The 72089-nt window shown below is 32.9% G+C and overlaps 4 protein-coding genes across 14 annotated transcripts; 2 read left to right on the top strand and 2 right to left on the bottom strand.

Moving 5' to 3' along the window:
* The first annotated feature begins 4255 nt into the window (after window positions 1–4255).
* LOC132735822 (uncharacterized) lies at window positions 4256–19003 on the top strand. 6 transcript variants are annotated; one of them, XM_060722830.1, is made up of 3 exons: window positions 4256–4364; window positions 11972–12042; window positions 15581–19003. In XM_060722830.1, exon 3 carries the CDS (start codon window positions 16599–16601, stop codon window positions 17781–17783), a length of 1185 nt encoding a protein of 394 aa, XP_060578813.1. In that variant the 5' UTR covers window positions 4256–4364; window positions 11972–12042; window positions 15581–16598; the 3' UTR covers window positions 17784–19003. The 6 variants fall into 3 exon arrangements, with proteins under 6 accessions (XP_060578813.1, XP_060578840.1, XP_060578822.1 ...); XM_060722839.1 differs by having other exon boundaries at window positions 4272–4372; XM_060722847.1 differs by having other exon boundaries at window positions 4296–4403.
* Window positions 5769–6245, bottom strand: LOC132735714 (uncharacterized). The gene has a single exon (XM_060722703.1). It carries the CDS (start codon window positions 6243–6245, stop codon window positions 5769–5771), a length of 477 nt encoding a protein of 158 aa, XP_060578686.1.
* A 14218-nt stretch (window positions 19004–33221) lies between the features above and the next one.
* On the top strand, window positions 33222–38435 carry LOC132735761 (superoxide dismutase [Cu-Zn]-like). Its single transcript, XM_060722756.1, has 5 exons — window positions 33222–33384; window positions 36714–36790; window positions 37194–37390; window positions 37815–37941; window positions 38134–38435. Exons 1-5 carry the CDS (start codon window positions 33249–33251, stop codon window positions 38242–38244), a joined length of 648 nt encoding a protein of 215 aa, XP_060578739.1. The 5' UTR covers window positions 33222–33248; the 3' UTR covers window positions 38245–38435.
* Window positions 38436–40012: 1577 nt separating this feature from the next.
* On the bottom strand, window positions 40013–70772 carry LOC132735787 (coatomer subunit beta'-like). Of its 6 annotated transcripts, XM_060722782.1 has the most exons (24): window positions 70693–70772; window positions 68863–69000; window positions 65875–65961; window positions 65359–65485; window positions 64246–64394; window positions 63193–63339; window positions 62018–62117; window positions 61538–61680; window positions 61000–61199; window positions 60232–60431; window positions 59603–59709; window positions 58959–59102; window positions 58403–58533; window positions 57378–57585; window positions 56498–56608; window positions 56016–56230; window positions 52027–52119; window positions 51041–51215; window positions 49803–49937; window positions 48946–49041; window positions 46570–46743; window positions 44968–45078; window positions 44173–44193; window positions 40013–41784 (listed from the first exon to the last, which is right to left on the bottom strand). In XM_060722782.1, exons 1-24 carry the CDS (start codon window positions 70693–70695, stop codon window positions 41749–41751), a joined length of 3051 nt encoding a protein of 1016 aa, XP_060578765.1. In that variant the 5' UTR covers window positions 70696–70772; the 3' UTR covers window positions 40013–41748. The 6 variants fall into 6 exon arrangements, with proteins under 6 accessions (XP_060578765.1, XP_060578773.1, XP_060578780.1 ...); XM_060722790.1 differs by lacking the exon at window positions 44173–44193; XM_060722797.1 differs by lacking the exon at window positions 46570–46743.
* Between the last annotated feature and the right edge of the window lie 1317 nt (window positions 70773–72089).

Genomic DNA, 72089 nt, shown 5'->3' with positions numbered 1-72089 from the left:
TACCTCCCAGTTTGGTTATTTCGATACAAATATGTACATGTCATGTTTGTTATTATGTAACATTTGTCATGTTTGTTATTATGTAACATTTGTCATTTATGGCATTTAATAAATGCCCTATTTCATTCAACCTAAGTGTTGTGTTTTATCTCATACCAAACAAGTTCGTCTTGCCAGTTATATTTGCTTGACCTGGACAATACATAAATATATCAGTGATATAAAACTGGTAATTTCACTGTTTGAAACAGTGACATTACCACTTTGATAATTTCACTGTTTTGAATTTAAGCCCCTTACGTTGTTTCAGTGAAATACCAGCGTGCACAGAACTGGGTACCAACTTAATGACGTGACGTCGTAAATGACGTCACGTTGTATTATTATTTGGCGCGCTTTTCATTCAGTATAAGGTTAAATGTCTTTTTAAAACGTTTCTTTGCATGTAATAAAAAGAAAATTTGTTTAGTTTAGTGTAAGATTGAAAAATATTTCACCTTGTGAACACCAAAAGTTCAACTCGTGGCTGCGCCACTCGTGAAATATTCCTTTTGGTGCTCACTCGGTGAAATATATTCCGATCTTACACTGAACTAAACAAATATCCTCTATGTAAAAGGATTGGTAAGCGAACAGCATCGATCCTGATCAGACTGCGCGGAAGCGCAGGCTGGTCTGGATCCATGCTGGTCGCAAACCCATTATGTTGGTTTTGTCGTGACACGGCTCATTTATTTTTTGCCTCTAAGGGAGACAACTCCACAGACCATATCACAGTCATAAATACCCCCATTGAATGATTACGAAATACCATGGGGCGTTTTTGAATATCGACATTGATCATTCTTGTGCTTTTTATTACATACAGTTGAGTTCACACTAAAGGTTACACAAAGTGCACTAGGAGTGCACTAGATGTGCACTACTAGTGCACTACAAAGTGCACTAGTAGTGCACTACTAGTGCACTTCATAAGTGCACTTTGTATTGCACCAGACCTATTATATGTATTAAGCAGTTGCCTTTTATTTCACTGAATAGCAATTTGACTTTTACAAAAAGATAGAAAATATAGATATCTGTTTAATATTTTTCAATAAAAATTTGAAGTTGTGAATATTGGAATTTGTAAAATATGGCGTAAAATATTAGAACAATAAATTTCAAAGTCATTAATTTTACTGATTTTGTACTTTAAAATTTAATTGTTAGAATAAGTAATTTAAATATAAATAATTATAACTTTAATGTTGATAACTGCATAAATAAACAAACTTAATTGATATTTAATATGATTCTATTTTATTATAATCTGGTAATGAAATATGAAACATTGAAATGCTAATCAAACAAAATTAAATCAGTTCTTTTTTTTGGGGGGGGGGGGGGGGGGAATTATATACCGTAGTATTAGTTATTTTTAATCTTAACTTATGGTTGTTTTAGTTAAAGGTAATGATTTTAAGCATTAATAGCCTTTAATACATTAAAGAATTAATATGTTTATAATTGGCCTAAATTTTGTCAATTTTATTTCATTTATAATCTATCTTACCTTCTCAAACTGAGATTAACTTAAGATTAATATAAATGATATATAAATGATATATATTATTCTGAAAATAAATATTTATATTTAATGGTGGTATGTATTGATATATGTGGATTAAGTATTGATATGTACCTGCGGGATACTAGTATACTTAAACTGACATGGATATTAACAAAAAGATTAGAAAATCTGTCAATTCCATTTTTTGAGACGACACCAATCTTTTTTCCTTTTTTTTTTCATGCATTGTAACATTTTTATGCAATATGATTAATTTGATGAGTTTATTATAAATTGCAAAAATATTCATTTTTCTTTTTGTACTATTTGTAATGAAATTTATTTGCACCAACATCCAGAGAATACAGAATTTACATCGCCTAATCTGGCTTATGTTATTTACCCTGAGGGGCCCTTTTATCAGCAGGGTACTATATCAAAACAGCTATACACAGCATGACTTTTGACACTTTAATCTCCTGTAACTGTTTTCTGCTCATGTATGATATTAAATTAAAATAAAAAAAAAAATATAAAAAAAAAACAGAAAAAAAAAAAAAACAAAAAACAGATCTGCATTAAAGTGAAAAGGAAGTTGCAAAAGTTTTATAATCATGTATTTAAATAATATTTTCTTTAAAATATATTATTTTCTAAATGCGTAAAAACTGACAAGGCAAATTTGTCAAATCTATAATAGAAAAAAATAACATTTCCCAGTTCAAAAACTAAAAGAATTAAGATGCTGCAAATTTTAATGCAGAATTGCAAGAAATGTGAAAAAATATTGATACAAAGTCTTTGTAGAATAGTTAACTTTTAAACCAGTTTTTTTATAATATGATTAGAAAATCCCACTCCAAATACAATAAATGACAATAATATCTAACATGCGTTTATGACATTAAGATTATTTTTTACATTTGATTATACAAAAAGTATAGTCATTTATCGATGACTTACATGTATTTTGGGGGGAAAAGGGAAATTTTCAATAAATATTGCATACATTTGCATTTTTGTTATTTACCCTGAGGCCCTCTTATCAGCAGGAGACCAGTGTAATGAAAACAGTCGCCAATACACAGCATGACTCGAATCTTTCCTCTTGTATAAAAAACATTCCCTTTATACATTTCATTTTTAATGTAGAAATCTTGAATAAAGTTATCAAGTTTATTTATTTTATGGAAAATTTTTAATTATGTATATCTTTAAAAAGTATGCAAGCATTTTATGGTTGAAAAACATAATATCACAGTGTATAAAATGTTTTAAAATCAATGAATTAATATTCTCTTTCAATCTTGAACATGAGGAATTGCCTCTTAAGTTATATATTATCACAGATTTATATTAATAGTATATAGTAATATAAATCCGTGATATTATTATGCAGAATGGCAAGAAATGTGGATAAATGGATACATATAGAAAATTCCGCTTTAGAGACAATAATATCAGAGACATAGATAACATCTATCTATGTCTCTGATAATATCTATTATGCATTTATGCCTTTATGTTGTTTTTTTTTTTTGTATATTTGATTATACAAAAATTATGGTCATTTACTGAGTGCCAACGCCTGATGAATCCCAGGCTTATGTCTAACATGCATTTTGCGAAAACCAGAGAATTTCAATGCATTCTTATAAATCTGCAAAATTGACCTATCTTTGTTATTTACCCTGAGGCCCTCTTATCAGCAGGAGAGTGGTATATTGAAAACTGTCCCTCTCAGAAAATACCAATACACAGCACAACTTGAGATTTTCCTCTTCAATAAAAGTATTCCCTTTATACATTAAATCTTTAATATTGAAATAATGAATAAAGATATCAAATTTATTTATTTTATGGATAATATTTAAATTATTTGCATAAACATATGCAAGGATTACACAGTTGAATACTAAATTATCACAGTATATTGATTGTTTTGAAATCAATGTATTAATATTCTCTTTCAATATTGAACATGATGAATTGTCTCTAAGTTATATATTATAGAAATAATATTTTAGTTTAAATATAACCTTTCCTTGATTTGTTTGAGCTTATGAAAAAAAGTTTATGATGTAACAAACTAAATTAATTGGGCCAGAATTATCACATCGATTTATATCATTTGTACACTAGAAAAATTGAAATATATGGCCATTAAAAAAAAGCTTTAAAAACACTTATTTCATTATCCATTACGGAGCATAATTCAAATTTAACCTTATTAATTTTATAAATTTGATTTTAAGGGGTATTATTTTTCACTTACAGTTAAATACTGGTTTACAATAAATGGAAAAAAAAAACATTTTAATTTTAAGCTTCAACATGATTATCACCTAAAATGTTAAAACTGCTGATTTTAAAATTTACTTATTTATATTCATGAATAGGCCATATATATATTTTCCTATTTTTTTTTTCATACAGCAGCGTAACAATGGATGCCCCCCCCCCCCCCCCCACTTGATATACAATTACAATTATCCAATAAACCATTAAGGTGTCACCTTCCCTGGCCAGCCTGGTCATATGGTCTAGTGCACTAGAAGTGCACTTCTAGTGCACTTCTAGTTCAGCTCTAGTGCACTAGAAGTGCACAAGGGTGGGAAGTTTAGTGTGAACTCAACTGTATCTTTGAAGACCACCGGAGACCGTCGATTAATATCCCGCAACTTTTCGGCCCTTTCCGCCAGTATAGTATAGCCGATGACGTTCCGATTGAATTAACGCATGCGCTATAGTAATTTTAAGATGGCTGAGGTTAGCCCTGGTCAAACATTTCGCAAATTTTGAGGAAATTACGGTATACAGGTTGATCTATAGCTCGTTAAATTGAAATATTGTGCGTTGAATTAACTTTTTATTACATGATATATAGGTTTGAGACGGCATGTCTTATGTAAAATAAAACTAGATCTATTTTATATCTATTCTTAAACCGAAAGTAGAAAATAATTTATGAGTATATTTCCAACTGTTCCAAAGTTACATGTCAGATAAGTTTTATTTCAAGTGAAGTTGGCAAATTTGCAACAGTACATCATAAGCTCTAAGAGATTTTATAACCGACTGTATAAAACATAAAGTATAATACAAGTTCAGCTTACCAAAATTCCTTCTAGGCTAGGCCACTACTACAGTAGTCTAGATCTACTAGTCTACTGTAGGGCAACACTAATACCGCTCACTAAATTTATTTTCGTGTCTGGTCAATATCTCGCCTCTACTGGTCAGAGACCATCAACCGGATGTTACGTCATGGGTTTATGAACGACATAAATATATATATGTGCTCTAACTACGTTTATTATCTAAACTATATTATATGATACACGTGTTTACATATCAGTGTCCGCGATGGTAGTATATTAAGATCTAGGGAACTCTCTATTATAAAGGAGCTGTAAGCACCTAGAGTATCATGTTACAGTTTACTCATCATGCTACATCTTCCATCTTTTACAAAATTACTGTTATATTTAAAACATAATTTTATCATAAGTATAACCGCATAGATTATTTGAATAACGCTTAAATAAATTCAAGGAAGAAAAACTTTATATTAGATGATGATTACAGTAACATGTAGTTAATAAATGTTCATTATCATGAGTCGTTTACAACATGTACTAATCATGATTAATACTGTAAATTTCTTCATTACAAACAATCACTGTCTATTTACAAGTCTGTTACAGCACGTGGCTTCACCTTTCTGCCTGCGCGAGTGAAATAATTAGCATTATCCGGAGGATTCAAAACCACAGGCTGTTTATTGCTATCAGTACGCTCTGACCCTACGTTAATCATTCTGTCATTAACTGACATTTCAAGGCCAGAATTCAAAGCACCATGTGTCAATAAAGGCGATTCTTTAGATTTCAACAAATCTTTACGATTTCTGCGATATTGTTGTCCGTTTTCTGTTTCAACAATATAGGACCTATCGCTGTGATTTTTTATTACTACAGCGGGACTCCAGGACTTGTCTAGACGTTGAATTCTAGCGGAATCTCCAACATTTAAGGGAGACAGAGGTTTAGCATTTTTATCATAGTACTGCTTAGATTTGACCTTGGATTCTGCGATTTTTTGTTTGACTACATCAGGGGGCGGTACTCGTGGTATAAGGTTTTCCCTTACAGTGGGAAGGATAGAACGAAGTTGTCGTGATTGGACTAACTGCGCTGGACTGAAATTTCCTATATCAGCGAGAGGAGTTAGAACGATATTCTAAAAATCCTATTCTCGGATCAGAATTATCATCCTTTGCCTTTTTAAGTATACGTTTGGCAACTTTAACCATCGCCTCAGCCAAGCAATTTGTTTGGTTATGATATGGACTACATTTTACATGTACAAAATCCCATGACTTTGAAAACTCCTCAAATTCTTGACTAGAAAAACATGGACCCCCATCAGTGACTATTTTCTCACATATGCCCCAATGTGACATGATATCTTTCATGTGGGAAATAACAGTTGAACTTTTTATGTTCGAAAGTTCATGAACTATGGGATACCTAGAATAGTAATCGGACATGACCATGAAATTTTTCTCATTAAGTGAGAACAAGTCACACCCTGCAATTTGAAACGGATAGTCTGGGATTTCAGAGCTGATTAATGGCTCCTTCTGTTGCGATGACCTGTATTCCAGACAAATCTGACATTGATTTACCATTTCAATTATATCATTTGAAATTCCCGGCCAAAACATTATTGACCTTGCTCTACTAAGACATTTTTGCGCACCCAGATGACTGGAATGCAGCACCTTTAAACATTTCAGATCTGAGTGACCTGGGCATAACGATTTTTTCTCCTTTCATTATTAAACCATTAACCTCAGATAACTCATCCCTATAGTTCCAAAAGCCAGCAATTAACTGATGACAAGCCTTTTTGTACTTAGGCCAACCAAACTTTATTGTTTGTTGTAATGTACATAATTGTTCATCTTGTTTTGTGTGTAACCTGATTTCCTCAAGTTTTCTATCTGACACGGGTAAAGATGAGATAACCATGCAAACGTGTGCCTCAATACCCTCATTAAGTTCTGGGCTTGTTTCCGGACTGGCGTTTCTGCTAAGTCCATCTGCTAATGGGATTTTCTTACCGGACATGTGACGAAACTGAAACCTATATGGAGTTAATTTCAAGACTAAACGCTGCAACCTAGCAGGTATTGAATGCATAGGCTTTTTCAGCAATCCCTGTATAGGGAGATGGTTATTTTCTACAATGACATCACGGCCATAGCAGTACTGATGAAATTTCGTAAATCCAAAGACAATAGATAATAATTCTTTAGAAATTTGACCCATATTTCTCTGTGATTCAGTTAAGCTACGGGACGCAAATGCTATGGGACGTTTTTCCTGAAGGATTAGTGCCCCTAAAGATTTTGAAGAAGAATCAACTTGCAATGTCAAGGATTTGTTTGGGTCATAATAAGCTAAACATGTGTCCTTACAAATGACTTCTTTCATTTTTTCAAAGGAATCACTTTGAGGCCTTTGCATGTGAATATAGTGTCCTTATGCAATAACTCTCTCATAGGAGCGGTAATCTCTGATAAATTGTCAGAGACATAACGACTGAGATAATTAGCCATGCCTAATACCACCTGTAGTTCACTTTTTGATGTGGGTGGTCTCATATCCTTAATGGCCTCAATTTTGGCGGGATCGGCCTTTAAGCCTTCTGCAGTTAACACGTGACCAAAATAACTAATCTCGGTGAGACCTACTTCCAACTTTCTGGAATTGAAACAAATGCCTTTGTTTAAAGCACGTTCAAGGACAGCTACTAAATTTCGGTCATGACTTTCCTTCGTGGAACCCCATACACAAATATCATCAACAATTGTAGCTACCCCTTCGAGACCTATCAGTGCCTCTTCAAGGGCGCGAACCAAAAAATCACCTGATACGTTTAATCCGTATGGACATCGAAGATACCTGAAGACCCCCAATGGACTGTTAAATGCAGTCAAATATGACGACTCTTCAGATAACTGTATTGACCAGTAAGCACTAGTTAAGTCCAATTTAGTGAAATACTTTGCATTACCAAACTTATGTAATACGTCATCAAGTGTTTTGAGCGGGTAGGGTGTACGCTTAATTGCACTATTAAGCGAACGAGGGTCTAAACAAAGACGTTATATCGCCATTACTTTTTTCAGTAACAACTAAATTATTACACCATTCAGTGGGGTGTTGAAATCTTAGCAATTACTCCCATTTTTTCCATTCTTGTAAGTTCCTGTTTCACTTTATCTTGTAAAGCAACTGGAATCCTACGGGGAGGATGAACAACTGGTGTAGCATTTTGGGTCAACATGAATGTTACATTCCCCGGGGAGTAACCCTATGCCATCAAAAACCTGGGCATAATCCGTCAAAAGGGACTCTTTAGTAAGAAATGCCTCTTTATTTCTATGATTATAATCATTTTGTACAGAATGAGCAAATTCTATGAGCTTAAAGCCCAAGCACGACTCGCAACCTAATAGTGGTGGGGATTTCGTGTCTACGACATGAAACGTGACATTGTTTGCTTGACCTGAAACAGCATGAGAACAAGGGAGAGTGATTTGCCCTTTGCTATGCAAGGAATTGCCATTGTAGGCGGTCAATTTAGATGTGGGCTTTTCAAGTGGTGCCTTGATTCCTAAACCTTGAAAGGTAGATAATGGCAAAATGTTTACCTGAGAGCCAGTGTCTAACTTCATTTGCACAGCCTTTTTACTATTTCCAATTAATATTTCTGTAAACATCTGTCCATTTTTTAACTGTTACACAGTCAAGACTGTCCACATTTTCTACACAGTCAATGTATAATTCAGAACTTAAATTTGAAATTTCATTCACTGTTCTAGATTTACAAACATTGCTCCAGTGATTCCATTTTTTACAATTGTTACATTGTGTGCCTTTTGCTGGACAACGCTGCTTGTCAGTATGTTGATTTCCACACCTGTTACATTTTGTAATGTGTGAACGTTCCCCAATGCAACCTGGATTGCTTGATGTTTCTGTATATCGACCTGGATTCATCGATGAAGGGTTCCGAGACGAACGACCTTGGATGCCCGATGAACGGCTAGGCATCCGTCCCTTCGGTCTTGATACTGCATGTACCGGAGCACTTTCTTGGACGTTATTGAACATTTTTATTTGAGATGCAGCATATTCAAATTCTTGGCAAATTTTTGTTGCCTTGTCTAATTTCAGATCTTTCCCTACTTGCAAAAGCCTTTCTCTTAATTTCGAACATGACACGCCAAAAATAATTCTATCTCTGATCATGTCATCTTTCATTGTTCCAAAATCACACTCTGTAGCCTTGTTTTTAGCTCACCTGTCACAAAGTGACAGGGTGAGCTTTTGTGATCGCTTTTCGTCCGGCGTCCGTCCGTCCGTCGTCCGTCTGTCCGTAAACTTTTGCTTTAAATGACATCTCCTCATAAACCACTGAGCCAATTTCATCCAAACTTTACAGGAATGTTCCTTTGGTGGTCACCTTTAAAAATTGTTCAAAGAATTTAATTCCATGCAGAACTCTGGTTGCCATGGCAACCGAAAGAAAAATCTTTAAATATCTTCTTTTAAACAACCCTAAGAGCTAGAGCTTAGATATTTGGCATGAAACATCTTCTAGTGAGTGTCTACCAAGTTTGTTCAAATAAAAGCCCTGGGGTCAAAATTGGCCCCGCCCCAGGGGGTCATTGATTTTCCCTATATGCATATAGTAAAAACTTAAAAAATCTTCTTTTAAAGAACCCAAAGAGCTAGAGCTAAGATATTTGGCATGAAACATCTTCTAGTGAGTGTCTACCAAGTTTGTTCAAATTAAAGCCCTGGGGTCAAAATTGGCCCCGCCCCAGGGGGTCATTGATTTTCCTTATATGCATATAGTAAAAACTTAAAAAATCTTCTTTTAAAGAACCGTAAAGGCAAGAGCTTAGATATTTGGCATGAAACATCTTCTAGTGAGTGTCTACCAAGTTTGTTCAAATAAAAGCCCTGGGGTCAAAATTGGCTCCGCCCCAGGGGGTCATTGATTTTCCCTATATACATATAGTAAAAACTTAAAAAATCTTCTTTTAAAGAACCCAAAGAGCTAGAGCTAAGATATTTAGCATGAAACATCTTCTAGTGAGTGTCTACCAAGTTTGTTCAAATTAAAGCCCTGGGGTCAAAATTGGCCCCGCCCCGGGGGGTCATTGATTTTCCCTATATGCATATAGTAAAAACTTAAAAAATCTTCTTTTAAAGAACCATAAGAGCTAGAGCTTAGATATTTGGCATGAAATGTCTTCTAGTGAATGTCTACCAAGTTTGTTCAAATAAAAGCCCTGGGGTCAAAATTGACCCCGCCCCAGGGGGTCATAGATTTTCCCTATATGCATATAGTAAAAACTTAAAAAATCTTCTTTTAAAGAACCCAAAGAGCTAGAGCTAAGATATTTAGCATGAAACATCTTCTAATGAGTGTCTACCAAGTTTGTTCAAATAAAAGCCCTGGGGTCAAAATTGGCCCCGCCCCCGGGGGGTCTTTGATTTTCCCTATATGCATATAGTAAAAACTCAAAAAATCTTCTTTTAAAGAACTCAAAGAGCTATAGCTAAGATATTTAGCATGAAACATGTTCTAATGGGTGTCTACCAAGTATGTTCAAATAAAAGCCCTGGGGTCAAAACTGGCCCCGCCCGAGGGGGGGTCATTGATTTTCCTTATATGTATGTGTATAGCAAAAACTTAAAAATCTTCTTTGAAAAAACCCAAATAGCTAGAGTTTAGATATTAAGCATGAAACATCTTTAAGTAAATATCTACAAAGTTTGTTCAAATAAAAGTCCGGGGGTCAAAACTGGCCCTGCCCCAGGGGTGTCATTGTTTTTAACTATATGTGTATAGTAAAAACTTTAAAAATCTTCTTTTAAAAAACCCAATGAGCTAGAACTTAAATGTTTAGCATGAAACATCTTCTTATGGGTGTCTACCAAGTCTGTTCAAATAAACAAATAAAAGCCCTTGGGTAAAAATTGGCCCGGGGGTGGGGGGGGGGCTATATACAGGTGAGCGACCTCAGGGCCATCATGGCCCTCTTGTTTATTATTGTGATGAATTGTTCCATAGTTTTTTCGCCTTGTGTGATATTATTGAATTGATAGCGGCTAAATACTGGGTTAATTATCGGAGCGATGTGTTCTCGGACTTTTTGGAAGATCTTTTTTGTTTCTTTTCTATCAGCATTAGATAAATTGGCGGCTCTATATATTTCTCTTCCCTTGGCACCCATATAAAGCAATAGCATTGTAACATGGACATCTTCTTCTTGCTCTTTCAAGGGTCCTTTAAATACTAATTCACAGTGCTCTTGAAATTTTGCGAATTCTTCTACAAGATTGGTTGATGTCCAGTCCATTTGAGGTTGCGGGATACCACTTAAATTCATTTTTTTTATAATATTCCAGCACTTAAGGAAATGTTAATGTAATATTCCAACAAGAAGGAATTATAGTTAATTTCTGTCCTTTTTTTAAAGAATGTTTATTGCACATTTGTTAATATTCCGTCATTAGGAATGATTTACCTTTTTATATAATATTCTTTCCTTAGGAATTATAATTAAACTATTTAAAATATTCCGTCTTTAAGAATTATTATCTTTCCAGTTCTGACACCATGTTACGTCATGGGTTTATGAACGACATAAATATATATGTGCTCTAACTACGTTTATTATCTAAACTATATTATATGATACATGTGTTTACATATCAGTGTCCGCGATGGTAGTATATTAAGATCTAGGGAACTCTCTATTATAAAGGAGCTGTAAGCACCTAGAGTATCATGTTACAGTTTACTCATCATGCTACACCGGACACATTTTTAACATTTTTCCATAAAGATTTCATAATTTCATACCTAGAGACCTGAAAATTTGACACAGTACAGCTATGTTCTTCTCATATAACTAACAAACTAGTTTGACTATTTTTGATTATATTAACACTTATATCTGAGGCTCGTCAAGGAGGGTATCAAAATTACCTTAATTGTCTACACTACAGTACCATGTGTCCGGACAGATATGTACATGATGTGATTTAATTAATTGAAATGCTAGGGTGAAGGAAATTGAATGACATAAAATTAAGGGACAGGCAAGCCTTTATAATTCTACATACAAATTGCACAATTTCTATGGATGTCCAAAAATTGCTATTTTTGTTTGAGAATGTCAGATTTACAGACAAAGATATGACCAAATGAGTGACCAACTAAAAGTTGTAAAACATCATCTTCAGTAAATGATTTTAAAGAAAATAATACTAGATGAAGATAAATTAATACATATGAAATGCTTAACAATATTATTTTATTTTACAGAAATAAAGAAAAATTAAAGATGGCATATTCTTCTCGTCAAAAACATGCTGTATACCAGCAAGCCAAATCAGGTAATTATATATTTTTAGTACATAACCAAGCAAGCTGAATTTTAATGATTCACCTTCAGAGTTTGTGTAACGGATTTGCTTTGAATTAGAGACCATTAAAGTGGCCATAAAGTTTTTCTGAAAGTTAAATATGATATTTTTACATAAATTGTTTGATATAATTGTCATATCAAAGGAATTAAGGTGGATAATAAACTTTTGATTTCAAACATCAATTATGCGTTATAAATCTCTGGACACTTGTTTTGAAGAAGGCTGAACAGTGATATGATGCACTTATAAGATAAAATTACACAGAATTGTTTTTTCCAGAGAAAATAAAGCTAAAGGGGTTACAAGGAAAAAATATTAAAATTGAGCTAGCAACAGTATACTGTAGAGCATGTATAGTCTTCACAAGCATAAGTCAAATGTGCAGCCTGGCCTGGACTCGAACCCAGGAACTTCGGAATACCGTACCGCAGCTCTACGGACTGAGCTATCCGATGGTTCTCGCTCGGTCTCTTCAGCTGGACTCACCTTACAAAAATATTTCAAGAATTATCCCCCTTTTCACTTAAAATTTTTATGATCTTTCTTGTGTGTATGTCATATACTAGTAATTATATTGAAATTTCCCAATATTGCCCATATCATATGATGTATGACAAGGATCTTAACTCTTGCACCACTTTTTATGCTCCCCAAAAAATTTAGGGGGGGCATACAGTTGGCGCCTTGTCCGTCTGTCCGTCCGTCCGTTGTCTTGTCCGGAGCATAACTTGAAAACCGTTAGAGATCATTTGTTTAAACTTCATACAGTGGTAGAGGGCATTGGGGGGGAGTGCAATGTCAAAGAACCATAACTATTTTGCCCGGTTTTTGAATTATCTCCCCTTATAGAAAAATCTTGTCTGGGACATAACAGATATCAACATGAAACTTTGTAGGTGAATAGATCTCAATGGGTAGATGTGCAGTGCATAAGAACAAAAACTCTTTTTGTCCTAATTTTGGAGTTATTGCCCTTTGTTAATTTTAACACTTTGAACTTTGTCCGGAACATAACTCTAAAACTATAAGAGATATCAAAATGAAACATTGTAGGTAGATAGACCTTATTGAGTAGAAGTGCAGTGCAAAAGAACCATAACTCTGTTAAGCCTCATTTTTTAATAATCTCCCCTTTTAGAAAAATCTTGTCAAGGACATAGCTGTAAAACTATAAGAGATATCATCATGAAACTTTGTAGGTAGATATATCTCAATGTGTAGATGTGCAGTGCACAAGAATCATAACTCTGCCTTGCCTAATTCTGGAGTTATTGCCCTTTGTTTATTTTTACTTTTTGAAGTCCGGTACATAACTCGGAAACCATAAGAGATATCAACAAGAAACTTTGTAGGTTGATAGATGGCATTGGTTAGAAGTGCAGTGCAAAGAACAGCAACTCTGCCTTGCCTAGTTTTGGAATTATTGCACTTTGAACATTTTCCAGGGACATAACTCTGAAACTACAAGAGGTGTGCTTTCCTGTGTCCAAAACCTATTCGGGGAGCATCACCCGGCTCAAACCGGGCTCTTGTATAAATATGGTATAACTCTAATTTAACAAGGACTATATGCAAAAAACATTTTTATCTTCGGATACTTTATAGCCTGGAGCTTAGCTATATGAATTGTAGCATTGCTTAGTGGTGCTTGGAAACAGGAATATAGATTTGGGATTTGTTAATATCAGGGCTCTCATTAGCATTTTGAGACTGGCGCCAGGGTCCATGCAGGGGGGAATATTGCTTGATTTTCAAATATTTTTCATTCAAGGGGGAATTTTTTTTTCGGTAAGACTTGAAATTATGCGACATTTTGGAATGCTAAAAATTGTCCGGAACGTCTTATTTATATAACATACTAATTTCCGATTGCCGTTTGCGGAATACATACTAATTTCCAGTTGCCGTTTGGGGAATTTATATTTATGCCCGTTGAATATTAATTTCAAGGAGGTTTTTTTGGGGGTTTTAGGAGAAAAAAACACACTTTTGGTGGGGGAATGGGGCCGATATTCGGCCCCAAATTTTACCAAACAAGAGCCCTGAATATCGATATTAACAGTACTGATGTATTGTCAGTTTTTGTTGAGTCTGCTTGTGGAAAGCATGACATAGTTGTCACAATGGTGTTTCAGTGTATGTACATGGATCTGTCCGTCCATCTGGATCATACTTGTCCAGGTTGAAACTCTGTCATTTGTTGGCATAATTTCAAATAACTTAGCACAAATGTTAACAATAATGAGATAGAGTGCCATGCGCAAGAACCATGTGGCTAGGTCAAAGGTCATACTTAAATGTCAAATGAAACAGCTTGTCTGCAACATTACTCTATTACTAGCTGGTGGAATTTCAAATAACCTATGTTCAAAATCTTGAGATGGTCTGTCGCGCACAAGAACTGTTTGGCTAGGTCAAAAGTCAAGGTAATCAAATGCAAAAAAATCGTCTCAAACAGCTTGTCCTTACCATAACTTTATCACTAGTAGGTGGAATTTCAAATAACCTGGCACAAATATTCAACATCATAAGATGGCATGTATATTGCAAGATTTGTGAGGCTAGGTCAAAGTCAAAAGTCATTCTTAAATGTCAAATGCAAAAAAAAATGTACTGAAACAGCTTGTCTGCACCATAGCTTTATCACAAGTGGACAAAATTTCAAATAACCTTGCACAAATGTGACAGATAATCATGAGACGGCATGTTTTGTCAATAACAGTTTGACAAGGTCAAAGCTCAAGGTCATATGTGACTGCGGGCTCGACATGTTGCATTTGGGCATCTAGTTTTTTCTGTTGATCAAAGATCTTATTAAATAATTACAATGATATAATTTTCTTACCATATTTAAAAGTAATATAACTGTGCTTATTAATCAACATTATGTGTAAACCACTTCCATGTTGCATAATGATGTACTCTCCATTTTTCTGACTGTAAATAATATAAGTTTCAAAATTTGAGCCGCGCCATGACAAAACCAACATAATGAGTTTGCGACCAGCATGGATCCAGACCAGCCTGCACATTCGCGCAGTCTGGTCAGGATCCATGCTGTTTGGTATCAGTTTCTATACTTGTTATAGGGTTTGTTAGCGAACAGCATGGATCCTGATTAGACTGCGCGCATGCGCAGGCTTGTCTGGATCCATGCTGTTTGCAAACTCATTACGTTGGTTTTGTCATGGCGCGGCTCATAATACTTTTTCAATGACTGTCAGAGACTTGGTTTCTTTCATGTGAGATAGGTTTCCATTTAGCTTACAATATGTCAGTGGTTCTACTCAGGTGCCTGTTTGTGCTTGAAATAATGAATGGAGGGCACCTGAGGTCTTAATCCACTTATAAAGCTGGAACGTCATCATATGACCTAAAGAGTGTAGGTGAAAAGTACATTGTAAAACCCAACCAAAATAAAAAGAAAAACCAACAAATCAACAAAAAACATCTTCTTGATTACTTGATTAATTATACATTTTTTCTCTGTTTTTTTTTTTTACAGAATTGCAAACCAAGCTGATAGAAACATATGAAAAGACCCTCCTTCAAGTGCCTGTCATTCCGTTACCAGGAAGTCCAAATTGTCACTTCAATGATATATATGTTAGACCAACTATCACTAGAGAAATCAATGGCAAACGTGGAATGACTGAAGATATTGAAGTTACATCAATGTCGGAAATTTTTACAAAAGGCAAAGATCGGCAAAGATATATTTATCTTATTGGAGAAGCTGGTACTGGGAAAAGTTTTTTCTGTAGAAAATTGATAATGTTTTGGTGTATGGCACACAGTGAGACTCAATGTGTAGAAGATGAATTAGATGGTATAAAAGAAATGAAGAAATTTGATTTCTTATTTTACATCCCTTTGAGACGATTTCAACAGGTTATTTCAATTGAAGATATGCTTCTTAAGGAATACAATGCAGGAATTCTCAGACATCTTATTGATGAAGAGTCAGGTAAACTCCTCATATTGCTTGATGGCTTGGATGAATGGTTCCCTCACACGCAAACATACAATCAGTTCCAGACTGAAGGTCTGCCTCAAGTAGACTGCTTTAAGGACTACACCGTTATAACTACATCTCGGCCGTGGAAGATTCGAACTCTGGTCGTGTGTAAAAGTGACATGGACATAACATTAAAACTCAAAATTAATGAGAAACATGAACAGGAATTGTTGTACAGAACTTTATCTGTATTGAGCCAGAAATCAACAGGCCCTTGTAAAGATGTTAGTGCCTTTGAACAAAAGCTGGACAAGAAGCCTCTGGCAGGTTTAAAACAAGTCCCACTAATACTTCAACATTTAATATGCCTCTGGCTTAATGATGACCTCAATAGGTCCACAAGATGTTCTGTATATACTAGTATATTGGAACTTTTCTTTATCTGGAATGATAGTAAATTCAACAGGTAATGGAGAACAAAGAATGGAAGATGATTCCCCGCCTGTACATCTCCCTCAATATTTAGCAGATAAAAAGATATGTAAATTAAATAGTGATCTCATTTATGACTTGTCAACGGATGGCTTATGAGACACTTTTTAGGCCCACAAAGGATAATTCATGGACATTTTATGACGATGTGTTGCTTGATTTAGATCTTTATGAGGATGATGTTAAAGAAAGGTGTGTCGTACTTGGAATATTATCGGAAGATACATGTCCAATTTTCTGGGCCCATAAACCTTCAAGATCACTGTTCTCTTTCATTCATAAATCAATGCATGAATTTATGGCAGCAGTGTGTATTGCTGTCAATTTCAAAAATAAACTTAGTTTATTAAATAATTTAGAAAATGTAGATTTGCAAAGTGAGTCCATGCAGTTTGTAGAGGATGTTTTCAAGAAACGTTCAACTTTAAATGACATACTAGAGGTGTCAAATGTTTTCATTTTTCTTTGTGGTCTAGAACCTAGATTAGCAACACATGTATGGAAATGCATATATGATATTTGTTTTAAAGATCCATGTGTTGAAGGGTATAGGAGAACAGTGGAAAATGATGATAGATGCGTCGTAGATCTGCAAGATCTTATTTTTAACTCGGTGGAAGAATGCAATGCAAGTGTTGTAGGAAGTCAACCTAGATTTTATCTGGGAGATTTGATTATTAATAGTAGGAATTTTGATATGGTTTGTTCAAGTATTGACCGGCAGCAAATAGCTCTTGAATCAGTTCTATCTCTAACTTTATCTATAGATGACTGTATAACATCTCGTAATGGTGACATTTTCAGGTATTTACCAATGTTCCAACACCTTGAAAAGATCAGCATAAAATCTGGACTAGTGGCACTTCAGCTATGTACACCAAGTACACCCGATAATGAACAAATTCTTCATGTGGTCAACAGTGCTGTTGCAGAAATGATGAAAGTGAATGTTTCAACATTAAAATCTTTGTCTGTTTGCGGTGCTCCTTTTACGACTATGTTTTATCCAGTGTGTAAAACTGTATTGTACTACCTACCTAGTATGATCAATCTTGAAGCAATAAAGATGTCACATATGACACTTAATCATGAACATGTTTCTTCCTTTTGCGAGTTTCTACAAGGAACCAGTCACCTTGAAGGAATATACTTATGTTTGTCTTGTGAGTGTGGGAACCAGCATGATGTAAATTTATCAAATCATCATCAGTTGAAGTACATTAACTACATCAATGACGTGTCTGTTGACAAACGTTGATGCCTCAAACCTTGAGGTATTTAAATTTAGTGGTTTGAAATACGACAACTATATGAATGTTTTCGGTTTAATTGGAACAGCTAGCAAATTAACAGAACTTGACTTATTTGCAGAATTTACCAATTCTGAACTATTTCATTCGGGTGTTACCAGCAAGCTGTGTACAGTGTTACCATTGTTACACAACCTTAATAGACTTCATTTAACACAGTGTCGGTTACATGACAATATAATCCAGCTTCCGTTAGAGATGAAGAGTTTGAAGCACATTAGTCTGTATGGTGTGATCATGAACCTGAGAACCTGGCGGAAGTTTGTTGACATTCTACCAGATGTTCCCCACACTGTGTCCGTGTCGACAGTTAATCTTTATATAGCTGGTGAAGGTGAGGAGATAACTCTGGACATAAATTTTACGGTTGTGAAAAGCAGGAAGAAAATTGATGCAATACAGTATTTATATAAACAGAAGAAATTATTTAAAGTGGTAAGAGATGATATGGCATGGTTGTCATTCTCAACAAAAAAGATAAAAAAGAAAGACAAGCACAGGCAGTGAATACAACATTATAGTAATTTTTATATTCCCCAAAGGGAGAGCATATACTCGTTGCTTTGTCCGTCTGCAAACATTTTGAAAGGTATTTTGACGTAACTGGACATTCAGTCCAGCAATCTTGGAAGAATCACTGGACTGCTTCAGTTTTCGTTAAAAAATCAGAATAAAATAGCGTAAAACACTTATTTCTTGTATTCGCAAAACTGATAATTTTCCAACCGGAAGTCAGTATTCGCTCATGTGCCATGACATAATAGGGTTTCTCGATTACTTTGTAACAGCAAATTTATTTATGAAAATTATTGATATGGAATACGCAATACTCGCACTTTGTTTGGGACATAGCTCTGAAACTATGAGAGATATCAACACTGTGACCAAGTTGAAAACCTATTCGTGGAGTATCATCCGGTTTCGACTTGCGCTTGTTGAAATTTAGAAGCAATTGAAGAAAAATGCGATCAGAGAATATAAGGAACAATCATTTAGTGGTTGAAATTTGCGCTAGACTCAGGGCCAAAAAGGGAGATTTTTTGTCAACTTATAAATTACTAATTTACATTAGAAAATTACTTACTAACCAACTTTGAATGACTTGCTTGTATTTTTAAATTGTGATATTTTGACTGTAATTATATATAGTGTATTCAGTGTTAGTGTATATTTCTCTCTTGTTCTTATTTTTAAGCTTGCCTTTTAAAAGATAAAAAGAAAAAAAAGAGGTATTGTTACAGTAATGGCTGCATTACCATACAGCAGTCTGCACACTTTAACTTTGATTTTAACTTTTTAAGTTCTTGATGTATTGCCTTCATACTGGCCACAATAACCCTTGAAACAAGACCTTCAAGTAGACAAGACTAAACTTGACCTTCATTCTTAAATGACATTGACCTTTAAGGTTAAATTAATGAAATTCTCATACTTTTTCCTATGGCTATGACATTTGGACCATGTGCACAGTTTTAGATGTAAAATTGAACTTTGATAATCAGCTGGTCTAGATAATTTGATAAATTGACCTACTTTCTTGTCCTTTGACATACAGCTATGAAATATGGACCATGTGCACAGTTTGATGTAAAATTGAACTTTGATAACAGCTGACCAAGATAATTTGACCAAGTGAACTACTTTCTTGTTCTTTCAGTGTACAGCTATGAAATTTTGACCATGTGCACAGTTTAAAATGTAAAATTGAACTTTGATATTGGCTGCTCTAGATTTTGATGAATTGACCTACTTTCTTGTCCTTTGATGTACAGCTATGAAATTTAGACAATGTGCACAGTTTCAGATATAGAATTTAACTTTGATATCACTTGACCTAGATTTTGATGAATTGACCTACTTTCTTGTCCTTTGATCTACTGCTATGAAAATTGGACCATGAGAACAGTTTCAAATCGAGGGTTAAGCGCAAGACTGTAGTAACTACCATTTTTTCTGAAAATGACTTTTTTTTAATTTCCTGTATTATTTGGTATTTTACATCATGTGGTAATTTTTTTTGTTTTTATTTTACTTCATTTCATAATTTTTTTATAAATACTTTACTGTAGTAACTCAAAAGATAAAGATATTTTACTGCAAAACTGTTGTAACTGGACTTACTACAGTTTTGCACTTAAAAATAAATGAATTTTTTCTTTCATTTCAATGCAAGACTGTAGTAACTGTGTAGTTACTACAGTCTTGCACTGAAAATAATATTTTTTGCCCTTACATTTTCATGTAAGGCTGAAGTAACTCACAAGGCAATACATTATGATATCATCAATGATCACATTTTAAAGGAGGATGACACTACACATGTATATCTATATATCATTCTATATTTTAGCAACATTTTTTGTCTGTGTATTTCAAAACTGCAAATGAATATGGAGTTTTCAGTTGAAATCTTAAGGCCTAAACAGACGGTAGGATTTAGTTGTACAGCACTAATAAGAGATAAGACGTACAGTTTTCAAAGCTATACAACACTTGCATTCAGACGGTATTTCTAAACTGTAGGAATCATCTGAGGTTTCCCCTATAAAGGATCCCCTTACAATGATCCTTTACACACTTTACTCAGTAAATACTTTTTTCGCCATGAGTAATGATTGAAACACCTTCATTTATATATATATATTATATTTTTAATGTGAAGCCTGACCGAGACTCAAACCTGGGACCCCCGGAATACCGTAGTGCGGCTCTGCTGACTAAGCTATCTGGCTGCCTACAAACTACCTCCCCTTCTCTAATTAGAGAACAATTCAATACCGTGACATAATCATTTTCGGAATAATTTGGGATTCGAACATAACACAACTTTGGGTCTCCTGAAAAGTTTTTCAATGTAATTTTTACCCCATCTTACTACTATGTTTACATCTTAGCCCTTATTGTTCTGGAATTTCATTCAGTACACCCATTATCAGGAGATAATTTGGTTATCTGTTACTTGTCATTGTTGGAGGTCTGTAAAAATCGGTAGGACAAGATTTTCAAAATAGAACATGTCCTATCCCTTACATCTAGACATAAGGTTTCGGAAATCAAGAAATAGTAGCCTTCACACATTAAGATTTGTCTGTACATCTTAGTTTTAATTGGTGTTGTACTTCAAAATCCTACCGTCTGTTGAGGCCTTTAGATGTTTCATGGGTTTAACAGTTATACATGTATAAGTAAACCCTTCATTTATATCAGAAGTGGAAGTTATATGTTGTTCTAAATAAGGAAAAAAAAAATTATCTACAGTAAAAAATGCCCCACCTCTGTATTGTTTACTGTATTAGCCAGTTATCAATGCTTTACTTTTGGCAAGTATTGTTTGGCAATATTGACTCATTAATTTTTGGAAGCTTTTTCTTGACTTTTGTAATTTCTTATGATTTTATTATTGTTTTTAATGAAACGAAAGTTGTCGATACTTCATTTTATATTAACGTTCCAATGGTCAAGTGTTTTCGCAAAGTTGCAAGTTCGAATTTTTCAAAAACTTTTTGAAAAGTTTCTTTTATATGCAGTATTAATGAATGAATCATTTCATTGATTTCTTATGTCTTTTCTTTTAAAGAAAATCATAACTTTGATATATAGATGTATATTTATAAAGTTTCATAATTTGAATTTGTACAGTTGTACAATGTTTGATTTGGCATACGCAAAAACTTGAGTTTCACAAAATATGATAAAAAGCAACATAAAAAAAACCATAAAAACATATTGTTTCATTAAGATTTGAACCTACAACCTCCACTTTGAAACCAAGTGTCTTAACTCCTTATCATAGAGGCTAGTTTGGCAAGTGTTGTTTTGGTAACTTTAAGTTATACATAAACCATGTATACTGTTATGCCATACTTTAAAATCTATATGATATACTTCGGAATCCGACAATTATGGACAAAAGGTAAACTGAATATTCAAATGTCTAAGTCAAAACTGCCATAGTGACCCACTGTATTCAGTAACTTTCTGTCTTATGTTACCATGTTCAATCTGCTCAACAATTTCGACTAAACAATTGCACTGTATTAAGCTACTCACTGTGTTATGTGTCTATAGCATCCATGATTTGTACGGTCTGGAAGGTGCATATCACTGTTTTTTTAATCTAGACTGAATGTGATAAATATAACCTTCAACTAGTGCCTTGGGTTATATTTATGTCAGCAAGGCTATATCACAGTGTGTAAACAAAATCACTATCATTTATTGCAATTCCATATTATTTAATGTGTATGTTTTTTGCGAGCACAAATGCCTGTTATTTACTGGAAGTAGGTACATTTATCCAGTGTGTATATTATTATTTATAAAAATTTACTGCCAGATATATGGGATAATATTATATGAGATAAATAATTGACCCAATATGCCAGTAAAGGCTAAATTCTTCTATGTATCCAGTCAGCAACATGTATAACAAATTTATTATTATGCAAATTGTTTTTGATGACAAGTTTATAAGAAAATCCAGAAATTCAAGTATATAAAGTCATCATAAGAAGGTGTAATTCTTTTGTTTGAAGTAATGACATTTGAACCGAGAAATATACGATAAAGAATAATATGCAATAACAAATTTTTAGCACAAGAAGTTAATTGTCTACAATTTTGAAATACGTTGTTTTTTGTGTTCACTTCGGTTCTTCATGGTATATATGGCATCATATTACAAAGTGTTTTGGTCATTCATAATTCAAGAAATTTATTTGCATTATTACAATCTCCCATACATTCATACAAGTGATCAACTTGTTCTACTTAGCTTTAGAAAGATGATGATCTAAGAGAACTATCATATAGACTTTGGTTCAGTACAAAAGAACCAGTACTTCCATGAAATACAGTAGAACTTCGGTAAGTCGAAGTTGAAAGGACAGCGAAAAAACTTAAAACACATCGTGACTTTGACTCATAAATCAATCTTAATTTAATAAAAAAAAATTCAAGCCGTTCACGTTTACAAGCAAGTTACAAAAGGCTTAACAAAAAGAAAGCCTGATTATAGTAAATATTACTTGTGTGATTATCACCAACATGACCGGTCACAGAATTTCTCAAATGAAAGTAGTTATTACTGTTTACGTTCAAATACCACTACGACAATTTGAATGATGACAATTAAACGCATACTAAGGTTGTTCGAGCAAACGGTTGTGTAATTTACACATGTCACACAATTTGATTGGAAATCATCTTCTAGAAGTTCTACAGTAGCTCTTTAATAACTGATTGCTTCTAGCAGATATGTATACAAATGATAACAAAAATAAATATATCGTTTATGTCAAAATAAATTTCGCCTTAATGTTTTCCCTTAAAAGGGTTATACATTTTTATGTGGTACAATTTCCATAACATGGTTTGTTAAATAATATATAAACATGTTTGTGTTGAAAAAAATAGATGAACTTAGAGAATTTCAAGTTTGTATTAAAAAATTAACTTTTGTTAGTGATGCAGTATCAGAGGTACATAGGCAAAATGACTACAGTCAGTATTTCTTGTTTCAGAAAAAAATTGGATTTTTGTTAATTATGTCCTACATAGCTTCAATACATAAATTAAGAAAGTACCATGAATGTCTATAATCATACGTGTGACTGCTGCACAGAATAATGTTCTATTTACATCACAATTAATATAAATAATGAAAACCATCTCCCTGAACCCTCACCCCTTTGTTACAATGATGTTAAAGATTAAAGGTAACTTTAAACACTATCATTTATCTTATTTCAATTATTATTAATTGAGTTACTACAGTGTTGCAATTAATATTGTAAATAGATGCCCTCATTTTGTGCATGTTATACTGTAGTAAGTCTAGTTACTACTGTCTTGCACTCAGAATAATTTTTAAAATATTACCATTTGAGTGCAAGAGTGTAGTAACTCAGCACAGTCCAAATATCTAAGAAAGGAAAAAAGATTAACATTGTTTTGTTAATTCATTTGCTTTCTTCTACACTTACTTTTCATATTCTAAGAAATCTTAAGAAATGATTGAATATCATTTAAAACAGAATGTTTTTTGCCTCTCTTGTAAAATTTACAAATATACAGTTACTACAGTCTTGCGCTAAACCCTCGAAATGAAAAATTGATCATTGGACATTATGGTAATGATTCATACTTGGACAAAACAACAAGTGGGACTAGACCTACCTATTGAAATAAAAAAAGGAAAATCTAGTTTTTTTTCTTTATTTTTCTTTTTTTATCTTTTTGCTTTTAGAAAAGTTAAAATCAAGTGTTGTCCCCACCTGTCTGTGGCTCATGTTATGCTATAAAGGTGTGAAATAAAGTGTATGAGTAGGACAGAAGAGCATTATTTTGTGGTCTCCAAACTGTTTTTTTTTCCACTGGCACAATTGCTTCAAATGTAAGAAACTTTATATTGCTTGATTGTATAATTTTAAGACCTGTACTGATTCTGATATTTAAACATTCTAATGGTGACCTGTTGAGTAAACTGTAGAAATAAAAGACATATCTGATGTATCATGTTCTTTGTTTGTACATTGTGTATAATGATGCACCAAAACTTAATAAATGGTCAACTGGTTAATTTGATATGGCATTATTGTCATCAAGCTGTTACCAACTAATCTTTTTGTTACCTTTTCACTGCATTGAAGCAAGTTAACCAATTTTCTCATGGCCTTTTTCAGGTATTTCTAGCTTGACATTTTCCAAAAAAAAAAAGATCTATGTATTCCTACAATCATTAATTTTGCCATCCATTCTTTTTCCATTTCTTAGTCAGTTGTCTCCATGGACCTTTCCAGTGTTAACTGTTTTATGTAAATTAGCTAACTTGTTATCCAATTGCTACACTGAGATAGTACATAGTCACTGGTTGACCTGGTTTGCACAAAAGAACACATGGTTTTGTTTGTGATACTGTTTGTGAGCAGTTGACCTAGAAATGAATAAAAAGGTGTGGCTAAATGTTCTGCTACGAAATACTGGAAAGGTCCATTCTTCGACTCAACAACTGTGTAGTAGAGCAAATGAACCTTGACCTTGACTCAGAAATGAACTTCACCTTCAAGGTCAAATTTTGTAATATGACTTCATCTCTCCTATAATTGGCTATAACTTTGTGATTTGTGAATGGAATGTTTTCATTCTTTGACACAACAATCCTTCAGTCAAGACCTTTAAGTTGACCAAAGATATTGTAACCTCACTCATCAATGGTATTGACCTTCAAGGTCAAAGTTTTAATTTTGCTTGATATTTTTGTATAACTGGCTATAACTTAGTGATTTTAAATGGATTGTCTTCATATTTGAGCACAACTACCTTGAGAACAATGTCATATAGCAGCTCAAACTCAATATGATCTTTACTCATAAGTGACATGGGCCTTAAAGGTCAAACTATTGTAGTTGCACATCTTTTTGCTGTATTTGGCGATTACTTTGAAAGTAATGAATGTTTTGTCTTTGTCACAGTGAGAGGATAATATGCAGCCTGACCGGGACTCGGACCTGGTACCCTCTGAAATTGTACCACAGCTTTACCGACTGAGCTATCCAGGCCCCTTACACACTATCTACCCTAGTGTTCGAACAGTTCTTAACCGTGACATACTCCCAACTTTATTGAAATTCTTCCTCAAATTTCTAATGGGTACAGAGAACAATGTGAAATTGGACTCGCAGCTTTTTACCATCACGGCCCCACGTTGGGCGCCAAATGTCACAGGCTGAGAAAATGATCAGCCTGGCCGGGACTTGAAACTGGGACCCTCGGAATACCGTACCACAGCTCTGCCAGCTGAGATATCAGGCTATCGCCCCTAAAAGTTAACAGTTCGGTACATTAACATCTTCATACACAACAATTCTTGAGACACGATATCAAAGAAGATTAAATTGCCCTTGACATTAATTTGACCATGACACTAAAGGTCAAATTAATTAGTGAGTTTTCCTTCAGGTGATCATGACTTTGTTACTCATTAATTTATGGATATCGTTTATATTTGATCAGAACCAGTTTAAACAATTTAACAAGACTGGTATGTTTAGCTGTTCCTATACCTGTATGACCTTGACAGTCAAGGTCAAATTTTTAAAAAAAATATGAATTTGATTTATATTTGGCAAAAGAACCCTTTCAGCATAACCCATATGTTGAATGATTCAAATGTTAATTATGGGTCGATTTTTTGTAACCCTAAGTGTTGCCGTCAGCCTCGGGGAAAATTATGCTAAAATGTCCACAAATGCATTAATTGTGCTATTCTTCTTGTCTACTATGCTTTGTATCGGATGTTTCCGTAACGTACGCTTATTAGCGGAAATTCTCGGATACGTCTATGTTCCTATCTGTTCCGTTTCTTAATTGATATTCATTGTTTTGCCATTCCGTCACGTCTTAGAAATGCTTTTATCTTTACATCTCAAAAGTCTTTTATTTTGGTGTACTTTTATAGATTACAAATCATTACTCATTGGCCAATTACCTGAACCATCTTTCCCTTCTGTACGTAGCTGTTTACAAATAGTACAGTTATAATGATTTGGTATTTTGTATAGAAGTTGAAATACTATTTTGTTTACATTTTGCTTCTTTTATGACGAATCATTTCACATTTATCGCTACTTTCTTCAGGTAACAAGCATCTAACTTGCTCTAATACCGATACTGAAATAAGATAAAATTATGTTTGGCCTTTCTAGAGAAGTAAACATTTATTGGTTTCTAAGGCATTATGTATACCTCTAAGAAGGTACATCAGATATTTTAGCTGTCGGCATGTAGATAAATTATACATATATGTGTGTAGTCTTATATGAAACCAAAGTCATCTATTTGGATGACAAATGCACTAAGTGTACTGTACAACTGTTACAGTATGCACATTGATGAGACTTTAAATCAACCAAGTAATTCATTAATTGATCTGGATTTTTGTGATTCTGTGCTGTAAGAAAATGAATAAAAAGTAAATACATAATTGTGAACAATGAATGAAGAACTGAACGAACGAACATATAAACAAATGAATTAACGAATAGGTGGATGAATAAATATATGTCCTGTGTTTCTGGAATGTTTTGAAGTGCTAACGAGTACCTTGGACATAATGTATCCAATTTTTTTAAGTTATTTTAATGTTTCTACTGTTGAAAGCTTGAGTTCCACACAAAATTGATAATCGCCAGCAACTCATTTTGATAGCGGCTCATGATAGCGTCATGAGCCGCCTCTAAAACGCTGCTGCGAAATAACCGTCCAACTAAACATCTCCGTTTTCCCCCTGAAGATATTAAACAATGTGGCCATACCATTTGACCTTTTGGGTACGGAGCACGCCGATTTTTCACCCGATTCAGGTGTGTTTTTTATTCATAACTTATTTATTACCCACCGATTTTGATCAGATAAGGCGAAGAGTACCCGTAATTATATCAGCATTTCCACGGTATATACCCCTGAATGGTTTTTGAGAACATTCGAGTACAGTTTTCTTCTCATAGCCGAGGCCGAGGGGAATGGTACACATTCATTTGTCATAACAAGCGATTTCTAGCAAGTCATATGTTTTTTGTCACTATTTCATAGAAAAATACATGTTTAATCTGATATATTTACTATGTCCAATGTATCAGTGAATGCAGTGATGTTTTAGCATATTTTCATAAAGTTAGGTTGAAATGGTACGGAGCACACTGTTATTTAAAAAGATACGGTACACACACAATTTCTTTGAAATAATTCTAAAATAAAATATATGAAAATTTAATTTGAATTATAATGTGAGTGATTTTTTTCAGTTATACATTTTATTAATTTAAAGATAACCCTGTGACCTGTTTTGCAATGTATCATTATGCTTACAGTTTGATGTTAACAGGATTATTAAAACAATAAAAGAACATTTTGAGAGTACGTCGCGCAAAATTCGATTGTAAATGTTGAGCAAATAAAATGTTAATATTTTATGGAGGGATACGGAAGACATTCAAATTTTTGTTTTGTTTTGTTTTTCATTTGAAATAATTATTTTTTTTTTTCGGATTATAAAACGAATTGTAGACCGCCTCCGTGGTCAAGGGGTTCGAGTCGATGACTTCTAATCCAGTTACGTCTCTTGCGTGGGTTCGATCCCCGGGAGATGCTTTGGTAGTTTAGCGCGGAGGAAGGTAGTCTAGTATTGGTGTAACTATCCAGGAATGATGGTTAGGAAACTACCCGCCTATATGACTGAAATACTGATGGGGAAAAGGCGTAAAATGAAACAAACAAACAAATAGAACGAATTGTGAAATTCATGGACATCTGTTATGTGCGATTATTCTTTCATTTAATTTATTTGATTGAATATATAAATGACTGTCTAAACCTAGTATGAATATGAAAAACAAACAAGAAGTTAGGAGTAAGTTGGAAATATATGTTCTTTGCAAAATGTTGTTTAGATAATCGAATTTGGAGAAAAAACTCTGGTTTTGATGCGGGTTTTTTTTTAAATCACGGAAAGTTTAGAGTATTTTTCTGCCACATGATATTTGGTATGAATCATCTGCCAGGGTCCCAAACTAACTGCATGTATTTAAATTATCAAATTATTTATGGACAAAGATATTCCGCAGTTTTACGTGCAATCAATATTTAAAGCCGGATAATTTGAAGAACCCATATGGGAACAAGGCCTGTTATATAACGTAACGTAGTTTATACAAGGTAACCTTGTTACATGGGCATAATTTTACCAAACTGGTAAAATTATGCCTATCTTGGACTTTCATTTAAAGTTGCTTGCGTGTTTGTGTTAAAAATAAAATGATATTTTAATAATACCCATTTTGTCAATCAAATGCTATGGATTTTGGAAGCTGCGTTCTGTTTTATATACTACATGAAGTAGGTATGAGACCACATGTGACTTCGATGTTTCGATCTTTTATGTGAGAAAGTTTTCTAACTACGTAAAGAACGTCGGTCGTTCTACTCAGGTGTCCGTTCGTACCTTTATTTATACCCAGAGGGGCACTTGTAAAACTGGAAAGTCGCCACATATGATCATGTCAGTTTTGGTGAGCCGTGAAACCAAACCAAAATGACCTATATTACCTGAATTAAAAGTTATTTTTTAAAGTTTCATGTCTTTAAACATTAAAAATTTAAGCCATGGCAACTACATTTAAGCGAAATGGTAGCGAAATTTCAGACTGATATGCTTTTTTGCAAAATCAGAAAGAAGTCCGAACTCCTCGAAGCGGTTACTTACCTTTATAAGTACTCTTAACGCCGAAAAAAAATCGTAGCGAAGAGTAACGGAGCAAAAACGATGATCTGATTTTAATGAGATTGGTTTTTCCCCTGAAGATATTAAAAAGTCATTTGCATCCGCAACAAATGCGTTAAAGCACATTTCAACGGTCACGGTCAATGCGTCATTAAACCGAGCCCTGCTCTCCTGCCACGATGACCCCGTTCTCGTGTAAGATTGTATACAAGTTAGTCACCTATATGTTTTGGGTTTGCCTCAAGTAGACTAGGTTGGGGAGACAAAAAGGTTATTTTAGGGGATTTGGAAGGAAAATGCATGCATTTCGCAGTACACGTTTAAACGAGCAGTGTTTCTTTGAGTCGAGCCGCATGTACACTGCTGCAACCGGTATCGTTGGACATTTGAGAGAAATTTGTGTTAGCATGTTTATTGTAAAAATCACCCGTGTTCCGAAATATAGCTAGAAGAAAAGAAGGGTCTTTTTCGCATTTTAAATACATGTACATTTAAACAAATATGATATGCCTTCACCCTCAAGTCCAAGTATTTCAAAATAAATGTTCCAGATTATTCATACACACAACAAATCATATAGGTGTGCATGTATAAATATCTTATAATGTGAGTCAATATTGACCTTATTATGCTGGAATTTCAATATATACAGATGAGATACATTGAAAATGGTATAATATTCCATGCATTTAAATTCAGGTTGAAAACAACAGTCAAGGTGGGCATAGTATATATATACATTTATTTTGCGACATTGGCATTGGCTAATAATGCACTATCACATTTATAGGGCATAAATGTGTGTTTCGTTGGATATTTATGTAATAAATGGAATATCATAGCATGTATCTCATCTGTATATATCGAAAATTTCAGCACGATCGAACCAAAATTGAAACACTTGTATCATTTGTGAGACATCCAAACTTAAAAGATTTGTTAAGTGTAGAATGACCTACAAAGAATCGCCTGTATATGCAGGGGCGTAGCTAGCTTTACGCACCTACGCACGTGCGTAACATTGATCCAGGAAAACGAAAACTCAAATATACTAAAAACGGTGAGAAAACTAAAGGGTACAGGCGTGGGTGATGTTGGAGTGTTTTGAGGCATGGTTCCAACATTTGTATATTTATTTATTTCTAGCTCTAATTATATCATTGATTCTAATATAAATATAGATCTTCGAAGTATTTAAGTAGATCTAATAAGTTCCAATAATAATATAACGTAAAGAGTATTAATCCATAAAGAGCTATATGAATTTTAACGGCGGTAATGCTCGCTCAAAATACACTTCGCCCGACATACAGAACGAGTTACTGTCTGTGGCGAGATTATAACAGCAAAACAATTGTGGAGACCTGCCACGCCGCTCCATTCTTTGGCTGTTAGGCCGACGAGGCCAATGATGCGGCGCCCATCGAGCAAATAACAGATACACTTTATAGAGTTTCATTATTGAATGTGTTCGTTTAAACGTTTGCATTGGGGGTGCCAGAAAGATAAATCACACGACGTCGCTTGTTATAACTACGGGCAATTATGCCTCAGAAATGAATATATTATTACTTCTTTAAAAAGGAGAAACATGATCGAGATCAAGTTTTAAAGCTGTACGCCTCCAAATGAGCAAAAATATTTCGATAAAATCAAACCTGAGAAAAGTGTACTAAGATTTTAGGAAAGGTATACAGTAAAGATTCAAAACTCTAGTATAACTTTACATATTATGTGCTATTAATGACCGAATTTTTCAGTATATATAACTAAATTTTATTGCGTTACGAACGCAGTAAGGGCTATTTTTGCATATTTTGACCTCTTCATAGTACATGTAATTTAAATAGGTTGTAAGTGGCATTGATAATGTCTAAATTGCATTATTTTGGTAACTTTACAATATTAAACCGTTAAATACATTTTCAAATTTTCATGAAAATTGGCATGAATCTGGAGGTGTGCTGCTTTAAAACATTTAAATAAGGGTTTCAGAGCTTGTTAAATGCTTCTAACATGAAGAAAGTAGCGCTTAATGTGAAATTATTTGTCATAAAAGTAGCAAAATGTAAACAAAGTAGTATTTTTACTTCCATACAAAATCCCTTTAACTGTATTAATCGCCAAAAATGCACAAGAAGAAAAATATGTACCTATATAACAGTAAAACGTTTTTCTTGTGTTTGTTGTTGTTGTTTTCTTTTTCAGTGACCTTCCTAAAGTATAACCTCAAAGGCCCAGTGTGCCTCAGAATTCTTTTATTTTTATGTCTCATAGGCATTATTTTACTTTTATATTTTCTTTCGTCAGTTACTTATTGGCAAATTATATAATCCCACACGTCTATATCTGAAAGATGTATTCGTGTGTGATCATTATCAAATTTGATTGAACTCTTTGAAAAAGAAAATTGTGCTGGCGATATTTTTTACTTTACTGCTATTTAACTCTATTTATTTATACAAATTTGATTGCGATTTGTTGTGTAATAAAAAAGAAACTTACATTAGTTGGTATTACTTACAAAAATTACTCTCGTCAAAGGTTTGTAACTTTTTCTTTAATCGTTTTACATCATATTTTTCATCAATGACAACTCATGTGAGATCCTCTACATGTATATATCATAGTATATGTAATAATAAAATATGTTCTATGCGTTATATTGTAATGGCATTATGTATGTCACCTCTCTTATAAATGAGGAAAAAAACGAAAGAAAAAAAACAACAAACAAATAACAAAAATTTACTGTATATATATAAATGAGTATGCTAGATATCACACTGAGAAATGAAAAATTGCAATATTTTCACAAATACGAAGGACAATTTTCAGTGTGATATATAGCATATTAGCCCAAAAAGAAATCAGTTTTCTTGCTGTGTGCCGTATAAGTAAATGACAGCAATGTACGACCGTTTTCATCAAAGCACGAGAAACAGAGATGATACCAGAAGTTCGACTGCTACGCGAACATTGAGCAGACAAAAGTAATTTAAGATAATAATCATCGATACGTAGTAACTGATAATATTTTTAGATTTTAGTTAGTAACGATATTTTAATTGATAAAAAAAAATCTAAAAACGAAGAAAACACATTATTTTCTGTAAATCTATAACACGGTCCGAAATATCACTGTTGCAGGCTCCATCCACTATAGAATTTGTGCCGTAAGATATACCGACAGAGCTTCTTCCCAATGTAAACAAGTGTCTGCATTTCTTCAAGCAATGCCAGTGCTGAACGTTCCTTTATCAGCTTGAAAAGGCTAAAGACTTTCTAGAGCTAAACGATGAGCACTGGTCACCTCTCTGGCTTAAGACTTTTGCAGATCCATACAGACAGGGTGATCTAGGCTGACGTTGTTGTAGATAAATTTGTGTTTGTCACTTTTATTTGCTGACTGGTAAAAGCGTACACGTCATTTGTTTGCGTCTGTTTATTCAATGTATATCCTTATATAAAGTTTATCAAATACCTTGAAATATTAAAATACGATCTATCAATTATATCTAAGACGTTCTCTAAATCACTTCACATATTAGCACAAGTCATATCATTACATAAAAAGATATTAATGATAATATTAAATTCCTTCTGACTTCAATTTGTAATTTTATGGACCTCAAATGGACATGAAAATTCATAATTTTAACATCTCTAAATGGTGAAAATCAATGAGCGTCCGGGGGCTTCGCCCCCTGGACCCCTACCAGGGCTCTGCCCTGGACCTGCAAGGGGGCCTAAAGCGGCCCCCTTAACCCCCTGCCTAAGAGTGCGTAATATCGATTTCGGCCTAGCGACGCCCCTGATATGCATATTATATATCTAATGTTTAATTAAGATAATTTATAGAAACCTATGTAAACGAGGCCATTTATATGCCGATCAGTTTCCATCTACATGAATACAACACATTAAGTATTTAATTATATATAAATAAGTATACTTATGTATTCATTTGGCCGATATCAAATAAATTGTTTAAATGTCGGTCAGTACAATAAAGCTATAAATAGCTTAATTCCTGGAAATAAGGAATAAAAATGCAAAATATGATAAATATGATTCTGTTTTGAAATATCAATATTTATTTACAAAGTAAAAGAATGCACCAATCTGTTTATAAATGAATACCGCGGAAGATGTACGTCATATGTCAGCAGATATCAAGATGAACGCTCTCCGTGTTTTGTGTATCCAGCTCGGATTTCTGATTTTCTCTATCAAAGGTACCGACGGAGTTCCAGGATGTTCTGATACAAGTAATGGATTTGATTTTTGAATTTTGTTCTTGATTTTTATTTTTATTTTTTAACCTAAAGCTATACTGAGCAAATATTAGGTTTAATTAAATAGATGAATGCTTTAATAACAAAATAGTGCAGCTATTAACTTTTGTTTCCACGTTTTGGAGAACAAAATTAATATGTTTCTTCTTTATTGTTTAATGGAAAATTTGTTTGTTTTGACTCAATATGAATAAATTATATCTTAATATTTTTATGTTAGCACGCAGACAATGAAGTAATCGTGTGAATTGCGCATTCGAGAATAGATACCGTGGGGTCAAGGAATCTCCTTTAAATAATACAACTTGATCAATTGACAGCCGGTGCTCTATGGTCAAAAAGCGAAAATCCGTCTTTTTCTTCTTTGTATATAATTATTTTGTTAATCGCTTTACTTACAAAAAAGAGCTTTCTGTGGTAGCATAAAGCAAGGTTTAACGCCATTATCTTTGTGATAGTTCATCTAATTTAAGCAGGGGTCTGATAGATCTATATAGCGTTGGCTTAATACTACAAACCCGTATGTCATTTTTTGTCATTTTTAGAAAATCGCATTTGAAAGTTTGAACTGTAATAACTTTTTAATGATAAACCATATAAAGATAAAATTTTCAGTGAATTTAGAAATCTGTATGTTGTACATATGTACCAAATTTTATTTCTGTGCATACAATTTTTAAGCTAAAATATCAAATAATTAATTTCAATTTTTCATAATAAATAAGAAAATACATACAAATTCTGAATTCTAAAACCCCATTCGAGAGATACGTGGTTGTTGACAAAATATTCAGGTCATTTCTACACCATAAAAGCGACATACGGGGTTCTAATTGAAACATTTGAAGCAAATTGACTAAGTGTAATAATTTTCGGCTAGAAACATAGCAAAAATTCAAGTAAAAAATATCATTAACTTCTCCTACTGTGTAAAATATTACACGTCTGTTTGAAAATCAATGCTACTATCAAATGAAATCTACATTAATTTTTCAAAAGTATGCACTTGTTATGTTACATGTTTATCAACCGTGGGTATTCGACGATGCGTTTCTGTCACATACCTATGTTGCTATTATGTTTCAATTTTTGATTTAGAGTGTACATTAAGTAGATGCTTTTCGTGCTTTAGAAAACAGCGTTGAATCTGAAACAATTTGTCCTGATAGCATCTAGATGTAAACAAAGTGGTATTTTGTCTTCCATTCAAGAACATCTAATAACTATAACTTCATGGATGATCAAATGCAAATGTAAAAATGGGTTCAGCTATATAGCTAATGAGTACCCTTTCAAAAAGTGTAAAAACTTGAAAATAAGAAGCTTTAGGGAAATTAACAAAAATAGTACTCATCGAGGCCGTCCGAAATGGTTATCATCCGAATAAATGTAGTACTTACATATGTATCTATTCAATACATTTACTATTAATTCAAAATGATGTACGAGCTATAAAAACTAAATCATCAATATATGTATATTACATTCAGGTAAAAATTACTATAATTATCTTTAAATAAATCACTAAAGGTTTTTCAAATATTTGGTTGTGATAAAGTAGGCAGCCATTACAGATGTGTCATGTATCACGTGGTACAAAATCGGAATGTTTGATTGGACGAGAAGTTACTGGGGTCTAGAATTAAAGTTTGATGTAAATAGCGAGTTACGGGTTTGTGGAATTGGAAATAAACATTTTTATGTTAGTTCTACAACTACATAAGTATGTTCACTGTGAAGAGCTCATTGAGACGAAAAAAATGATATAAAAATCTCAATTTTGCCAAAAATCGAGTTACGGGGTTGTAGAATTAACCCGACGATAGATATAATTAATTGACCACCTAATTTTTTATTTATAATCTATTCCATAGATGCATAGACAACAATTTTATTATCTATGTCTCTGTTAAAATTTTGTGCTTGCTTTTATTATTTACTCATTTTATTTTTTTTTTCTAATTATTTTTCTATATATTATTACTATTTCTATTGTTGTTGTTATTATTATTAATATTATTATCATTATTATTATTATTATTATTATTGGAGGGGTGGGGTGTTCGTGTATAGGTTTATTTAAGGTTATAATTTACCTGGATATTCAAAGTTGTTCATGTTTCAACAAAATTATAATTATAAAATTAACAGAATGTTATACGAACATGTGACGATTATCGCATACTTTAAATGACATATACTCATGCATGTATTAATTACCATAGTTTATAGCAAAGTTTATATACGATCCGTAAAACTAGGTCACCTTATACGTAATTTCATGGTCTTTGTTAATAGAATAGTAGTTAGATTAATATTTTAGTCAACTTAATCACATGATGTGTCTCCTTTGATTGTAATACAACAATCAAGTGTTTATTTTATTAATTGAAAACGCACGCCTTGCGTTCATCATGTGATGTTAAAAGCACCTGACATCAGAACACATTTATAATCGTCCTAAATTATCCAAGTTAGGGAAAAGGCAGAAATGTTTCGATTGATTTGCCAACAGCAATTTTTTTATTCCGTCGGTCATACTCCATTAATAGTCATAGATATTCGTCATGTTAAAGTGTCGTTTCATAAATGTTTCAAATACATGTAAGCTTCTTTGAAAGAAAAATGCATGCCGAATTGGATGATCTTTAATTGAAGCAGCATGCCCCCCGATTCATGCTAATTTTCATGAAAATTTGAAAATGTATTAAAAATTGAAATGCTGTGAAGTGAACAATGAAAGTAATTTACACATTGCAAACGGCCCTTACAGTCCACGAAAATTACTAAAAAGAGGTCAAATATACATAAATACCTCTTACTGCCTTAGTAACGCAATATAATTATAGTGATTGATACTGCAAAAGCACATAACATGTAAATAATTAATCAAATATTGATTTTTTTTACTTTTCTTATGTTCTTAATAAATTTTTCTAAATATTGAATTTCTTGAAATATTTTGGCTTATCTGGAGGCATGCAGCTTTAAAGTGATATGTTTAAAAATATGTGCGATAAAAAAAAACAACAAAAAAAACAACAACATAAATTTCATCTAAGGCATTTAAAAATGATTGGATCCGCATAATTAAAATTACGAAAAAAAGCAATTTGTGCATTTTCAACTTTGATTAACTTTGTTAATAACTTTATCTATAATCAGGTGTGCTCATCCTTATCAGATCAAGTTTTTGTATCTTAGCGCAATAAAAAAAATTGCCGTTGATCCATCTTGTTCGTCGCTGTTTTTGTCTTTTTTTATTGTTAATGAAGACGTTATATTATGAACATTTATTTCAGTTGAGGCCATATGCCACTTGAGACCTAGCGGGTCGGACAGTACTGTCTCGGGAACAGTAGAATTCCACCAAGGAGGGGTATGTTTGCACCTGTTCTACCATTTGTAATTTTATCAGTAAATTTGTTATTGACCCTTTTTCACGTGTTTTGTAGTGAATTCATAATTGCATATCTGGCATGTTATTAAATATATTGCTAATATGATAATTGTACTGCAGTAGTGCTAACAATTATACTGAAATACAAATGATTTTATTGCGTTAAACATAATTATAATCTATGTATTATAATACATGGCATCATAAATTCATTTATAAGTAAAGGACGTGGGCTTTTCATAGATCATAATAATTATATTGCTCCCCGAAGAAAGAGATAAATTAATTTGTTGCTGTAATTTGAAGAGGAACGTCCGTGTCTGATTATAGATTAGGTAAGAAGGAAAAGTTTATTACATATTTAATACTCAATCTGTTGTAGACATGCTATCACGGACAGATCCACCCGTTGGTTAGAGTGCAAGGTGAGATTACCGGATTAACACCAAGTGTTGGAGGATATCGTAAACACGGTTTTCACGTGCACACATATGGTAATCTGAGCGAAAGATGCCAGGCAACTGGGCCACACTATAATCCTTTAGGAACCGTTCATGGACGCCCTGCAGATACCCAAAAGTGATTATAAATTCATTAAGTAGTAATGAATTCATAATAATAAAGTAGATTTTATGTAAAAAATATATATAATCGGGTACTGTGTGTTTTTGTCTTCTCTCTTTAAATGAATCTTTATAAACAAAACAAACAAAGTGAATAATAAATTTCAAAGTATGCAGAGGGTAAAAATGCAAATGGGAAAATAAATGAGCCGTGTCACGACAAAACCAACATAATGGGTTTGCGACCAGCATGGATCGAGACCAGCCCACGCATCCGCGCAGTCTGATCAGGATCCATGCTGTTCGCTTTTAAACCTTTTAACAAGTAGAAAAACTGAAAGCGAACATGGATCCTGATCAGACTGCGCGGATGCTGGTCGCAAACGCATTACGTTGGTTTTGTCATGACGCGGCTCAAATAAAGATATATTTTTTTGCAGCCGACGTCACGTGGGAGATCTTGGAAACGTGCTTGCCGACCAAGATGGGAATGTAAACATTGATTTCATTGCCCCTCGTCCAGTTTCACTTATTGGTGATCTGTCTATCATAGGCCGGGCGATTGTGGTAGGTGCAAGAAGTTCATGGTCTTACATAGTGATATAAAAGTATGCATCCGTGCACTAAAATAGATCTTTGTTTAAAATGTTAAATGTTTTAATAAAATATATGTAAAATGCATGTCTGTTATAATTTTACTAGATAGATGGAGCGGCGATATTTTGTGTTTATTAAATAAATGCCCGTTGTTATTTTCAGCTTCATGCAGGCGAAGATGATCTTGGACGGGGAGGTAATGCCGGAAGTGTGGCGTCTGGGAACGCTGGGGCGCGCATAGCTTGCTGCATTATCGAAAGGGTGCATAAATAAAAGAGAATTATGCATCCATGTTATATTACACCTTTACATTATAACTCTACTACTTCTAAATAATTATTTTATTCCCTTTTTTGCAATCAAACAATTGCACCAATGCCAATTGAATAATACTTAATTGAATCTGAATTTTAGAATATCCTGTTAAAATGTCCACAATGATTAATAAAAATAATAATAATGTAGTGTTGTTTTATTTTGATTTTTTAAGTCAGTTTCTAAGAGAGAGAGAGAGAATGACCAGTGAAATACCGTTACCAGTGACCAGTATTAGAATAATTGTTGTTTTACACCCCAACAGAGATGTTATCAATGTCTCGGACCCTAACCTGCAATATTTGTGTAATAGATTCACTCTGCTTTGAATATATAGCTGTTAACTCCTAGTTTGAGGTATTTCGAGGTACCAATGGTACAGAGCGTGGTCTGACTGTAAAGATCGATCAGCTGGCCTGGTGGCTCTATATACTAATAATTTCCGGTTAAACACGGGATACGTTAGCGCATATATTGCATGACAAAAATATCTATATATTCAACAATGTCTATTGCACACAATGATATACAAGAAAGACCACTCTTTATACAGAGTAATATGTGAAATAAAACTAATTAAGTTACTAGTATCAGAATATCCTTTGAACAAGAATGCATTTTCAAAACTTGCATGTAGACTAGTCAAGATGTGATACAAAAATAACAAAAAATAATTATGGAGGAAGCACACAAAAATGTGGTTGATTCTTTTGTTCCTATAGAAACATGTTCTTATTCTAACCCCCTACCCGGACCCAACCCACAACAATCAACTTTGTTAAGATATCTAAATGTAGACCGGTTCGTGTCGCATACATGTACAAGCCTTGTAACTTTGTAAGTGAAGTAATCAGCATATGCAAACTTTCAATGGAGATCAGCAGTTATGTCCCCTGTTCAGTTTCGATCGTGTGCAACTGCTATAAAAAATTGCCAGCATGTAAACTGACGCGAATAGTTACTTGCATATACGTATTGTAAATGGTCAGTTATATGGACAGAATAAAACTAGAAATGTGTCCATAGGATACGGATGCCCCCACACGCCACTGTTCTGTCAATCTTATGACTCTAGGTCAAATATTTTTTGGACTGCATATGCCACAAGTTGAAAAATAAAAATCAACAAAGGGCCATAATTCTGTTAAATTTGGTCGCAGCAGAAATTCCTTCCTTTACTACCATCTACACATTAAGGTTGTTCATCGCTGGAAGTTTAAGCAAAATCTGCCATCCGGTTTAAGAGGAGTTGCGTTCACAAGATTTCAGGACGTACAGACAGACGGACGGACAAGTGCAACGCTATACGCTCCCACTTTGTGGGGCATAAAATGTTATGCATGGGATTTTCTAAGTTGTACCTATGTGAACTCTAGCACCATAAATTTATGATTATCAGCCTCTTTGGTCTTTTGCCAGTGTTTATAAGGACCCATTCATTTCCTATGGAAATGTATATGTAGCTAATAAATCAAGTTACACCAACATGGCATAGGTCATACATTTACTGTTGGAGAAAGACCTTTCAGCTGCTGTACTGTACTGTACATTATTTCAAAGACTATCCACCTTCTTCACAACTATCATCATTAAACAGTAAATTCAACAATATGTACAGAACAACTAAACATACACAACAAGGACCAGCACGGCTCAAATTAAAACCATGGTACATGTATACAACTTGAAATGGAATTAATGATTTCAAAATAAAACAACACAAAGGTTTTCACATTATCATAATTTATTCATATTTTAATATTTCTCTGATGTAATCATGTATTTACACAAAAAGACAGTGCATTGTCCATGAAACGTAAACCATTAAAAATTTTACTCTTTACTCTCTCATTTAGTGAATTCACCAAAAAATTACTGCAATCCTTGAAAATTGTTTTTTGCATATTCTAATCTTTCATTAGAAAAATAATCTTATCAAAAATCAGTACAGGAACTACATCTGAATCTTGTAAATTTTTCATGTAAAGTACATATACTAGGAATCCCTTTATAAAACAAAATATGTTATTCTATAATTATTTACATCCTATTCTCTTAAAAACAAAAGAAATATATAATTTTAATGTATCATATAATTTCAAAGCACTTTAATAATTAATATACAATGAAAACAAAAACACATAAATAAACGATAAATTGGTATCCCACGAATGTCACATCAGTTTTGGATGTCACATTTGAAACAATGTCACATGGATGATGTCACGCTATGCTAAAATGGTCTTGTGATTAACATGTTGCATACACATGTAGTACTGTACACACACAAAAAAATGTCACAAACAATATGTGACGTCACACTCATATCAAAATGTTGTGTGTGACATTATCTAGGATGTCACACACTGACATGTCACACCAATGATGTCACATCCTACATAATTGTTCCTATGATTATTAAGCACCTAAATAAGATTTTTTATGCTCATATTCTATGCACCGCATTCATACAGATGTCACAATGTGACATGTGACACAAATATATATGAAAATGTCACATTCAATATCACAATAATATACAATTACATTACAATGTACATGTTTTGGTGACAGACCGCATGGAACGTCACTGACATAAATTAGTTGTATTAAATATATATATATATATATTGGTTAAACCCTTGCTGATCATTCAAATGTCCGTCTGTATACCTGATGGTCAGTACACATCTTTTCTGCATGTATATTTTACGTGTATGATTCTTACATGAAAAATATTGCATTTCCTATAAATCAATGTATAGTAAAACCAAACATACACTTGGCAAAAATCTTGATAATCCTTAATGGAAAAGCTTTTCAAGGTTCCTACTCTATATGATCCGTACAATTTATTATTTGTCAATTATCATGTAAATGAAATGTTTACGAATAAAATATTGTTTAAACTAAAAATCTTAATACCATTGATTATATGGTTTAAAGTTAAGTTTTGGATATTGCATCATTAAATTTCAAATTAAATATATTTTTTCTTTTTTGCAAAAAAAAAGTACATGTACTTACAACTTACAATTTTCATAACACCAAAATTAGAGCTTTTGTTTTCTGATTTAATTTTTACTTTTATTCTCTTATTTATAATATTACCCATTGACAAAACATCAAAATTAATACAAAAAATTTCATTTTTTTGAAACTATTTTTGGCTGTTTTCCGGCTTCTTATAGACTGGAACACTTAACCTATACCATACAAAATATGCATTATTTTCAGACCAACCTATACAATATCTTCAATATCATGACCAGAGACCATTATTCCAATAAACTTTTTATGTCCCTAATAAATAAATTGAATCATCATATTTTCAACCTCTGTTACAATATCCTAGATAGTCCTCAATTCATCCTGACACGTCTTCCTTTAATCAAGTTTTCTTTATTTTTCACTTTAAAACTTTCCACATAAGTTATAAATAAATCTATCACAATTTCACGATCAATCTTCCAGCAAATTTTCGTCTAAATCTATATCCTGAAATAGAAAAGAAAATGAGTGAATGTTCTACAGATGCACAATTACCATATATTTCTTTTTTTCCACCCTCTAACCAAGTAATATTGTTTGTTTCATCCATGTCTCCACAGTCAACCTTACCAAACTCACTCTCTAACCCTTGATGAAATCTCTGGAAAAAAAACCTCTCTAATAAACCCTGTCATTGCAAATAATACATTACACTGCTTGATGTGATAAACTGTCTCCTGCTTTTAAAGCAAACTTTTCACTCAAACTACAGAATTGAGCAGAAAATATGTAAACTAATAAGGTCATGCTGGACTTTAAAGTAGTAAAGCATCAAGTATGACTGCCGGTACTTTTTAAAATTTGATGTATTTATGATTGCACATGGAGTGAAAATCTGTTGAAATGTAATATTTCAGAGAACATCTTCAAATACAGACATTACTATATATTGTACTTCTGATATCTGTGTACTTCTGTATATTGAAGCAAAAAACTAATGTACAACGCTTGTCATTATCAACAAGTAAGCCTGTCATTATAATCATTATTATATATGTCTGGTCCATGCATTAGGGCAACATGCCTCCAGATTCATGCTATGCTAATTTTCATGAAAATTTTGAGAATGTTTTTAAAAATCAAAATGTCCTGAAGTAAACAAAAGAAAGTAATTTAAGTCAATTACCAAAAAAAAAAAAAAAAAAAAAGGGGGGGGGGGGAAATATGCAAAAATAGCCCTTACTGTGTTAGTTGCACAATAAAAATATGGTGATGATTAATGCATTAACAGTCATTGATCCCACATCACATGTAAATGATTACTTGAATCTTTTTACTTCTCTTAAAATCTTGCACACTGTGTGTATGTAATCATACAATTACATGTACATATAAGCAAACTTCAATCATATTTCAACATCAAATAATATAAACAAAATCATTGGAAACTAAAAAGCATTTTGTAATTGGGTAATTTACAAATAAATATTAAAACAATACACAGAGATTATAACTTGTGCCAAAAACCAAAATAATAAACATGTATAAGTTGTGATAAATGAGCCGCGTCACGACAAAACCAACATAGTGGGTTTGCGACAAGCATGGATCCAGACCAGCCTCTGCATCCACGCAGTCTGATCAGATCCATGCTGTTGGCTTACCAACTCTATTACAAGTAGAGAAACTGATAGCGAACAGCATGGATCCTGATCAGACGCGGATGTGCAGGCTGGTCTGGATCCATGCTGGTCGCAAACCCATTATGTTAGTTTTGTCGTGATGCGGCTCAAATTATTTAGCCTATTCTCTCAAACAAACCAGACTTTCTGACACAGATCACCATAATATTGAATGAAAATTAAGATTCTTCTTCCATTCTTTTTATCAACCTAAATACCTCAATAGAGAGAGAGAGAAGTGTTTGGATTTGTAATCTAAGGGTTTCTAGTTTGATCCTCTAGAGAGCTCCAAGAACATTCACCGTGACAACTGATGCATCAAGTCTGTAACTGGTCATTTATCTCTCACAGCTCATTGCTGGGTAAGAAATTGGTCATTTGAGGAGAAATAGTAAATACTGGTTAGTTATCCAGTTAGTTAGTTATCCAGTTAATTTGACCAACCACAGAGATATGACCAAAAATGTGCATAAAAAAGCAGAATGTTTTTTCTCTGAAGAAATAATTAAACACAAAAAACAAATTTCAGTCAGAAAATCTGGTTTGATCTTTTTTTATAACTAAATACCATTTTATCAAATATATTCAAGTAGATAAAAGATTTTATAAAAAGGTGGTGAGATATCAACTTACGAATTTTATTGCTTTGCTAAGCTTGTAATATTTTCAAATTTGTTATTTGACCATACAAATTGTTATTTAGGTCAATACTTGTTATTTTGGTAAATTTTTGGTAAAGAAAAATCAAATCTACTTTTTCAGTTTATTCAGGTTGACAATTTTTTCATTATGACAGATTAAGTCAATTCAAAGCTCAGATCTTAAGCTGAAATGAGGCCTGAAAACACAATAAGCTCACTGCTATACCATTTATTTCATATAACATATCCACCTATGACCACCTTTCCATATCCCTGGTAATCTACTATACCCAAAAGACTGCCTGCTCAGGTAAAAGTTGTCATCAAAAATGGATTCTAAAAGCTAGACTAAAAGCTTAATTGAATCATAACATACTCAGACAAGCAAAACAATGATTAATTTCTGTTCATCAAATATTCAGCTTTTAAATATAATACAGCTTTATATATACCTATGCAAGCAATCTTTTTAATTTTCAGTTAGGTTATAAACTACTAAATTGTTTAGTAAAAACTACAACTATTGGATATCATGTCTACGTAAAAACCATGCACTTCACTTTTAGTTATACCTGATTAGTCTCCCCTGATTCCTAAAAACATTTTTAACACGTTTAGTGGCATTGAAAAACAACAAAATGTTATTATGTCAGTCAGTAAGAGAAAAGACCACAACAACAAAAACGATAAAACATTTAGTTAATAGCTTTGTGAAACTATGCCTTCAAAAGCATGAACATAGCTTGGAACAGATCTTAACACACAGTCAAACCCCTTACATTAAAATTAACCAATATTTGTTAAATCTCTCATAACTAGCAGTTTTGCTGCACTTTTATAGAGCAAAATGTTGAATTAGAAAAGGGGGGTTATTTACTTTCCAGTTTTCTTAATTATTCATTTAATAGGGAGAACAGAATTATGGCTTTCTGTGTGACATATTTTCTATTATTTTGTCTTTAACTGTAACAATGGCCTCCTTGGAAGAGGAACAGATTTTTTTAAGTTTTCAAATAACTAGAAATTGCATGATTAGCAAGTGAATTGGGAATAATGAAATAAAATGCAGCACAATTTTTGTTTATAGTTTGTACATGTAATACCTTTGTCCTATTAATTGCCAGTCTTGAGAATGAAATGTTTATCTAAAGTTTCCTATAAAGACATAAATGTTAAATATCCATAGAAAAACACATTGCAAGAAATACATATTTTGATATCTTTGCAACATATCTGCCATTTACTATAACACAAAGGCTTATCATTTTGTATGACAATTATTTCACGCTCAAGTCTTGTGACAATGTAAGGACAACATAAGCTTCAGTCTATACTTTAACAAGAAATCACAAGATAAAATGTCTTACCCCTGCATCATTAACATCGAGATTTTTCAGGTCAAGTTCTAATTCTTTTTCAAGGTCGGCCATCTCATCCTCTCCTAACTGAGGCTGTTCAGGTTCTGTTACTGCTTTAGCCTGCAAATATATTGTATCATGAATTATATGAGCCGCGTCATGACAAAACCAACATAGTGGGTTTGCGACCAGCATCGATCCAGACCAGCCTGCGCATCCATGCAGTCTGATCAGGATCCATGCTGTTCGCTATCAGTTTCTCTGCTTGTAATAGAGTTTTTAAGCGAACAGCATGGATCCTGAACAGACTGTGCGGATACCACTATGTTTGTTTTGTCGTGATGCGGCTCAAATATCTTTATGGTGGACTGAGAACAGAAAACTCTGCTCCCAAATTGATGAATGACTTCATAGAAAACCAGTTCATAAACTTGAAAACTGAAAGCAGTAAAATAATAATGAATCAATAATAAATTATGGGTGATAAATACAAAAATACTTTTTTTTCTGAAATGAAATTACTATCAATTTATCAAAATTAGAAATCTTCTTAACAGAGATTTTGATAATATAATAGCAATAAAATACATTGTAAGGATTATGTAAACAAATAAAATGTGTATTTCATACTAGGTATTTGCATTACCAGGTATATTCCATTTTAAACACTTTTTTCAACCTTTATTTTGATAATGCTGTGAAATTTACTTGCCATGAATTGAATATGGAAATTGTTCATAAAATGGGATTTTATATGAAACCTTAATGCAAAATGTATCAACATTAAACAGTCTTGTATGAAAGTACACATTGATAGGGCTACAAACTTGTAAAATTGTCAGCAGAATTGAGAAATTTACACCCAAAACTTGCTGGATTTCTTGAACACAAAATTGTACAGCTACCATTTTGGAACAGTCCATTATAACGGGTAATCACAATGAAATATTAAGTTGGTCAGGAACAGTATTGTGCCTGGTCAGACTGCATAGTGCTGCACCTGGCCTGGCTCTATACTGGTGGCAAAGGCTAGTCACCTTTGGTTAGTAAATAGTATAATATATATTACAATCTCTCAACATTATTTCAGATTATCAACACATGATCAATTTACAGCTTTCTACTTGACAAAACAGGTACCCAGAAAAAAGAACATTGTAATTCCTGTATTCATGCATAAAAACCAAAACTCTTAATATCCCTCAATATTTTTTTTAATTGAATAATTTTCAAACTTCTGTTTAATTCACAATATTATCACTAAAAAGTTATTAGAAAGCTCTCCAAAATGAATATTTAACATCTTCAGGAAAGAATCATACCCAGAGATTGGACAAAATAACTAATCACCAGAGGGAAAAACAAACCTGTCAAAATAATTTTGAGATGCAAGTTCCTGTCTTACACATAAAGAATTGCCTTTCCCTCCTCATGCTTATTATCTTATAGAATTTTATTCATTAAAAAATTCACCAAGACTTGCATCTCAACAAATAAAACCAACATAAATGGTTGGAAAATAAAAACCACCAAAAAAAAAAAGAAGAAAAAAAGGATAAAATAAATTTCCCAAAGACCACTTTGAAAATTTGGTTATAACTAAATAAGTACCTCCTCCACAGGTGTGTACAGTGTACTGTCATGTGGAACATGTTCAGTGTTCACACTAGTGATGTCACATGACTGATCATGTGACTGATCTATATTTGGATCAGTTTCATCATAATCCTCAATGTCCGAGTCAGATCCCCAACCTTCCTCGGATGCCTCATTAACAACCTCTTCCTAGGATTTATAATATTCATCATTACATGCTCCCTTCTTGTTATTAAAAATAATCTAATAGGATTTATAATATTCATAATTACATGTTCCCTTCTTGCTATTTAAAATAATTTAATAGGATTTATAATATTCATAATTACATGCTCCCTTCTTGCTATTTAAAATAATTTAATAGGATTTATAATATTCATCATTACATGCTCCCTTCTTGTTATTTGTAATAATCTAATAGGATTTATAATATTCATAATTACATGCTCCCTTCTTGTTATTAAAAATAATCTAATAGGATTTATAATATTCATCATTACATGCTCCCTTCTTGTTATTTAAAATAATTTAATAGGATTTATAATATTCATCATTACATGCTCCCTTCTTGTTATTTGTAATAATCTAATAGGATTTATAATATTCATCATTACATGCTCCCTTCTTGTTATTTAAAATAATTTAATAGGATTTATAATATTCATCATTACATGCTCCCTTCTCGTTTAAAAAAAAGAAAAGATGAATTTCAATAATGATTCAATAATGGTTTTATAGCATGTTACTTGCTTTTTACCAGAAGAAAATGCTCTGAATGTGAAATAATTTGTCATAAAATTTGCCATAAAATTAAACAAAGTAGTATTTTGACTTTCATACAAAACACTAATTAATATCATTGCACTTATTGCAAAAAAGCAACAGTTAAAAAAAGATGGTTCAGGTAATTTACCAATGAGTAACTTTTCAGACACCATTAAAAATCAACAACAAAAAACTGTTGCTTTTTTCACAAACTTTTTTTCCGGAACCATGCAACATGGAAAACAAAATTTTAATATCCTTTATGTCTAAGGGTCAACCCAAAAGATACTGTTATTACAGGTTTGAAATTTTGTACATCAATACATTTAAATGAGGTTTCATTTTCTTTGGTACTGTAAAATATGTTTTGTAACATGCAAACAACACAAACATACAAAATAGATCATATTTCAATAACTCTGAAATCTTTCCTTTCACAAAAGAATACAAAAGTAAAATGTGTTGATCAATCCCATAAACAATATCAATCAAATTGATTCCCCCCCCTCCCCCCCCCCACCATTTTTTCTTATACTTAACCATTAATACGCACTTTAGTAAAAAGTCTTTGTACTTATGCCATTGAATGCAGATTTGACAGGAATATGTCAATAGGCATTGCTGATGTGGTTTAAATGTTTACTATTTCATTACAATAGAATGTGAATGATTTTACAGTATCTCATATTTACTCTCAATCATAATTTAGCTAAAACAAAAATAATGAAAACTAAATTTTCTACAAAGCATAACTATAGAAGAAATTTATGTTACATGTAGCACATGAAGTTTTATAGCATAATACAAAGACAGAAAGGCATTTTCTAAAGATGCCTGTACATTGTATTAAAAATATCCACTATTTGTAATATTATAGCAATTTTACAACTTTAAGTACACACAGAAAAAAACCTTGGCTGCTGTACTGCATATTTGTTTGTGTTAAAAGTATGTATAGGTGATTAACCTCTGACCTTTCTTAAGCTATTAAGGTAGCTGATAGCGTCCTTTTCATATGAATTTAACTTTCCTTGCAAGATCAAAACAACAAGGGACAAGTGATATGAAGTGTAACCAACTCAACTCACTGTGCCACTTTTCTTAGATAAATCTTCCTTTTACTGCATAATCATTATTTGCGGAGCACTAATTTTTGTGGTTTACAGATCAGACAAAATTTTATTTCCTATTATTTTGCATTACATTATTTGCATTTTACTATTTGCAAAACAGTCAATACAAGATTTTAAGAACCCACAAAAATGTTCTATGTGACAAAAACCATGAATTTATTTTCAGACAGACAAAATTAAGTGAATTTACAGTATATTCATATTCCACTCTCCACTTATCCTACTGCCATTAATGCTAACATAATAAATTTGTTACTTTAATAACAATCAGACTGATAATGTACAAGCACCTTTAAGAAATACACTGTAACTTAAAAAATAATACTAAAGCACTACAACTAATAAAATCTACAGCTCTATAACAAGCATTTCCCTGGAAATTAAAATAAAGAGTTTTACTGTTAGCAATATCATATCTAGGGTGTGAAGCTATTTTTACAAACGCAATATAAACAAGGGTGCACAATTCCAATCACCATAAATCTGGTGGTACCTGTTCAGTAGGTTCTGGTTTGACTGGTTCACTAGGTTTTGGTTCTGTTGGTGCTGTCTCAGTTTCAGGGTCACTGTCCCAGTCTAAATCTTTATCCTATACAGGGAGTTTAATTAAACACTACTATTATATCTTACTATGTAACAGTTCTTTTCAATCTTGCTACTTTTATTTCATGCTTATAGTTGCTACCAGTTTTAAAGGTTTTTAATTTTCTTCAGATCTGTTAGATGTTAGTGAATATGTTTTATGTCTTTGTTATTGTCGGTAAATAGCTTATTAGCTAATGTTTCTTGTAATTTGTAAACCGACTTGAAATAAAGTTTCTTGTATAACTTCAATTAGGGGGAGGTTAATATATTTTACATTTTTTTAACACTCTGTTTTTCTTTGTTATTCATTTTATATAGACAGAAAAAATTTATTCATCAACAATGAGTAAGTTCAGGAATGTCGGCAAAAGAAATACCCAATGTTCAAGCCATTATAATTTCCTCTTCATAAAATTCATGAAAAATCTTTGACAATTTTGAAATAATTAATAATCAAAAAGTGGCTACACATATTTAAAAGGCTAGATTTTCAAAACAGTGCCAATTAAAAGAAGAACACCAATGCTCCAGACAAACTCCACAAAACACAGTGCACATAAGACAGTGATTAAAAGCAGTAAAAATATTTTGCCTATTTTCCTATTTTAACAGTTGATCTACAAAATTAAAATTAACTATAATGTAGAACAAATGTGTAAAGTTTCTACCCATCCCTTCAGCAGTTTAGGGATACCAACTTGCACACAAAAACATAACCAAAGTGTTTAGATGATCAAATGATTTACTCTCTCATGTGGACTTTACCTCAGATTTTTGTTGTGATTGTGGGGCTTCAACGAATTCATCATCATCCCCTTCAGGTCGTGGGGGTTGGTAACTAAATGCACCCTTCTCCTCCGCAGCGGCCATCTCTTCTAGCGGTACTCGATCTGAATTTGCCTAAAATGTTCCACAACTTAATATAATTTTTTGGTAACAACATGTGGAGAAAAATACACTTCAGTATGTAAGAAAAACAAAGGTACTGAAACATTTCAAAGTCTGAGGTTGTTTAAGCTCAGAACCATTTCTAGGTCAGGTTACAAATGTCAAGTTCAACACATTTAAAATTTAAAACTAGAAAGGTGTCCATCAGACAGGGATGTCCCCATATTCTGTGTTTTATCAATCATAGATGGACAGTAGAACATGACTCTGTTATGTGGAGTTTCATTGAGATATCAGGGACAGTTTAGAAGTTTCAGACAGTTTAGAACCATGCCAATAACCATTTAAAATAATCATAAATGTAGATAAATCATTAATAAAGCAAGGTAGAAGTATAGTTCTTGTATTCTGCACTTTTTACTAATCTGAATCAGTGTAATAAGTTATAATCGAAATCCTTCAATACACTTCAAGTAAATCTCCACACAAGTGATGAGGAGCATGAAAATAGAAATAAACATAATAGTTTAATACTCTTTACTTTAATTGTGTACCCTTTATAGCAGTAACTATTTATCAAGATATACTATGCTCAAATTAAGGAAAACATTTTTTTGTTGAAATTTATTGAAATCTATGAAATTCTTACTGAACATGTCTTATTTAATTAAAAGACCAGATAAACTATGTATGAGAATCTGCGTTCCTTATAATTGGTCAAGTAAAGCTGGTCCTTTCTTTAAAAAACTGCCAGTTTTTTTTTAATGACACTATATGTATATATTCATAGTGTGTCCACTTATAATGTGAAGGATTTAAAGCATTACATATCTACTTTGTGTGAAGTCAAAACATAATTATTTTATATTTACAAAAATACTGTAAAGCAATTTTAAAATATCAAATTTGGATAACTGGATAAATTTATCAACTTCAATTAGCTGGCTGATAGATCTAGACACTTGCTGGAGAACAGAACTTCATTTTTAATTATGAAATGCAACACAATATTAAGCTAAAATATATGCACCTAAACGTAAATAACTTGTTTAACAGCTTATCTATTAATGATGCAGCTATATTTATAAACAGAAATAAAATAAGAGCAGACTTACAGGTACTTGAGGATAAGTCCGTGCTGGGTACCGTCTCATTCTCTGTGGTTTAAGGAATTGTTCACATTTTACGGTCTCGGCAAAACCAGGGAACAGATTTTCATACTCTGCTGGGTCGGCTAATGAATTAGCAGCTTTTACATTATGTAGTGATTCTCTCCATAATTTTACTATTCTGTAATCATAGAGAAAATAATAGTTATCATTATAAATTGGTGAGCTTTGTTTTGTTATAACAATAATTTTAAAACATGGCATTTAAGTATTATTAGGTTTCTATTTTATCAAATTATCTCGCATTCACACCAATTAGGTAAACTTGAGCCTTACAAGATTTTGTTGGTTAAGAAACATTCCAAGATGCCCAAATCTAGCATTACTACACACACAGGCTTGTGTTCAAGCAGAGCCACTGGCCTCCTGCACCCTGGCTGAATACAAACCTTACATGAATTATGTCAACATTTCATTGAGATCCATAATCAGCAGCAAATGACTGGACTAAAACTTCTTTAACATTGTTGATATGAATTCCCCTGACTAACACCTTATTACATAGTTTTTGCATCACAAGTAGTTTATATTACCAAAATTTATCCAGTTTTGAAACATCTCAAAACTGAAAAGACCATAGTTCAGTCAAACTCCATGTCAGATTAAAAGGCCATACACAGTAACATCCAATGATGACCATGCTGATATATATTACTGTTAATATATATTACTACTTTAGTAGTTTTTTAGAACTGAAGTCACACGCAAAAGTTCAACAAATAATTTTTAATAATGTTCAAGAAGAGCCATAATTCTGTAAAATTATAGGCTAGAGTTATTGGTATTGGATAGTGAACTCCAATCATGATGTATAAAATGTTACAGGCAAATATCTTAAGAGGTTGATGAGACATGAAGTTGTACAAGAAGCTGCAAACTCATGGGCCAGTAGGATAGCCCTTCTATTCTTCAAATAGAAGTGAAATAATTACCTTGATACATGACTAGGTAAGTAAGTTCTGGCAAAGAATGATGCCTCTGGTAATCTTCCAGTGTTGACCAGTACATCCAGAGCCTTCTCTAATCTGTAAATATTATAATATGGCTTAAAAAAATATCACAAATAAAAATTGTTTCATGCTGCTGACTTGTTCTCTCTTCTTGTGTTTTATTTTGAGATTTTTTAAAATAACAAGAGCTGTAGGTAGGACAGCACGCTCGACTATTTTAAGTGCTTGATAGTAAAAGAGCCTTTATAATGTTAAATTTTTTAAGTTCACAAAAGGGCTAATTTTTTTTATAAATTCATGTTCTAGGCCTTAGAGAGAGTCTAATTACACAGTATTGGCTTGACTATTCGGAATGTAATGTCACAAGGGTGTTTTATTGAGTATAATAATACTCATTACCTATGAATACATAAATTTGACAGAAAAGGTACAAAGGCTTGTTATTAAGATGTTTTATCAAGTAAATCACTGCTTTATTATTATGAATGCATAAAATTGTCCCAAAAAAGGCACACACCCTTCAGTAGTTATTGAGATAACAGCTTACAAGCAAAACTTTACCATGAATTTCTAAGCTGAAAAAGGGGAGAAAAATCAGCCTAAATGCAAGATAGAATTATGGATCTTTGTCAGTGACCTACAATTATGACCCTAAATGCATATGTGAAGTTTTAAATAAATATCTTTAATAGTTATTGAGATATGTAAAACTACCATGTAAACATTAACCAAGAGACTAAGTAGAAAAGGGGATATGAATTAGCCTTAATGCAAGATAGAGTTATGGAACTTGGTCAGTGACATACAATTATGACCCTCCAATTATGACCCTAAGTGCATGTGTAAAATTTCAAGTAAATATCTTTGAAGACCTTTAACCTTTAACCAAAATTTCTAAGTTTCAAAGGGGCAAATAATTCTGCAAATATTGCAGGCAGAGTTTTGCAAACTGATGTACATTGTTACTATAAAAGAGTATTTTAAATTTCAATTGAATATCTCAAGCAATAATTGAGATATTTGACTTTACAAAAAAACTTTAACCAAAATTTCTAAGTTCCAAAGGGGCATAATTCTGTCAATATTGTAGGCAGAGTTATCCAACTTGTCAATCTGATGTACATTGTTACTATAAATAAGTATTGTAAGTTTCAATTGAATATCTCAAGCAATAATTGAGATATTTGACTTTACAAAAAACTTTAACCAAAATTTCTAAGTTAAAATGGGGCATAATTCTGTCAATATTGTAGGCAGAGTTATCCAACTTGTCAATCTGATGTACCTTATTACTATAAATAAGTATTGTAAGTTTCATTTGAATATTTCAAGCAATAATTGAGATATTTGACTTTACAAACAAGAGGGCCATGATGGCCCTAGATCGCTCACCTGACCCATCAAACTCATCCAAACAATTACCTAGACAAGCATTCTGACCAAGTCTCATGACAGGTGAGTCAAAAATGTGACCACAACAGTGTTAACAAGGATTATCCATATTTGAGCAGTGTGACCTAGTTTTTTACCCAGGTGACCCATATTCAAACTTGACCTAGAAATCATCAAAACAAACTTTCAGACCAATTTCCAGGATACTTGGATCAAAACAGTAGCAACTAGAGTGTTAACAAGATTTTTCTATTTTTAGCTCCGGTGACCTAGTTTCACATGCGATTTCGAACTCATCCGAGCAATTACCTAGACAAGCATCCTGACCAAGTTTGATGATAATTGAGTCGAAAATGTGACCACTAGAATGTTTACAATGTTATCAGAGGGATGACCCCGACCCTCTCATACCTATTACGGGGTAAATAAACGGGGTTACCCAGTTGGGGCCTCAAAAAAAAAAAAAAAAAAAAAAAAAAAAAAAAAATGTTTACAAGGTTTTTCAATATTTGGGCGGTCTGACCTAGTTTTTCATCCAAGATGACCCATGTTCGAACTTGACTTAGAAATCATCAAAACAAACCAATTTACAGGATATTTGGATCAAAACAGTAGCCACTAGAGTGTTAACAAGATTTTTCTATTTTTAGCTCCTGTGACCTAGTTTTTCGACCGAGATGACCAATGTTCGAACTCATCCGAGCTATCAACTAGACAAACATCCTGACCAAGTTTGATGATGATTGAGGCAAAATTGTGTCGCTAGAGTGTTAACAAGGTTTTTCTATTTTTAGCTCTTGTGACCTAGTTTTTCATCCGTCATGACAAATGTTCGAACTCATCCGAGCTATCAAATAGAGAAGCATCCTGACCAAGTTTGATGATGATTGAGGCAAAAATGTGACCGCTGGAGTGTTAACAAGGTTTTTCTATTTTTAGCTCCGGTGACCTAGTTTTTATTCCGAGATGACCCATGTTCAAACTCATGCAAGCTATCACCTAGACAAGCATCCTGACCAAGTTTGATCATGATTGAGGCAAAAATGTGACCGCTAGTGTGTTAACAAAGTTTTTCAATTTTTAGCTCCGGTGACCTAGTTTTTCATCAGAGATGACCTATGTTCGAACTCATCCATGCTATTTCCTAGACAAGCATCCTGACCAAGTTTGATGATGATTGATGCAAAAATGTGACCGCTAGAGTGTTAACAAGGTTTTTCTATTTTTAGCTCCAGTGACCTACTTTTTCATCAGAGATGACCCATGTTCGAACTCATCCGAGCTATCACCTAGACAAGCTTCCTGACAAAGTTTGATGATGATTGATGCCAAAATGTGACCGCTAGAGTGTTAACAAGGTTTTTCTATTTTTAGCTCTTGTGACCTAGTTTTTCATCTGAGATGACAAATGTACGAACTCATCCTAGCTATCAACTAGATAAGCATCCTGACCAAGTTTGATGATGATTGAGGCAAAAATGTGACCGCTAGAGTGTTAACAAGGTTTTTCTATTTTTAGCTCCGGTGACCTACTTTTTCATCCGAGATGACCCATGTTCGAACTCATCCAAGCTATCACCTAGACAAACATCCTGACCAAGTTTGATGATGATTGAGGCAAAAATGTGACCTCTAGAGTGTTAACAAGGTTTTTCTATTTTTAGCTCTTGTGACCTAGTTTTTCATCCGAGATGACCCATGTTCGAACTCATCCAAGCTATCAACTAGATAAGCATCCTGACCAAGTTTGATGATGATTGAGGCAAAAATGTGACCTCTAGAGTGTTAACAAGGTTTTTCTATTTTTAGCTCTTGTGACCTAGTTTTTCATCCGAGATGACCCATGTTCGAACTCATCCGAGCTATCAACTAGATAAGCATCCTGACCAAGTTTGATGATGATTGAGGCAAAAATGCGACCGCTAGAGTGTTAACAACAAAATGTGAACGGACGGACGAACGACGGACAATCATCGATCCTAAAAGCTCACCCTTAGCATGCTCAGGTGAGCTAAAAACTTTAACCAACGCAGACGCGGACGCCGGGGCGACTACAATAGCTCTCATATTCTTCGAATAGTCGAGCTAAAAATGTTAACATCAATAACCCATGGACTTTCTCAACATATCATTAGAGTTAGCTTTATAGGTTTTTTTTTCTTTTTTTTTTCACAAATGAGTGTAGCAAAAGGCAAGTTAATGTAAAGAAAACTGTCAATTGAAGGAACAGGCAGTGAAAAATATTTTCAGTCACTCCTCCTGCAGGATGAATAGCTTCTAAATCCAATGTGCAGGCAACATTTTCCTACTTGTCCTGCATCAAATTCTATTAAATTTTACTTGTAACTACAAGCGGATGAGTGGATTTTATTCGATCTTTCATTCAATTGATTAAATGAAACACATCCAAGACAGCAAATTAGTCATTTCTTACTGTCCGAGCACAAAGTATGAGAGGAATGCAGGTTTTTTTTCTATCTTTCACAAATGAGTATAGCAAAAGGCAAGTTAATGTTATGAAAACTCTCAAGCAAAGGAAAACACATCCAAGATATTATAGCAAATAAGTCATTACTTACTGTCCGAGCACAAAGTATGATAGGAACGCAACATTGTTCTGTCCTCCTTTCTCCGCAGACTCTCCGAGTTTTCCTAGCATTTCAGCGTTACCAGCAGACGACGCCAGTAGTAACAGACCACCAAAGTCCTGCGCCTGATGTAGACATTCTAACGCCAGACCAAACTCACACTTCTGTATGGCTAGTTCTGCCAGTTGCTTCCATTTTTGTTCACCCTATAGAATATTTGAAAGCAAATGTATTACCAGATTTTCTTAAAACATGTGATTTAATCTCTGTTACACTTTATTTCAAAAATAATTCTTTTTCTCGTCTAAATGACATTCACCTTGTTTTTTTTAAAAATTCTGTATCTAAATGAGAATTAAGAACTTCCAAAGGGTCATAACAAGCAAAGCTATCTTCACCTTCCAGGCAAAATTCATGGCAAAAATCTATTGTAGCAATTATGTTATTAACAATCAAGACTATCTTCAACAAACCTCTAGTTCCTTAGCAATCTGATAGGCTGTTTTTAGGTCCCCTAAATTTACAGAAAGTTCAAACTTGTGTTCTGGATCACACGTTACTGCTAAAGCTTGCGATTTAAATCCCTGAAATTAAAATATATTTTAGACATACAAAAAATCCTAAAATCTGTCTAACTAGTGATAAAACAACTTATTATTTATACAATACATGTATAAGTGAAATAATCTGGAATCTGAACTTGAAAAATCTGATTTATTTATTGATGATACATGTCATTCTTGGAATTTTAAAATCAATTCATGTAAACAGAGGTGTATAATCTTGGACAGTATCTATTGTTTATTTATATATGCCAGTTTCTATGAACTTGTGTGTAAAACAATGAGAATATATTTGGGCTACAACTTCTGGCGTATGTTTGTTAAATTTAATAAATGTTATATGAAGGAAAATCCTCAAAACATAAATGCATGATTTTAATACAAGTTGATTAAAACATTCATAAAATACAACAATTAAACAATTGAGCGTTGCAAATGAGAATTATTTTAATAAGTAAATGAATTAAATGAAAACAATCTTATAACAGTGCCTTAATAAAGAATGAAAATAACTTAATAATAAGTAACAATTCATAATGGTAGAATTTTGTAAACTGTTTTTTGTATATTAATATGTTTTAATTGTTTTGTACAAAAGGGATTTAAAATATTAATGCAGCATTATTTTTTTATATATAATTATACAACATTTTTGCACCATTAACATTTTTGGTTGGTTGTTCTAACCTAGCTAGCTAAATGTGCACTGGACATCAGATTATTTAAGATAAATAGTATGAGCTTGATGTTCAATATATCCCTAAATGATGTATTTTGAGATGAATATTACCTGTTTTTCAAGGAAATGAGCTACACGGGTTCTATGTTCTCTCGGGACTGTAGGTAACACCTTGTCAGCGGTCTCAAAATCCTGTCTCATAACAGCGGTCTGATACTCTAGTACTGACAAGAGCAGGGAGAAACTTATAACATTCAATTCTTTATCACCCAGGTACAGTCTGTTATCCTTTGGTATATACCCTAATATATACATTACTCTGTAACAGAATAATAGACTTATACAAACATCATGCTTCACCACGCTGGATATCTTATATCTATCTTCAATAAATGTCACAAGCCCATGGGGGGATATGGACTTGTCCATTTTTCAATTTGGACATAGCCATTCTTCACTTTTAGGGATATTTTCAAAATATGTACTGACTGAATAGCAAACCATGATCAGAGGGCATTGGTAGATACTGTAGTTCAAGGGCTAAATCAAAGTTACTTCACGGGTTGAGTGAACAGCAACAATTTTTTTTATACAATATAAGACTCAAAATGCCACTAATATATTTGCGACTTGTTTGTTGGATTCCATTTATAGCCAGTTGGCAAAATGCTATCTGGTATATGTTTTTATTTAATTATTTAACATAACAACAGAAGACAATGGTATAAGTATAATATGTACTATACATAAGACTTGAGCTCATGAGTTCTAAGTGTGTGTGCTTACAATCTAGGCTTTACATAGAACTTAATATACAATCCACAATATATCAATGTCATTGTATACATATTAGATAATTAATTGATCTTCTGTAACAAATATGATTTTATTGAATACAAGTTAAGGTTAAAATAAGCTGAGTGATTTCAGGTGATCCAAGACTTTTCAATTTGCTTTTGACTGTAAGAATATTGTCTTAAATCTAACATGGCTCAAATATATAAAACATTTAGCAGAATAATCTTGAAAGTCTTTCAGTTACTGTCCTGACAAAATTTTCTAGCTTGTCAGACTGTTTTGCCTTTTGCAAGGTCGGTGATCCATAAAAAAATCAACATATGACAATTTTGACTTACCTATCTAAATGAGCTATAGTAACAATTTCACCACCAACATAGTAATTCAGTCTGTTGACAGCATTTGTATAAATAAAACAATCTCCAACCCAGGTCCCGGTCTTTACTATCTCTTCTGTTTCTCCAACAACCTTAATGTCACAAAATAAAATTTATATTTCAAAATTATCACAATTTTATTTCTAAACATATAATGTTTTTAAATATAAGATATTGAGAACAGGTATGAAACTGAAAAAAAAAACAAACTTGGTAGTCTTTTCATCTTAATCATGCATCTGTTTGAGATTTTTATTTCTTACACAAGAGCAGAAAATAAAAATTATAATCAGCAGAGTTTTCATTATTAACAGATTTGGGATCCATATGATCCGTTGCAATGCCGTTAAAATCGGTTGTATTTTCAGTCTGCAGATAAAAATATCCACCTTGCCCCTTGGTCAAATCATTTGTTCTTGTTTTTTATGAAATATTAGATGACAAATCTAAAGAGTCAGACAGTTACCACTATGCCTATATAATAAATGCAAATATAAAATAATTATTTCCTACTCACATCAAATGCCTCTTCAATGCCGTCTTCAGTAACAAGTTCTTTATTTTCTGTAGCCTTCTCTACTGCATCAGGATTGTATTTGAGGATAAAAAAAGAATCTTCTGTAGATAGGCACATCAACTCTCCGTTCTCACTCCAGAATACCTACAATACCATACGTAGATTATGTTTATGATTTGGGATAAGAATAGCATATTTCTTATTCAGGATTAAAACTAGTGCTTTTATAGATTTTTACTGTGCAGCTTTGTTCTCCCAATGCGCTATTTTAAGCATATGAAGGTACATTCATTAAGCAAGACTAACAAATTTCCTACATATACGATTTGTTCATCTGTTTTTACACTGATTTAGACACATTTTTGGTCATATATTGGTGGTTGGTCTATCTAACAGGCCTTCCAGGATAACTTACAAGAAATTGAATTACCAAGTGACCACCTACAAATCTCACATGGCTTAAGCTATGCAAGACAAATGATAATAAGACTCAATGACCAAACTTGTCACAGAAAATTTAACCTGATCAACTGCCTTTGGATAACAAATATGATGCTTTTCCTATTGAGCGTGGTATGCATATGTTAAACATTGTACTATAATTCAATATATTTGAAAGAAACTTTCAGTAAATGCTTTCTTACATTTTTAGGTGTAATTTCTATTCTTCTAATAAGTTCAGTGGTGTCCCAGTCGTAGAATGCCAGCCCGCTGACAGATCGTACACCTAGCATGTTCCCACCATATATACCTGTACAAATATATATTTCAGTTCATCTAAATACATTTGTACTAAATCAATTAAATATTATTGAATGTTCAGTGCCATGTGAAGTTTTATGCTTACAGTTATTACTGTCCAGGCCTTTCTTGTGCCTAATAAGCATTGAAGACGCTTCCAAAAATAATTAATATAGAGCTAACTTGACTAGAAACTACAGGTCAAATTTTATTTGTATGTTTGTGTATGAAGCTATCGGATAAGCTTACACTCACAAACACACTCTCAAATTCATTTCTGTAACCAACTAGTACTTCAGATGTGTCAGGTTCTTTGAGCAAGAAAACAAAAATTAAAATTTTATTAACTATTACATTGGCAAACTTGGTAGCTGTATCTTAAATATCTTCTTTTTCTTCAAATTAATACATATCCAATGATTCCATACACTAATATTTTCCATGTTAAGTGTCATAATAATAAGAAATGTCTCTAAATAACAATAAGACAATAAAAGATATAAAATTGGGCAGTATTGCAATATAAACTTACCTTCACAGCCAAAGTCTGGCTTGAATGATTTCTGTTCCTTAAAGTTTTTGAAGATTTTCACCATACTGCTCCCCTCCCTGATGGCGTACACTGAGGAGTCATTACTCCAGACAAACTCCTGTGCAGAGCCAAAGCTCTTGTTTCTGAGTGCCATAGCTGTGTAAATAATATATTCACCATCTCCACACACACATACAAACCTAGCAGACAAATAAACAAGGCAATCATTCACTATTATCATAAGATCAATTACACTTTCACTTCCGTCTATCAAGGAAGTTTTACTTTAAATTTCAAACTTTTGTTAGTATGTTGGGTTCTAAACCACATTGGTACTATTGGAACAAATTATCATTTGTTAATCTGTTTCAAAAGCTGGAATATATATAAGACACAAGTTTATGTGCCATTTTACTTATTAATATTTCCAAGATTTGGCCTCATTAAAAAGATACAAGATTTTACTGATCTACATATTTGATAACCTTATTTTGGAATGAAATAGTTTTATGTATCTAACTCTATCAAAATGCATATGAGCCACGTCATGACAAAACTAACATAATGGGTTTGCGACCAGCATGGATCCAGACCAGCCTGCGCATCCGTGCAGTCTGATCAGGATCCATGCTGTTCGCTTACAAACCCTATAACAAGTAGAGAAACTGATAGCGAACAGCATGGATCCTGATCAGACTGGTCTAGATCCATGCTGGTTGCAAACCCATTATGTTGGTTTTGTCATGGCGCTGCTCATATGATATTTACCTTCCATTAGGATTATGCTGTATACTTTGTGGATATATTTCACATGCTCCCATGTCTTTCACAGCTAGAGCCAGCCTCTCACCGTCCTTGATTTCTTGGTCACCCATGGCCTTAATGTTAGCCTGCTGCACCTCTGAATGCTTAGCCCAGATAATTTTACCACTAGAGTCCATGGACATTGCTGGCTCCTCACGACCAAGCTGAAATTACATTGATTATATAAAATATCCAAATTTTCTAGTCATGTTATAGATGACCTTAGTCTAAAAAGAAAACATTGACAGAAAATCCAGTATACGATACATTAACTTAATTTGGCTTTAAATGTTTTTACTTCATTTCCCACAGATAACAATATCACAGGACATGTATTACATATTTTAACAAATGAACATCACAAAAAATAATTTGGATTCTATGTGAAGTATTTGGGTGAGTAAATTTTTAGCTAAGCTCCAAATTTTCATATAAGCACTTTTTTCAATATGGTTATCTTTCAATACACTTAGACCACATGTAGATATTACTTCCATTGTACCTTTATAATGATACTGCCTTCATCATAACCAAGTGCCACATTATTAGAGCCCCTCTGACAAGCTATTGTCCATACCCTCTCTAGACCATAGTTTAATGTTGACTCAAGCCTGTATGTATTAGCATGCCAAATTCGTACTGTACCTGTTAAATAGAAAAAAAAGACCATTTAGTCTGGTTGATCATTTCATTTACATCAAACGAAGCAGATACTTGCAAATCATCACCTGTCTAATCAAATTTAAATAACAACAATAAATAGTATGAGATCAACACAACAATACAGGAACAAGTTAAAATTTTTATTTAAAACCTACTAGTTTTGGGTATTCACTACCGTTTTTCAATTTAAGTTAAAGATTCAAGATAATCTAATCTACAGCTAGGAAGGGTAAACCATCAATTATAAGTTAATAATAAATGTATATGAAATTGTGTAATCGACCTGCCCTCCTGCAATGTTAGATGATAATACACTTACTATCTTCTGATCCAGTAAGTATGATAGGTAGTTCAGGATGGAAAGCTACTGCAGAAATATTCTGTGCATGTCCCTCTAATGTTTGCACACATGTTTTGTTCTGGAATTCAAATTCATACAGATAATTTCAATACTGATACTATTCAAAAATAATGTTAACTGAACAAAAATACTATAATACCTCTTTTTTTTTTTAGGAACACATAAAAGTGGGGACAGAAAATGCTGCAAAAATTGGGCGATTTTTTTTTTAAAACTTTTTTCCAAGGGAAAATGCAGGCAGTTATATTATACAGGTGCTGTAGTTTACATATTTTCTGAATTCTTAAATTTGTACCAAATCTATGAACTTATGATAATGTTATAAATTCAAAGCAATATGGGATGGTAATTCATTACATGAAAATAAAGTCATAATATTATCTTTTTCTTTTTAAAGAGTAGTTTTTAATACTAGTGTCGTGTTCTAGGATATTGTACCAGCGTTTTCCTATAAATAACTGCTGATTTCTCCAAAAAGTCACTTGACATAATGGTAGAAAACTTGACATTAGATATCTATTAATCAATGCCTCTTTCAGAACTCAGAATAGGAATCCCAAGTCAATAAAACTTTTCTAAATCCCTTATCATATGCATCAATTTTGTTCTTGAGCCACAAGTTACAAGAAAACATCTTGCAGAGATAATACCACAGCAGGGTTTGTACAGACATTTCAAGGAAAAATTTTAAAGCATGTTTTCCCATTTTTCAAGCACATTTTGTTGCACATACATAATTTTTTACCCATGACAAAGTAACTTTAACAGTCATAAAACATTTGAAACTTTATTCTTGACTGTTAAGTAACAGACATCGTACATTGTGTGATATTTAAATATATGCATTCATGTAAAAGTACAAATACATTATTCTAGTAAGACAAACAAATTTAATCATTATCATTGTTTCTTGATTTAGATACTAAATTGAATTTTTTTGTTAACTGTCAATTTTTACTGATACCATGCCATTCTATAATTTTCATGCATATTTGCAGCAAATTTAAGCGCTTCAAGAGAGTTATCAAATTCAAGGACTTCTAAGCACTTTTTTTTTCACTTTTAAGCTCTTTTCAAGAAAAGGACCCAAATTCAAGAACTTTTACAAATGCTGCACAGCTACCCTGACTTACCTGGTAATCCCAGATTTTCACCAGCCTGTCATCGGCACCAGAAATTAGGTATGGTTTATCTCCCCCTGTGTAATAATCTACACAGTTCACTCCCTTCTCATGACCTTCTAGTGTAAAATTGGGATTTGGTGAACCTAGCTGCCACACCTATAAGAGAAACATACTATCAGGAATGGTCAAAATGTTACACTAAGGGATGTGTTCTCATTATATTTTGATACAAACGTATGCTTCTAATTCCGTTATAAGGACTTTATCAACTTATCACGGTTTCTGGTTATTTTAATTTTTTTCCACTTACCCCAAGTTCAAGTTGGACAGAAATGTTTACTTTCCTACAGTTGAACTTGCCCAATAACAATTAAAATAAGGTTGGATGAAAGTTAACAACAGATAAAAGTGTCCTTCTTTAGTAAGGTATAGCAAGATTTAACCATGTACAGACCTGATGTCGTAACAACAGTTATAGGAATTTTTTTACAAGTTTTACACAACAAGTATGATTGAATTAACATCCTTTCAGAGCCAATCAACATCAAGAAAACATCTATCCTTGGCACATGTGTGAATTCACATTGATCAATTCTCCTCTCTGTGATTTAGTTAAATGCTTTTTTGAATTCTTTTGCTGTATCATATGGCTATGATACGCTCTGTTTAACAAACATGTGCAATTTTACAGATATGAGCCAAAACAACTTTACAGTTGCCACCTTATTTGCATGACAATACTTAGTTAAACACTGAGCAACTTTCCAAATAAGACCAATCCTGGAACATGCTTGCCGACAGCAGGTGTTTCTAGCCAGAGACCTCTTACAGAACAGGCAAATGTAAATATAAATGTTGTAACAAAACTTGAAGATTAAATATTTCCAAATATTTCTCTTCAGGACTCACAGTTCACTTTTCAATGAACAAATGCTATGGGAAAATCTATTTGTCTACCGGTAAAAAAAAATACTGAGTATGACAATTTGAGAATAGGATCCCCCCTGCGCAAAAAAAACAAAACAACAATTTATTTGCAAGCTAATTATAAGTAAACCTTACCTTGACAGTTCTGTCCAGTGACGCACTAGCAAATGTGTTGTTGTCTTTTGGGTTTATAACAATCTGCATCACATAGTGTGTATGCCCTTCAAAAACTTGTGTACATGTCCATTTTTTCTCCCAATCCCAAAGCTTGATCAACATGTCATCTAAAATAGGTTCAATGGCACAACAGTGACAATAAGGTCAGCATTTGATAATGAACTAAAGCTTTATATTGGTGAAAAAAATCTGATTTTTATTGGAAAAATAGTAACCAGTAATTGTTCCCTTTGGTTTACATTTTACATTCTTTTAACATTTCTCTTAATTGGGTTTCAAGATTATATGGTGAATTTCTACAAAGATTCGAGTGTCTGTTTCATTAGTAACTGTTTGGGTACTGGCTACAACTGAATCGAACCGTACATCAAGTGTAAAGTAATGTAATCATGGTCTGAACTGTTTGCTCTAAGTCAGCTGCCTTTTTTATACATTTTCCCCCTAAAATAATGAATGGTTAAGTCCAGACTGAATGCTGGACAAGTCTATTCAAGTTTTCTAGCAATGCAAAGGTTAATACTGGCTGGAAAGTATGCCTAGGTAGAACCTTGAAAGAATGGTTCTTAACTTTGAAGTTTCTGGAATCAACTTTTAATAATGAAATGGGCATCTATTTTTTGTTTGTTTGTTTCATTTTACGCCTTTTTCAACAGTATTTCAGTCATATAGGCAGGTAGTTTCCTAACCATCGTTCCTGGAGAGTTACACCAGTACTAGACTACCTTCCTCCGCGCTAAACTACCAAAGCATCTCCCCGGGATCGAACCCACGCCAGAGAGGTAACTGGATTAGAAGTCATCGACTCTAACCCCTCGACCACGGTGGCGGTTACGAAATGGGCATCTATGAAAATATAGCATCTGTTATATGGGAGACCCTTTCTGTAATAATTTCATACAATTAACAACTAGCAAATGGCTATTTTTCTATAATGACACTGTTATAATGGCTGTGTAATGAAGCTTTATTCTCAGGAACAATATAAAAATATATAATGAGGCATTACTCTCAATGAATATTATACAGAACGAGTCTGTGTAACCTATTTATGTATTTACAAGGAGAGCTTACCACTACTTGTTAAGAAGAAAGGCTGTGTCGGGTGGACTGCTATGGCTCGAATATAGTCACTATGAGCTTCAAACTGATGTACTCTCTCTAATGTGTTGTAATTATAAACTCTCACATGCATGTCATCCTGTAGGGGAGGAAACAAACAATAAAGTCAGCTTAAATTTGACTCCCTATCAACTAATGAAGGTCCTTAGCACATTGAAAAATATCTCGCATTTATTAACAGATTAGTGTTAGGGTTCCATTAACTGAACAAAAGGGGTTATACTATTTGAAATGCAAAATGGGTCCCTATCAGGACACCAATAATTATTATTTTGGATCACTTGCCAGACGAAAAGCTATTGCAGATAAAGAATAAAATCAAATGAAACTATAGAGTAATATTTCTTCATGAATCATGAAAAGTTCAAATATTTTTTTTTTACAGTTAACTTACTACAGTCAGAAAGAGCACAATATCACTGAGATTAAGGAACATCTAGCATTTAAAATAGATAATAGAATACTTACAGAACCTGTGATGACCCAGTTTTTCCTTGGCACAAACCTAGCTGTTCTAACTGGCAGATCACATACTTCAAATGATTTGATCAGTTGCTACAACAGAAAAACTTCAACACTGAGAAACTGTTCTGTTATATAATAACTCAAAGTTTTGTGCTCTTCATAATCTAGTGTATCATGATACAAGATATGGATGTTTAGATCTAACATTAGACTTAAATATATCAGTGCTGCATAATTATGGTCATGGTGTACTATCATTCCATCAATTCATTATAATTACTATTTTTCTAAACTAAAAGTCTGCAGACTTACATTAAAGTGAAAATGATAAAAAAATGTTATAATTTTTTAAGTTACAAAAAACATCTTGTCTCTTAAACTTGCTGGAACAAAACAAGTAAATATGTGTAGTTTGATCAGGGTCTATATTGTTGGCTGAATAACTTTATAAAATATCATCCCAATACTTCAAAATTATAATAATAGACATTTCTAAAAATTGCAGCTGGGAAAGTCCGGAACACAAATTTACCAAAATAAAGGTTAAAGGTTAAATGTTTACCTTAAACTTACAAGACAACATTTTTTCTGGAATGTGTCAGTATGAAGGAGAGCAAATTCCAGACCTCTTAAGTTATAATAATTCAGTAATAAATATTTTGAAAAAAAAAAAGAAAAAAAAAAAGATTTTTAATAAATGTTATCAATTTTGATTCACAATCTGCATCTTGGAATGACAACATAAATAGATACAATCTTTATGTTCATGTAGACAAAATGTTATATGTATGTCTAGCAGGGGTTTCAGGGTAAAGGGTTTAGCAGGAAGGGAACTATTACTAATTAAAGCCTGAACAAGTGGATTTAATAATGTGTATGCTGGGACATTATAGGAGCACATTGCAGCAAGCAACATTATGAAGAGACAGTTTATTTATTAGACTGGCACCAAGATAATGATTATTTCTTTTTTATACATACACTATTTATTTTAGCTGTCAAGAATGTTTTCAGGTGTTTTTTTGGTTTTTTTTTAGAGTCTACTCTTAAGTTGGCTTCATGAAACTATCCAGCGCATAAACCAGGTTAATGGATGTTTGAATGTCATTTACTCCTGATTTTGGCTTGTGACTTCCAAAATATAATGCTTTTCCCTCCTTACCTACATGTATATAATGTGACTTAATGTGAAATTTTCACTCTCTGACTTCCAAATTTTAAAAGTGGAAGCCTGATAAACAGCAGTGACCCAAAATCTGTCCTGTGTTGAGAGGTGAGTAGAATTAACTTTGACAAAAATATTGGTTAATTATTATAACTTCATAGCATTTGAATTTTTGTCTATATGTAAATTTACTCCAGTATAATTATAGTAAGTTTAACTCGAAAACTGTTGTGCAAAATTCCATTATGTCTCTAAAACTTTGATCTGTCTGATTCATACTTAAATAGATGTAAGCACAAAACCTTATAACTACAAAAATTACCACATTTATAAACATGACTCCTAACTCTTGCTTCCACCTTCAACATAAAAATTATACTGTTATCCATTAATCTTCCACAAGTCTAGATAACTAACATACTTTGCATGCAATTCTGTGACATTAAATTTGGTTTTACTTTAAAAAAAAAAAGGAGTGCACAATTTTTTCACATATAAATTGGAAACATGCAATTATAGAAAATCTCATGATGACCTTGACCCATGGAAACTTGAAAATCAATAACCATTCCTTTTCCAATTAAAATGTGAGTCAAATTTATTTATTGGCTTGGAAATAAGTCAGTTTTAACTTTCTAGCACAGATAATGTTTTGTAATTAGAAAAATAACACCAAATTGACAGAATGTATGAAAAGACTAGCAATTATCACCGAGAACTACATTTTGTACATACAAAATTGTATTTGTGGGTTAAGTTCTGAAACTATGGGCAATCATTAAAGCCAATAAATAAAGTTGTTATCACCTTAAATTCATACAAGGCTTTCAACATCCTTACAATAATATTTAAATGTAAATGTTTCAGAAATTTATTCTTCAATTTAACCAACTTAACATTTTTCAAGACTTTTCAAAACTAGATGGTTATGAACAGTTAAAATGATAAAAAAAAAAAAGTATGACCATAATTAGAAATTTCATCAATCCATTTCTTCTATGCTGAGTAACTAGGAAAATGTTTCTACTAAATACATTTGGGAAATAAATGAGGTATGTTCTAACTAGCAAGCTTTAAAATTCTAAAAAGATGTCTACTAACTTATGTCCAGACAGTTGAGGAGATTTATAACTTTTCAAGCAGATTGAAAGAACAGTTTCAAAAATTCATTTACCAAAATACAGAAATTCAAACAGATACAACTGTATATTAACAGAATTATATGTGTACTTAATACTATAAGAGGGATATATGGTGGGATTCTTTTATCATACTTGAAAAGGATGAGTTGAAAGCCTGTATATTTTAAAGAAAAGAATTCAAACCTGTTTCGTGTAGTCCCAAATTTGAACCTGGCCGCTAAAAATGCTAACAAGCATCCAGGGATATTCTGGATGCATGTCATTGCTTTTTACACGGTCAGACCGAGTAGTTAGCAGGCGGGTTGTGTTTAACTTAAGAGGCTGGAAAATAAACAAAGCTAAGACGTTAAGAGATAATCGGGTAAATTTATCTTTATATTATAGGTACATTTGTTTTATAGGTATGCCAGTGAGAAATTACAAACAAAATTTGCTGATTTGCAATATAAACAAAACTGAATATATGAAAATGAAACTCACTAAAAATATTTAATCAAATGCCTGTGCTGATATTTCCAAGACATCCTAGTAATGTAACTATTTACAATCAAGAATGTGTTATACTTAAAGAATTTTAAAACTACAATTGCAAATCAACAATGATGTTTGTAACATTCACAGATGACAACCACAGTGTCCCGCTGAATTGAGCCAGGCTCAGTTCTATCATAGTGCAAGGAGTACCTGTGATTCAAAATTCCATATATGGACATTTCCGTTATATAAACTAGCCAGCATCCATGGCTCTGTTGGATGGAGATCGACTGTCTTCACACGATCAGATCGTGCAGACAACTTCCGTTTGATATCTAATCTCAAAGGCTGAAATTTAAGAATAAATATAAACTTATTTGCAACATAAAAGATGAAAAGGTTAGTATGGTGTGATTATCTTATAAATAGCATACAGACACCATATATTATAATTTGTAGTGATTTATATACACAGGAAGAAGTGTGTATGGTACATCATTCAATTCAATACACATACTGTGAACCATTGTTGGGCAAGAGGTTTGATGAGACACTGTAAGAATTCAAAATGTAAGAGGCTTCAACTGGAAACATATTGTCAATCTTCAATGAGAAATAACTTGAATTCCAACTTTGACTATACAGGTTGGGATCCGCAAAAACCTAAAAAAGAACGTCAAAAAGTGCATGAAGGTAATAATGTAAACCCATATAACCTTATTTAACATTAGAAATTAAACTTGTTAACAAGACCAGTATTTACCCATCAATTGAAATTATGTTTTTCATTTTATTATCATGATCTAGACTAGATGCAAGTGACATCAAATCTGTCTTTCACAACTTAGTGACTCCTTTGTTGTGTTCTGCCTAATATGGTTAGTCTGTTATAGTTATACCTATAAAAGTATAATGTATGTACATTGATACTATTTAGGGTACAAATTTCAACACATTGTGTACTTTTGTTAATAAGTGACATTCAACAGGTAGATCTTCCATCTACTGTCAAATTATGCCACATTAGACACAACTGCATCGTTGAACTTAAAGAACAGACTGGGTCGCTTTCATAATTATCAATTTCAACTCACATAAAACAATATCCAACATCACTTTAGACAACAAAAATTTCACTATCACTTTGATCTCGTATCTTCCGGGTCCTCTACATATGACGTTTCTTTGAGATATTTTTTATTTTTTACTTCTTGGCAAAGTAACGTCAGATCTAATTGCTCATAAATGATAAAACAGACAGCATGTTCTGCAAGGCTTTCTTGCAGAAGGATAAAAACATTAGTCTGCATATAAATACACAAATTTGGACCTATTCAGGTACAGAGGTTTACAGACAACTCACCACCCAGACAATTCACCCTCAGCCAGTTTTTCCAGACAATTCACCCACCAGACAGTTCATCCCGCATTATTGGAAAAAAAGTTGTCTTGGTTTTTTGAGGGGTGAATCGTCTGGGGGGTGAGTTGTCTTGTTTCCGGTACAGAAGTAAAAAAGAAATTTATACCTTTCAACGAAAGAAACTGTCACATCCAAAAATTATGATTGATTACTTCCTTTTATCAGTGTTTATCTAATTAACTCTGTTTAAGTTATACAACCGATAAATAAATGGTTGTTACACACTGCGCAAAGTCTGATAAATAAGCTAACTGAAAGTTGTTAATGATCATTAAGCATAAAATTGAAGGAAAATTTGATAAACTTTTGAATAAAGCTTGAAAGGCAAGACAATAGACATTGTTTGAATTTAAATGATGCTTTGCGTTTATGAGCAGTAACTATTAGACATCGGGCCTAACTAACATTAACTATAACAAGGCCGAAATGTCTGACATATTATTTGGCCTTATTGCCTAGGATCTTCCAAAATGTCATGATTTCGTTTGCAAATTATGTGTAAAACATGGACAGTATCCGGCTGAATGAGACTTAGGGGGTATGTCATACACAAAATTCGCTTCAAATTAAGCATATTAATAATAAAATTTTAATGTTAAAAAGCTAAAATATGAACTTACCATGATTTGTACGATTTTTTGACAATATTTTTATCGTGCTGGACCAAAATACGTGGCCGCACCTTTGCGCATGAGCAACCGGAAGCCGGTGGATTTCGGTACGTTGAGTTACCAAAATTGTCTCAACTACCGAAATTAACCTCGGAATTTACCCAAACTCAACACAATATCGACTTTCAAGGTACATACAAGTATCCTAATGCAATGGAATTTGAAGATCTTATAAATGGTAAAAACAAATCTCATTTAAAAAAAAAAAACCGTGCTTTGTTTTTGTAAAGAAATAATTACAACATGCAAATAATAAGTATAATATTGTACATATCATTAGTCTAAAATTTTGATAATGAAGCATACATTTCGGTTATTATTAAGAATCTGCTCATATCTTTATTTCATTTTACGAGTACAATTTAATTGTCACTCATTCTCCTGTTTTATGTACATTTTTTTCTGTGTTCCAGTTGTTACATATTCACAATTTTGTATTTTATGTCTTCTAGCAAAGACAGTTGTTTATGTTATTTAGTTACTTTTTGTTTCTTTAGCTATTTATTATGCTATTTTTAGGTGTAAAAATTCTTGCAAAAATGTATCAGCTGGGATATCATTATAATTATAACCATTCTTTTTTTACACTAGCACATAGAAATTATATTAAATTAAACTGACCATGCTATCATATAATCCAGGTACATATATTAATATACGTACCTGATATAATCACATTTTTATTTTGTAAATGCATGAAGCATTTTTCTCTTCGATCTCTGTTCCCAAAATGAAAAGTAGAAAAAAGATCCATTTTGTTAGTTTCGCCCATTGTTTTCTCGTTTAGGGCACATGCTTTTTATTACTTCAGGAACATACGCCGCTTTCCATGGAACGGCACGGAAGTATATCACATTGAATCGTTCCATGATGATCGCCGTATGAACAAATCTGCGGATGTTTCTTAATTCAAATTTTTACTATTTCATGTTTAAATGTTGAATTCTGCTTAAGCCATTGCTAGGGGCGTGGACGGTAGTTTGCACTGGACAGTACCGTCCATTAACAGGCTAAATCACACTGAGCCTAGCTGCAACATTTTCAATTTTGCTGTTTTGGGATTTCTTTAGGGATTCTTATTTTCTCTATTTTATTGCCACATCAGCGTTGTTTGTGCCGTGTGGAGGCTGTAAAAAGCCGCCCCGTATATTCAATTAGAGATGTTGTATTTCCGAGCTTTAAAGATCGTTCAGCATGACATTATTGTTGTGTTTGTGGTATTTTAAGTTTTGGGCTTTCATTAGGGATTCTTATTTTCTCTACTCTATTTGAATGGTAAAACATAAAATTACAACTTTCAACTCACCAGAGCACAGTTTAGCCGCCGCATTGTTCCTGCATAGTAG

Source organism: Ruditapes philippinarum, unplaced genomic scaffold, assembly GCF_026571515.1.
Source record: "Ruditapes philippinarum isolate M1 unplaced genomic scaffold, ASM2657151v2 ctg2090_1_1_1_1, whole genome shotgun sequence".
NCBI lineage: Eukaryota > Metazoa > Mollusca > Bivalvia > Venerida > Veneridae > Ruditapes > Ruditapes philippinarum.
The sequence above is the reverse complement of the archived record's forward strand: the minus strand, read 5'-3'. Positions and strand labels throughout refer to the sequence as shown.

What these genes read in the sequence shown, in the direction of transcription:
- LOC132735714 (XM_060722703.1), bottom strand. Translation starts at nt 6,245, where the DNA reads ATGGTAAATCAATGTCAGATTTGTCTGGAATACAGGTCATCGCAACAG.
- LOC132735787 (XM_060722782.1), bottom strand. An exon ending in TATGGAATTTTGAATCACAG is followed by an intron (nt 65,962 to 68,862) that starts GTACTCCTTGCA and finishes TTTCTGTTGTAG; the next exon opens with CAACTGATCAAATCATTTGA. An exon ending in CAGCATAATCCTAATGGAAG is followed by an intron (nt 60,432 to 60,999) that starts GTAAATATCATA and finishes TTTGTCTGCTAG; the next exon opens with GTTTGTATGTGTGTGTGGAG.
- LOC132735761 (XM_060722756.1), top strand. Translation starts at nt 33,249, where the DNA reads ATGAATACCGCGGAAGATGTACGTCATATGTCAGCAGATATCAAGATG. An exon ending in TCCAGGATGTTCTGATACAA is followed by an intron (nt 33,385 to 36,713) that starts GTAATGGATTTG and finishes CATTTATTTCAG; the next exon opens with TTGAGGCCATATGCCACTTG. An exon ending in CGCCCTGCAGATACCCAAAA is followed by an intron (nt 37,391 to 37,814) that starts GTGATTATAAAT and finishes ATTTTTTTGCAG; the next exon opens with CCGACGTCACGTGGGAGATC.
- LOC132735822 (XM_060722830.1), top strand. Translation starts at nt 16,599, where the DNA reads ATGACTTGTCAACGGATGGCTTATGAGACACTTTTTAGGCCCACAAAG.